We start from the raw sequence: 65,256 nt of genomic DNA, 5'->3' as shown, positions 1-65,256 counted from the left end.
TTATAAAATGCTATTAGTTAGGATTTTAATTTGCTACATGTAGCAAGAAGGCCTAAATCTTTTACAAACAAGATAATTAGAAAAAAAAAAACTTTTATAGTAAACTTGCTTTTAAAACGAATAAGAAAAAAATTTAAAGGTGTTTAATATTAATTTTGATAAATTATTGAACCAATTATAGTCATAACGAAATAACTGCTAAAAGAAATCTATACTATATATAAAAGTGTGAATCTCTGATTTACTTGTTCTTATTGTGAAAAGATATTCTTATCCTTGTTTAATAATCAGAACTAGTTCTAAAAGAATAAAATTCTATCAAAAGAAAGCTATTTAAGAATTCTAAAAGCCCTAAACGACTATGAAAAGAATAAGTATATCAAATTCAAAAAAATAAATAAGTAAATAATATGCGATTATTTTTTTAAAATATATTTTTAAATACTTTAAAAATATTAATTTATTATGGCACAGTAAAATTTAAAATAAATAGAAATTAGAATAATACATAAAATACTAACATTACAAAAAAAATGGGATTTGGTACGGATCCTATGATCGTCCAAAGCGCGTGCCATATTGGAATGGGTATTGGAACTCATAAGGAATGGAAAGTGATCGATAACGTCATGATCCATATTTTTTGTGTTATTTTTTTGGAATGGAAAAAACCATTACAAATGGTGTTCCAAAATAACAGTTACAATTTCTGTTTCTAAGACCGTTCCAAACTTGTAACTATAAACTATTGAAACTCTTTTGGAACACATTAATAAAATTAGGGGCGATCTTGAGTTGACCGTTCCTATATGTGAGACAATTGATATAAAAAAAATGACAGTTAGTAAACATAATTCAAAATGGGGTACAATTTGGAACAGTGTGAGTGCTTCGCTGGTCTAACATTACGAAAGCCGTTCCTAAGTTAGAGTTCTACTTAAAACCTATTTTGTTACTAAGGCCGTGACTAAATGTGTTCCAATTTGGAACAGTTTATGTGTATTAATAATATTGTATTACTAAGACCGTACCAAAGAGAGTACCATGGTTATAATTCAACAGATAAAAAATCATTCGCATTTGTGATTCTAAGACCGTGACAATTAGTCCTTGATCTTTTTGTTGCAAATTAACAAGGAGCAGGTACATCCTGAATGGAGAATGATAAATCTGATGACAAATCTGACGAAAATAGCTATCACGAGGATTACCAGACTGGAGAAGATAATAATTACCATTGAAAGTTCACTATTTTTATAATCAAACATCTCTAAACATTTCTGTAAAAATTACTGATTAAATATTCCTATAATTATTCTACACGAATAATTAATTTTTTTTTAAAAAAAATGTTCATATTAAGAACGATCGATGTTAGTCCAGACCATTCGTAACTCCATTCCAAACAGGAACAATATAAATTAAATCATTCTATTATTTAGTCGTTCCTCAATAAACGGAATAATATTAAACTTTCACTAGGAACGAACATATAAATATAAATTGTTCCTTAAAATATTACAATATTCTACAGAAAAAATGAGAAAAATTCAAAAATTAGGGACGGTCAAAATAATTTATCGTTCATACATCCATTCCAAATAAATTAACTTTCGCGCCAAGTGAAAAGTGGAGAAAAAAATCATATTTAGGAACGGTTGTTAAATATTTAACCGTTTCTAGATTATTACAAATCAAATTGTTTCTAAATGTATAAATTAGCCATTCCGCGGAGGAATTTAAAGAAAATTGTTCCTTAAGGAATAATAAAATCGTTCCTAAATATACAAAAATTTCCTTGTTCACTTCCTGGTTACGATATCTCAACATCCGCGAGCCTGATTAATTCTAAACTTAAACACATAACAATACTGTATATGTGAAAATATCTTACAGTCTGATGTAAAATCACATGGTCCGATGGATAGTTGCATCATTTTGAACCTCATTGATTGTGAATCAGATACGATATCTTAGTATCCATATAAGAAAAATGTCCAAAACTTCACCAATGTAGTATTTTGTCGATTTAACTATATCCAACAATCTAAATAAAATTTTAATGGTCTGATTAGACGATCCAGTATAGTAGTACAAGATGTCACTTACATTTATGTAAGACTAACAATCTTATATATACAAATATACTTGATCTTTCGAACATTTATAAATTTAATTCAAAAAATTATATATTTCCAATGGTCTTAATTTATTTAGTTTACTTTTCTCTTATCATTAACATGTGTAGGACGAGTTTTTCTTTATTTTTTATTTTTAATTTAAAAGGAAAAATATTTTTGGCACAATATTAGGAACAATTTTTCTAAATATAGGAACTGTCATCTAAATATCCTCTCAATACGACGTCGTTTTCGAATTAAGCAAAAAAATTTTTGTAGTTAGGAATGAATTTAGGAATTCTATTAGTCAAAATTCAGTAAATTTGTTGATATTAGCAAAACAAATAAATAAATAAAATTTATTTATACCTTTAATTAACTTAGTACTGACTTATTAAAGTTTAAACAATTGTGTGTGTGTGTGTGTGTGTGTGTGTGTATATATATATTTATTTATCAAACTACCCTTGTAAGGGTGAAGATATACATTCCTTAGATGTATTAGTGTATGGAGATGTATAAGGTAGTTTTATCATAAAAAAATTTATTTGACCTACAATAAATTAGTAATAAATCGATTGGGGATACATATGAATCTTTTCATTCAATTTTCTTTTTGAAAAAAAATAGCAAATTTGATGAATTTTAACTAAAAATGACCTATTTATGCAGAAACAATGTTAGGGGTACTCTATGATGCATGGAGATGGTATTATGGGGTGTCCAGTTTGTATGAAAGACATACGTGCATTCTACCTGTAGAACGGTAGGAAGGCGTGCTACTTTGACTGCCACAGATAGTTCCTCTTCCCGGACCATCCGTAACGTAGAACAAGAAAGCATTCACTAAGAACCGAGTAGAAAGGAAAGTTGCACGGCCAAGATTAATGGGAGAACAGATTCACGATTAGGTTGAATAGTTAGTCCTACGGTTGAAGTGTCATTGTCACTCCCGGACGAGTACAGTAGCAAGCATAAGTGGACAAAGAAAAAATCCTTCTGGGAGCTCGAGTACTGGTAGATGCATTTAGTACGGCACAATCTTCATGTCATGCACATTGGAAAGAATGTGTTTGACAATATATTCAATACTGTGATGGATATAAAGGAAAAAACGAAGGATAATCTAAATACATGGAAGGACATAAAGATCATATGTAATCAATTGGAGCTTGAGGTGGACAATAGGAGGCCGAACATGATGCCCAAATCCGTATATACCCTGACCAAGGAGCAGAAGAGGAGGTTATGTGAATGGATTAGTCATCTTAAGTTTCCTAATGGTTATGCATCTAATTTGGCTCATTGTATCGACATGAAGCAGTTGAGACTTCACGTCATGAAGAGTCATGATTGTCATGCACTCATGCAGAAGTCTATCCTAATTGCCTTCCGTGAAATACTTCCAAAGCCTATGTGGAGTGCATTGACAGATGTCAGTCTTCTATTCCAAATTCTAAGTTTGACGACGCTCGATATAGATAAGGTGCAAGTATTGAGGCTAGTGTCGCCACCATCTTGTACAACCTCAAGAATATTTTCCCGCCAGCTTTCTTCGACTCAATAGAACACCTAATTATTCACCTGCCATATGAAGTGCGCGTGGGAGGGCCTATACAATACAGGTGGATGTATTTGAGAGGTAATTAGTACACAAGTTATTCTAGGTTTTTGAAATAGTTCTAGTTTCATTACTAATAAATATTCTGTTATCGAATTTATGCACCAACATTTCTGGTTCGGGAGCATAAAGGTAATCAAATTTAAATTAATTTAGTTTTATCTAATAATATAATTGTGTAATGAATTTTATTAATGTTTTCTTTAATTTTATTGTAGATGACCTTTTGGTGGGACTGTGACGATGAATCATGTTTCGGCTCTTCACATGTGGGCCGGCAAGTACATGGGAAAGATACTTTCCATCTCCCGATCCAGCATGGTCAAGCAACTTTGGTTGGCCAACGAGGCTGGCTCCAGCTCCAAGCGTACTGGGCCAGCAAGGACTTCCAACAGGAGTCCTCGAAAAATAAGGCAAACCAAGTAACGAACCCCACGGCCTCCTCGATTGTGTCGAGGAAGAGGGGATCTTCCTTTATCGGTATTCATAAGAGGAAGTTGGTAAGTAAATAACATTAACTTATAAGGTTTATCATTATTTTATGAATAAGATGCTAACTATTTTTTTTTCCTATAAGAGGCAGAGCTCGATCGGTCACCCTAAGCAAATGGAATTATTTGGAAGGTTCTACAAGAAAAAGGAGGACGGCGACTTGAGCGAGCCGAGGGTGATGGAGGTGGCGGTAAGTAGATTATTAATAATATTTTTTTAAGAAAAAATAATTCTTAGTTAAAAGTACTAATAATTTTATTTTTTTTGCAGGAGATGTTCCAAAAGCTGCTGGAGGATCGTCAGCCTCAGCCTATGACCGAGGACCATGATGCCCCAGCCGAATCGGAGGCTTCGATGGCGATGACGGACCAGCAAATGTGGTTGTCTGCAGTCGGGGACAAGAGTAAGAACCCAGTATTCGGCCTTGGTTCTGAGGCCCATGTAATCTCTAGCGGACCTTCACATCACCATCGCCACCCCCACCACCAAATTCGGCCATGGAGGACCGCATCGATCACCTCAAGATGATGATGGCCGACATAATGGTCATGATGAGGGAGATGCAGGCTTCCTCGTCGATTGCAGCACCTCCTTGGACAGACTCCCGGCCTCAAACTAGGCCGATATGGACGTCACTGACGATGAAGGGTTGGATTAGGTTTTAGATTTTTTTTATTTTTGTAATTAGATAATTTTTCATATTTATATAATATTTTTGCTTAATTATTCATGTGTCAATTCCATTATTCATATTTATTTAATTAATTAAATTCATACATATAATTAATTAAAAAAATTAAATTAATTTAATTATATATTAAAATTTATTAAAGTATATGAATTTATTTATTCAAACTTATTAAATATATTGATAAATTATAAAATATAAATTAATTGTAAAATTATAAATAAATTAAAAAATTAAGAACAATTTTTGTAATGGTAAAGAAAATATTATAAATCTAAATAAATGACCTTTCCAAATATCATTACTAAAATAGTTCTAAACATATGTTCCTAAACTGCACCGACCGTTCCAAATACTATTACAAAACTATTTCAAAAAAATATTCCCAAATAGTGGCTGATAGTTCCTAATACCATTGCTATTTCAGTTTCAGGTACGTGTTTCAAACTAAAAAAGACCGTTTCAAATATCATTACTAAAATAGTTCTATATACATGTTCCTAACTAAGAGTGATCGTTCCTAAAATCGTTGCAAAAGACTATTCCAAAGACACTTTCTATATTTATCACCAATTCAAATAAAAACAGTTCCAAAATTTAGGCATGAGTATTACAAAAATCGTTCCAAAAGTACCCCAACAAAAATAATGTAGTTGTTCCGAATTGCGTCAAAACTGTTCCAATCAAAAAATATTTTTTTTTTTTGACAAAATCAATATTAGGAACGGTTTACTTATAGTGTTCCAATCCCCGTCCCAAATAGGAATAATTTTGTCTGACCCGTTCTTAAATTTTTATAACACCATTTGTAAGGCGAATTTCCAACCGTTCAATAAACCACTCCATATAAGTTCGGCGTCCTACAAATCATTTCAAAGACTACAAAACATTGTTCCAAAACCGCCTCAAATCCCACTTTATTTTTTAGTGATATGTTAACACATTACACAAACTACCCTTACCTTTGATCAGAAGTGATTTTTATTATTACGTAAAAAAAATATAAATAATTTGTATAACTAAATCATATATCGACTGATGTAATGATAATTATTCCTATGAATTACTACCTATAATGTAGGAGTTGTTATCAAAGGAAAATTTGTGTGGGTTAAATTGTGTCAAATAGTAATCTAAAGCTAAACTATATCATATATTTTCTTCTCTGAAATAGACCTATTTAATTTTGAAAAAGATAGTTCCTCTTAGCTTTCCCTAAATTAATAGTAGTAAGTTATTATGATATGGTACTTTTCTTTCCTATTCTACCCATTTCTGTTAAACGAGTTGACTACTCTCAATAGTGCATATATTTACATGGACTCGAAAGGACCATGTGTTATGTATGTTACAAGCAGAAAGCATACAGTGATTACATACCTATATTTATAAATAAGAATAAAAATTAATAGGCACAAAACAGAACATATTATGTAACATTGGACCTCATATAAGATTTGGGGTCGGGTGGTGGAAAAGGCACGACAGACAGAAGCATTTATGCTACATTTGCACTTACATCTCCAAGAATTGCTTCCAATCACTCTCCATTCATTTTACCAAAGCAAATCTCAAAGTCTCTTTTTCCGCCATCTCACATTGATCAAATTTCTCAAGAACACACACAAGGGAGAGGGAAAGAAAAATAATAATAAAGAAGAAAAGGAATCCTGAGACCATGGAAATTAGCAAAACATGCCTTCGCATCATCAATTTGTTTTTGTTGCTCGTATGGGGTTTTACTTCCGTAATCTTTATGAAACGGCTACGTTTCAAGCAAAGAACAGCACCTCCTCTTCCACCGGGTCCGATGGGCTACCCAATAGTTGGCTGCCTGCCTGAAATGATGAAGAATAAGCCAGCGTTTCGATGGATACACAAACTCATGCAAGAAATTAACACTGAAATAGCTTGCATCCGCCTTGGTAACACGCATGTTATCGTTGTAACGTCTCCTGAACTTGCACGAGAATTCTTGAGGAAACAAGACGTAATTTTCGCCTCCAGGCCTAACAGCATGTCGGGCAACTTGACTAGCAATGGGTTCTTGACGACAGCCATATCACCTATGGGCAATCAATGGAAGAAAATGAGAAGAATTATTGCCTCAGAAGTGCTTTCACCTGTAATGCACCAAAGGCTCCATGCAAAAAGACGTGAAGAAACTGAGCATCTAGTGAGATATGTGTACAATCAAAGTCAAAATCCCCTCGTAAATGGGCTTGTGAATGTGAGAGTTGCCGCTCAACATTACTGCGGGAATGTGATCAGAAAGTTGGTGTTCGGGAAGAGATTTTTCGGGGTAGGAACTGAGGATGGAGGCCCTGGAATGGAAGAGAAAGAGCATGTGGATGCATTATTCACGATCTTAAAGTATCTCTATGGCTTTGGAATTGCTGATCATCTTCCGTGGTTGGAGGTGTTTGATTTGGATGGGTGTAAAAGAATTCTCAAAGATGCTTTAAGGAGTTTGAAAAAATATCAAGATCCAGAAATTGATAAGAGGGTTTACATGTGGCAACAAGGGATCAAAAAGACAGAAGAGGATATCCTTGATGTTTTGATTAACCTCAAAGACTCCGAAAAGAATTACGTGCTGTCAATTCAAGAGATAAAAGCACAAATTACTGTAAGTATCCCTAATTATTGTCTCACCTAGAAATTGATAAAGGTAAATGTTGTTTTTGTCTTATTACAGACTAAAATAAGTTTTAATGAATTGATAACATACATATTTTCGTGTGTATTGTATTTACATACAAATATTGGTGACATTTGCGTAATTGATAATATGAAAATCAATATATATTACTTTGCATATAATATATATTCGATCGACTGATTTTTTTCAAAAGTTTAAAATATATCTAACTTAGTATATTATATTGATATTCACTATATCCAAGAAAAATATAGAAATTATTTTTTAAAAATATACTATATATTTTGATATATTATATTATTTTTATAAACGTTTATGAATAAATACTATATAAAATATATTACAGTACGTTTAAAAATAAATCTAATATCTAGCGTAATGTATATAATATACACAAATACACTATCTTAAACTAAATTATATGTATGTGTGCCCATATATGAATTTGTCATACATGTTAATATATTACTTTCAGGAATTTAGAAATTGGAATGAACTTGAGATTTGAATTGACCACGCCCTTTCTTCACAACAATCTACTCGATCGGCAAGAATGTATGTGTTGTAACAATTTGGAAAAATGATATTTTTCAACTCGTAACTTAGGATATTTTTATTTTTGATTTTATTGAGTATGTGATTTTTATTTTTGATCCTGTAACTTTTAAAAAATAACACTTTTGGTTCCAATTTCCGTTATATATTTTAAAGGAAAATGCACGTGGCTATTAGAGCCTGTACACTTTTTGGTCCCATATGTTACATAATTATCACTTTTGGTCCCGTTCACTTAACGGCCACGTGGTTTTTTCCGTTAAACATCTAATGGAGAGATTTCATGGGACCAAAAAACTGCTATTTTTTTAAATTTACGGAACCAAAAGTGAGAATCTCTTAACTAATCGAATCAAAAATAGAAAGACCCTAAATTAAAAGACGAAAATGCTAGTTTTCCTACCAATTTACATATTACATAAATGTGGCTAATACGTAGAATCTCTCATTTTAGCGTAAAACCACAAAAACCAAAAGAGCTATGCATGGTTGTCATAATCACTGAAGCTAAATTATATTGCTTATTCGGGACTTTTCATCTTTGATACCTGCAGGAAATAATGCTAGCTGCAATTGATAATCCCTCGAATGCAGTTGAATGGGCTCTTGCAGAAATGATCAATCAACCTGATATTCTTGGTAGGGCCTATAAAGAATTGGATCAAGTCGTAGGTAGAAATAGACTAGTGGATGAATCCGATTTGTATAGGCTAAATTATATCAAGGCTTGTGTAAAAGAGGCATTTAGGTTACACCCTATAGCACCTTTCAACATCCCACATGTCTCTATGGAAGAAACCACTGTAGGTGGGTACTTCATCCCTAAAAATAGCCATGTGTTGTTGAGTCGCTACGGGCTTGGACGAAATCCTAGGATCTGGGAAGACCCTCTCGTCTACAAGCCAGATCGCCATATTGTCAACAAAGACACAGAAGTTGTGCTTATGGATCACGATTTGCGGATGATATCATTTAGTACTGGAAGACGAGGATGTCCAGGGGCCGTGCTTGGTTCGACCATGGCGGTCATTCTTTTGGCTAGGCTTATACAAGGGTTCAGTTGGAGTCCACCACCTAATGCACCAAGCAATATTGACTTGGTTGAGTTAGAAGGAGATTTGCTAATGGCCAAACCATTGATTGCATATGCGATACCTCGGTTGGAGCCACATGTTTATCTAACAATAATGCATGTTTGTGATAGACCATGAAAGATTAGTAGCTACGTTTGTTTCTGGCTAGTACGTGTGTTGTCTTTATTTATATTACTGAATTATATATGTATAGTTAAAGCTTTCATTTAGGGAAAACGAAAAAAAAAAGGAGAAACAAAGGAAAATAGTTTATTTACAACACAAAATTTTAATGTCAACCCAAATAAAGCATATAAAAGAAAAAAAAAGAACGAAACATGTCAACCCGCACAAGACCCCTCACCTCACATAGGATGTAAAATCAATATTCGTCGTAAATAAATATTTTCTTTTTTCTAAAAGGAAGCAGGCGAGTTCATTTACTAGCTGACGAGGGCCCTGCTGGGTAATTGGTCCTATCCTTTTCGGTGGGAGGATTGTTCTCTTCACCACTAACAGTTGGGGGGACAATTTTGAGCAGGATATCATCCTTCTCTATCTGATTAGTCAGGTCCATCATCATAGATACTTGTTCAGTAAGGAGTGGAGTCTTTTGCACCACAGGAGTTGTCTCATTATCCGGATCTAGAGCAATCGTTAGCCCGACATCTTTGTCCAAGAGGAGGCTAGCTTTCGTTCCTACTGGAGGTAACTTGCTGCTGGAAAAGAACAAGTAATGAACCAATCCACGATATAATACTTTAAGGCCCAATTAGCTACAAGTTCTGGAACTCTGGAGACTTTTTGAACTCCTCCAGGCAGCCCGACCACATAACCTCCAATATTTCTCTTCCTTACTCAGTATGAGGGCAAGTGCAAAGACCTCCCTCCTTTTGTACTCCTGCTCCAAGTAGGCCTATTCTAGATGCCCATGAAGCGTCTTGTGCTAGAATAGGTAATCAGAACGGTAATTAAATTGGCAGTTATAGAAATTACTCAACGGTCATTATTAAAATAATATTGTCTTGATAAATATATTAAGTATTCATCCTTGGCATGCATAATGTGTTTATTATGCTTAATGATATAGTAAAATGGTGTTTTTAACGTAAAAAACAAATGTCCAACAATCAATTAGATAGTTTATGTAGTTGGGTTGCGCATTGGATAAAAGCTATAAAACTAATTTTTCATGGTTGGTTTGAAACATTTTAAGGTGTGGACCACGAGACAAGGTATCGGGAGTACTAAAGTTACTTGCAGTAAGTAATATATTCATTCAATCAATGCCCATGTTTCATTGCCGAGAGACGTAGGTCGTCTACGAAATTTTATTAGGTTAGCTGACATAGGTTGTCAGCTAACTGAATTGACTTGTGGGAATCCCCATATGAAAGCCTTAGAGGGTTTGGTTGATATTACTAGAATTCCAAACTTCTATAGTATGGGATTAGTTCTCAAAGTTGAGAAATCATGACAGCCACATGCATATGAAGGCAGTATCTATGATCTAGCCAAAGGTGACTGTGTTTCTAATATGGTTATTATAAGTCTTATCTTGTCATGTCAGAGTATGTATTGAGGATAATGGATTTTAAGAGATAATTTATTCCCTGTCAGTATTTGACTGAATGTCACCTATGCACTCTAAGATAGTTCAGACTCTTTAAAAGTCTTTGGCCAAAGCTATTGATCGAGTAGGGAATGGTTCCATAAATCGATTAACTGAGTAAATGCATCTCAGGTATAAAGCCTAGTTGTCTAGTCAAGAAAAATTTGTGTGGGTTAAATTGTGTCAAATAGTAATATAAACTAAACTATTTCATATATTTTCTTCTCTGAAATAGACCTATTTAATTTTGGTCAACAGAAAATGCTTGCAATGGAATAAGGTCCTCAAATCGACCAAATTTTCGACCACCTTCTTGATTTAGCTTTAGTCACAAATCAATTAGACATGTTTGCAACTGCAAATAGTTAAAGCATAGCAATGACAAAACAGGGAGTAAAGATAGAAGGCCTAATAATAATAAGCATCCAAAGAAAAGGGGAGAGAAGCATAATTCAAGGCACACTCGTGTCAAATAAAGCATATAAAAGAGAAAAAAGAACGAAATATCTCAGCCCGCACAAGGCCCCTCACCTCACATAGGATGTAAAATCAATATTCGTCCTAAATAAATGTTTTCTTTTTTCTAAAAAGAAGCAAACGAGTTCATTTTACTAGCTGAGGAAGAAGTAACAAAGGAAAATAGGTTATTTACAGTAGAAAATTTTCATGGAAGTGTCCTTTGCAAAGCTGCTAGAATGCAAAAAGTTATGAATCTAAATCCGTGGCAAAAGAACAACTAGATTTTGTAATGCATAATCTATGACAAATTCCATATATAAAAATATTTGGCGAGCACTATCTGAAATTCTTCTCGTTCCTAGAGATATAACAAAATTTCAATTATAGGGATCCCTGGCAAAATTTGGACAAAATTTTGCAACAATTGCCTTATGTTGTTGTTGTCACCAAAGTGGCCCTTTTCCAACACAGATGATCAACAGAAAATGCTTGCAATTGAACCTGCAATGAAATAAGGTCCTCAAAGCGACCAAAATAATTGCAGTAACAAATTTTTTTCAACTACCTTCTTGATTTAGTCGTCACAAATCAATTAGACACGTTTGCAAATGAAAACATTAAAAGCATAGTTATGACAAAACAGATCAAGGAGTAAAGATAGAAAGCATACTAACAATAAACATCAAAAGAAAGGGGCGTGAAGTATGATTCAAGGCACACTCATTCCAAATAAAGCATAAAAGAAAAAGACAACGAAATATCTCAGCCCACACACGGGCACCCCACCTCACATAGGATGTAAAATCAATACTCATCGTAAATAAATGTTTTTTTTTCTAACAAGAAGCAGGAGAGTTCATTTACTAGCTGAGGCGGGCCCTGCTGGGTAATTGGTCCCATCCTTTTAAGAGTAGTTGTCTCATCATCCGGATCTTGAGCAATCATCAGCCTGACATCTTTGTCCAGAAGGAGGCTTTCGTTCCTGCTGGAGGGTAACTTGCTGCTGCAAAAGAACGAGTACATGAACCAATCCATGGTATAATACTTTAAGGCCCGGTTAGCTACAAGGTTTGGAACTCTGGAGACTTTTTGAACTCTTCTAGACAGCTCGACCACATAACCTCCAATATTCTTCTTCCTTACTCATTATGAGGCAAGTGCAAGGACCTCTCTCCTTTTCTACTCCTGCTCCAAGTAGGCCTGTTCCAGATGCCCATGAGGTGTCTTGTGCTAGAACAGGTAAGCTGAAAGGTATTAGATTGGCGATTATGGAAACTACTCAACAATTATTATTAAAATAATATTGTCTTGATGAATATATTAAGTGTTCATTCTTGGCATAATGTGTTTATTGTCCTTAATGATATACAGTAAAACGGTGTTTTTAACATAAAAAAAAATGTCCAACAATCAATTAGATAGTCTATATAGTTAGTTTACGCATTGAATGGAAGTTGTGAAATCAACTTTTAAGGGTTGGTTTGAAAAGTTTTAAGGTAAGGACCTCGTGACAAGATATTGGGAGTACTAGAGACTTGCAGTAAGTATTATGTTCATTGGATGAGTGTCATGTTTCATTGCCTAGAGATATAGGTCGTCTATGAAAGTTTAGTAGGTTAATTGACATAGGTTGTCATCTAGCTAAATTGACTTGTCGGAATTCTCGTATGAAAAGCCTTAGAGGCTTGGTTGGTATGACTAGAATTCCAAACTTCTATACTATGGGATTAGTCCTCAAACCTAAAAAATAATGACAGCCACATGCATATGAAGGCGATATCTGGGATCTAGCCAGCGGTGACCGTGTTTCTAATATGGTTATTATAAGCCTTGTCCAGTCATGTCGGAGTATGTATTGAGGACAATTGATTTTAAGAGAGAATTATCCCTTGTCAATATTTTATTGAATGTCATCTATGCGCTCTAAGATAGTTCAAACTCTTTAAAAGTCTTTGGCTAAAGGGATTAATTGAGTAGGGAATGGTTCCATAGATCGATCAATTAAGTAAATGCATCTCTTGTATAAATCTTAGTTGTCTAGTCAAAGATGGGAATCGACAGCTAATTTCATGCCCTAAACTAAGGTTCAGAGACTGTTGGCAGAAAGGTCGTATCTGTATGAAACTCAAGAGCTTAAATATTCACTCCAATATTCACCTAGCCTTTAGTGACATGGACCGTTGTTAGACGGCAACTCATGGTGACGGACATTGTTAATTAAAGATTAATCAGAAATAATTAATTAAATTAAATTTTGCCAATCAATTATGTCGGATACAAGACCAGGTCTAGATGAGGGTAAATTCAAAGGGTTATACACAAATCACTGTGAAAGTGATAAAGTTGATTTCAAATTAATTCCGGAATAAGTGAAATAATTTAATTGAATTAAATTATCAAGAAATGTATAAATGATTGGATCATTTATACGTGCGATAATTCATTGAATGACTAGCCCAAAGATTAATTAATTCAATTAATTAAATTTGGGCTAAATCCTTTTAGAACTAATTGAATTAATTTAATTGAGTTTTGTTTGATTAATAAATTGGATTTATTAGTTGATATACATGAGCTAGATTTATTTAAATGGATTAAATAAAATCTTTGGATCACCTGATATGCTTTTGATTAATACTATTAATTAAAAGGGCCTATCAACCTTATTGGATTTGGATTAATTTAATAATTTAATTAATCAAGCTCAGTCCATATAAATGGAAAACCAAAGAAACATCATCCCTTAACATGGTCAAGGAAATACGGTAGATTCATCCTTAGAATGAATGTTGCAAAAAATATGCTCCAAGACAGCATCAATTTTCAGCCACAAACTAGTTATGGGAAGTCAATGCTTGATCAAACTTTATTTGAAAAGAGTAGATTGGCCCAGGAACACGACAGAAATGTAGAAAATACAGCATTTAAAACATAAAACCAAATCAAGGGGCATACCCTTTATATTCCTACGTGTTCATTGTATAAAATGCAGAAATAAAGATGCCCGTGAAGAAAATGAGAAAAACTAGAAACTAAAGTGAAAGTTTGCCTTGTTGAATTTCTTTGTGATTTGTTCGCCTTCAAATTTGTTCACTCAAGATTCCAATTGTAGGAATCCTCCAAAGGATGTCCACACCACACAGGAATGTTGGTTTTCGTCCTCGTGTTAGCAAGTTCGAAAATGGGAAGAAGAGATAAAAGACTACACTATTTATTAAAATACTTAATCTTCTTATATTCTTGATATTGACTTGATTCTAAAACGAAAAAGAACAAAAAGGAGGAGGGTTTTTGGTTTCTTGAGGGAGAGAGAGATGTGTTGGTGAGTTGTGTGTATTATGGGGCAATGAATAGCCTAGTCATTCAAACCCTAGAGATTATTTTAGGCAACACTCAAGAATATGGCAATTTACCATAAAGGACGAAGCCAAACTTTCCGTTGTTTCCTTTCTCACCAAAATGACCACCTCGTTTTCCTTTTAAGGATGAGCCAACTCCTCCTTGTCATGTGGGAGTCAAGCTCAGTCATGGCCCGAATTTATCGGGTTAGTTTAAAACGAGCCCAAGTTCTAACTGACTTTAACTTAAATTTTATTTAATTAAAAGCCAACTAAAGTAGTTCAATATCTTTTAATCTGATTAAAAGATACAAGTCCAATTTTCTTCCATTGATAAATTCAATTTATTAATTAAAGCAAGCCTAACTAAATTAATTTAAAGGGCCAAGCCCAAACTTAATTAATCTTATTAATTAAGCTTTGGGCTATCCATTCAATGGATTATCACTCACATAAATGACCTAATCATTTATATTCTCCGTAAATTAATTTAACTCAATTAATTAATTCTCTTCTTTCAAGTTAATTTTAAATTAATTCCTTCACTACCATAGTAATTTTCACAATATGTGCTCAACCTCCAACCATGTTAGCGTAATATTTGCACCATCTAGCCATCACGGCGAACCACCTCATTAGTCGCATGAGGGAGTTTCAATTGCTCTTCAACTTGCTCTTTGAAAGAACAATACTCCATATGACCTCATAAAAAACATATATTCCAGATATAGGAAGTTTCAATCTAATCTGAACTCCATCCCGATATCATGGCTCCAAGCTAGTCATCCGATCCTATGTCCTACATCGTTTCTCCTTATGTCTTTGGATCACAGTTTAATTTGCTGGTCAGACTAAAAATACCCATACCTCTAAGGTAACTACGGTGTTCTAGCTGTCCCACAGAGGCTGTTTGGATGAAATACTACATCTAAAAATTGGGTGTTGTGCCTAGCATTTCCAAGCGAGCGGTTATCTTTTCTGATAACAACAGGGCGATAGCGCAAGCCAATGAGTCGAGATCTCATCAATCCAAATATATTTTTGGAAGCTTCCATCTATTAAAAGATATGGTAAGTATAGATGACGCTCAGATGGACCAAGTCAGCTCAGCATAAAATGTTTAAACTAAAAATAATATCCACCTTCTCAATCGTCTTAATATAATAATCGGTACCTACATATATATACATCAATTTTGAGTAATAAATGTTTAAACTAAAAATAATAATTAAACTACACTGGAAAAAATAATAGATGCCTATTGTTATCAAGTCAATCACAATCCACCTCTCCCAAACTCAGCTCAAAGATTAATGGTAAGCAATGATGGTAATTCTTATATTACTCGATACGATAATCTCCAAAAGATAGAGAGTACATGTGGCTAAATGATTCAAGAAAGTGAATACAAACAAAAAAAATACCGTAGATATAGAGAATTTTGCAATAAATTTTGCGCAGGATAAAACTAGCTATCAAAAACTAGCCATTATGACATTTGCGGCATGTTTGTGAGAAATTTACAATGGGCAAATTGACCAATACACTTGTGACGCTGAACTGCATTTGCTACAATAGGTGAAAGCAGTAGCATAATTTTGGAGTAGTTTGCGACAAAGATTTTATCGATTGTGTAACAAACGGTGAAATTGCACAATAATTCATTCCAATTATAATGGACTCGTCAGAAATTCCATTACAAATTTATGACTACAATTATCCCTTGCAAAACTCTTGCAAAAATGAGCTTGGGAAAATAATTAGGACAGTTTTTCCACCAGCAATAGACGGGCCTAACCCTGCAACAGCCTTTGTGACGTGCAATCCATCTATACGTCTGTCCACTTTATTTCAAATCCAAGATAACGTCATTTGTCCCAAAATCCCTTCAATAACTGGTGGAAATTAGGATAGATAATTTCCTTCGCAAATTTTTCGTTGCAATAAAATAATTTGTCCCAAATAAAATCGTTTCAATATTCGCCTCAAATCCCACTTTTTTATGTAGTGATATGTTAACACATTACACAAACTATTCTTACCCTTTGGTCAGGAGTGATTTTTATAATTATGTAAAAGAAAATATGAATAATTTGTATAACTAAATCATATATGGAAAGATGTAAATATAATTATTCCTATGAATTACTACCTATATCCAAGGAAAATTTGTGTGGTTTAAATTGTGTCAAGTAGTAATCTAAAGCTAAACTATATCATATATTTTTTTCTCCGAAATAGACCTATTTAATTTTGAAAAGGATAGTTGATTAATAATAGTTGGTTATTGTGATATTTTTCTTTTCTATTCTAGACATTTCTGTGAAACGAGTTGAATGCTCCGAATAGTGCATATATTTACATGGACTTGAAAGGACCACGTGTTATGACTGTTACAAGCAGAAAGCATACATTGATTTACATACCTATATTAATAAATAAAAGGGTCGGTTGGCCAAATATGCCACTCATCCGTTGTAAGGCTAGTGCTGTATGGCTATCAAGACATAAGGCCGACATAAATTTGTGAAAATTGATATAGGGTTGGGTTGTTTGGCCGACCCTTCAAAAAAACTAAAAAATTAAAAAATAAATAAGAATAAAAATTAATAGGTACAAAACAGAACATATTATATAACATTGGACCTTACATAAGATTTGGGTCCGGTGGTGGAAAAGGCACGACGGACAGAAGCACTTATGCTACATTTGTTCACTTACATCTCCAAGAATTGCTTCCAATCACTCTCCATTCATTTTACCAAAGCAAATCTCAAAGTCTCTTTTTCCGCCATCTCACATTGATCAAATTTCTCAAGAACACACACACGAGGGAGAGGGAAAGAAAATTAGTAATAAAGAAGAAAAGGAATCCTGAGACCATGGAAATTAACAAAACATGCCTTCGCATCATCAATTTGTTTTTGTTGCTCGTATGGGGTTTTACTTCCGTAATCTTTATGAAACGGCTACGTTTCAAGCAAAGAACAACACCTCCTCTTCCACCGGGTCCGATGGGCTACCCTATAGTTGGCTGCATGCCTGAAATGATGAAGAATAAGCCGGCGTTTCGATGGATACACAAACTCATGCAAGAAATTAACACTGAAATAGCTTGCATCCGCCTTGGTAACACGCATGTTATCGTTGTAACGTCTCCTGAACTTGCACGAGAATTCTTGAGGAAACAAGACGTGATTTTCGCTTCCAGGCCTAAGAGTATGTCTGCCAACTTGACGAGCAATGGGTTCTTGACGATAGCCACAGCACCAATGGGCAATCAATGGAAGAAAATGAGAAAAGTTATTGCCTCAGAAGTGCTTTCACCTGAAATGCACCAAAGGCTCCATGCAAAAAGATGTGAAGAAACTGATCATCTAGTGAGATATGTGTACAACCAAAGCCAAAATCCGCTCCTAAATGGGCTTGTGAATGTGAGAGTTGTCGCTCAACATTACTGCGGGAATGTGAGCAGAAAGTTGGTGTTCGGTAAGAGATTTTTCGGGATAGGAACTGGGGATGGAGGCCCTGGAATGGAAGAGAAAGAGCATGTGGATGCATTATTCACGATCTTAAAGTATCTCTATGGCTTTGGAATTGCTGATCATCTTCCGTGGTTGGAGGAGTTTGATTTGGATGGGTGTAAAAGAATTCTCAAAGATGCTATAAGGAGTTTGAAAAAATATCAAGATCCAGAAATTGATAAGAGGGTTTACATGTGGCAACAAGGGATCAGAAAGACAGAAGAGGATATTCTTGATGTTTTGATTAACCTCACAGACTCCGAAAAGAATCACGTGTTGTCAGATCAAGAGATAAAAGCAGAAATTACTGTAAGTATCCTTATTGTCTCACCTAGAAATTGATAAAGTAAATGTTGTCTTTTCTTATTACAGACTAAAAATAAGTTGGTATGTATTGATATAACTACAAGATCGTTGCTCCACATTCAGTTTGCATATATATAATTATATTTTTATACATATAAGATTATTAAAACTATAATCACCACTAAATTTGCACAGTTTAAAGAACAAAACATTATCAAAGAATTATATCTTCTAATTTAAAATTAAGGTAATTATGTAGCAATGCATATAATTTGTTGTGTATTCTAGGATAAAATGTAAATATAATGAAATGGAACTATAAGATTGAAATATTTTGATGGTGTATATATATTATAACATTTTTTAGTAATTATTCATATTTATTTATTAATATAATAGTGGATAACATGCATACTTTCGTGTATATTGTATTTACATACAAATATTGGTCACATTTGCTTAATTGATAATATGAAAATCAATATTTATTACTTTGCATATAATATTCGACTAATTTTTCTCAAAAGTTTAAAATATATCTAACTTGATTTAGTAATATAAAAGAAATTAGTTTATATATTCTCAACCATCTGTAATATTCAATCACATGGAAGAAGGATGGCAAATAATTTTACTTTTAGGAATTTAGAATTTGGAATGAACTTGAGATTTGAGATGACCATGCCTTTTCTTCACACCATTCAACTCGATCAGCAAGAATGCATGTGTTGTAACAATTTGGAAAAATGATATTTTTTGACCCGTAATTTAGAATATTTTTATTTTTGGTTTCATTGATTATAGAATTTTTATTTTTGGTCCTATAATTTTTAAGAAATAGCACTTTTGGTCCCAATTTTTGTTGTATATTTTAATGAAAAATACGTGTGGTTATTAGAGCCTGTACACTTTTTTTTTATCCATACGTTATAGAATTCTCATTTTTGGTGTTAAGTCGGCCACGTGGCCTTTTTAATTAAGCATATAATTGAGAGGTTTCATGGGACAAAAAAAATATTATTTTTTTAAAGTTAGGAAATCAAAAGTGAGAATCTCCTAACTGATCGATGAAATTAATCAAAAATAAAAAGATCCTAAATAACAGGACGAAATATACCGTTTTTCCTACCAATATATATTACATAAATGTGGCTAATACATAGAATCTCTCGTTTTGGCGTAAAACCACAAAAACCAAAAGAGCTATATATGCATGGTTGTTATAATCACTTAAGCTAAATTATATTGCTTATTCAGGACTTTTCATCTTTGATACCTGCAGGAAATAATGCTAGCTGCAATTGATAATCCCTCGAATGCAGTTGAATGGGCTCTTGCAGAAATGATCAATCAACCTGATATTCTTGATAGGGCCTATAAAGAATTGGATCAAGTCGTAGGCAGAAATAGACTAGTGGATGAATCCGATTTGTATAGGCTAAATTATATCAAGGCTTGTGTAAAAGAGGCATTTAGGTTACACCCTGTAGCACCTTTCAACATCCCACATGTCTCTGTGGAAGAAACCACTGTGGGTGGGTACTTCATCCCTAAAAATAGCCATGTGTTGTTGAGTCGTCACGGGCTTGGACGAAACCCTAGGATTTGGGAAGACCCTCTCGTCTACAAACCAGAACGCCATATTGTCAACAAAGACTCAGAAGTTGTGCTTATGGATCACGATTTGCGGATGATATCATTTAGTACTGGAAGACGAGGATGTCCCGGTGTTGTGCTTGGTTCGACCATGGCGACCATTCTTTTGGCTAGGCTTATACAAGGGTTCAATTGGAGTCCACCACCTAATGCACCGAGCAATATTGACTTGGTTGAGTCAGAAGGAGATTTGCTAATGGCCAAACCATTGATTGCATATGCGATACCTCGTTTGGAGCCACATGTTTATCTAAAACTCATGTAGAACTAATATCATGTGTATGACAATAGACCATGAAAGATTCGTAGGTACGTTTATTTCTGGCTAGTATGTGTGTTGTCTGGCTATTACTTGAATTATATATGTATAGTTAAAGCTTATGTTGTTCACTTAGGGAAAACAAAAAAAAAAGGAAGAAACAAAGGAAAATAGGTTATTTACAACACAAAATTTTCATGGAAGTGTCCTTTGCAGAGAATTTTGCGATAGATTTTGCGCAGGACAAAACTAGCTATCGGAAACTAGCCATTATGACATTTGCGACATGTTTGTGACAAATTTACAATGGGCAAGTTGGCCACTAGACTTGCGACGCTGAACTGCATTTGCTACAATATGTAAAGGCAGTAGCAAATTCTTGGAGCAGTTTGGGACAAATATTTTATCGACTGTGTAACAAACGGTGAAACTACAGAATAATCCATCCCAATTATAATGGACTCGTCAAAAATTCCATCACAAATTTATGACTACAATTATCCCTCACAAAACTCTATTGCAAAATGGAGCGATCGAAACACATAACCATTTATTTTTCAGTGTCGTTATTCTCGACGTTGCTTAATAGTGCTGAGGTGCTCTGTGAGATTTCGTTGGCCTAATCGCAATTGGCTAAGGAATATTACATGGGCAGCAGCAAAATGGAGAGGGAAATATATCATAAACGTGGCATATCGAGTGCTACTGGCCTCTTGTGTCTACCATATATGGCGGGAACGGAACCTACGGAGATTTGAGCGGACGGATCGGACGAAAAACTCACTAGCCTTCCTTATTCTAGAGGATGTTCCGCAGAGGATTCTTAGTGCTACATTATCTCCTTTATTAGTTCTTATACACTTTATCGAATATCCCTTGGCTTGTCGAAAGAGATACCAAAATTTGAACATTGTTGTACTGTATGTTATTATATGTATGTTAATATTCGACTAATATAACTGTTGATATTATTTTGATTAAAAAATTTACGTAATATTTCGTCATTTTTTCTATAAAAAAAATTATTAATTTTTTTCTTGAAGTTGAACAAATCTGTACTATCTATAAAAGTATTTTTAGAAAAAAGTTAAACACAAAATATGTCAAGAAAATAACTACTTATTTAACTCTCATGCTATCATATCTGTTTTGATTAATTTACTAATAAAAAGACCTTATTATGCCAAATATTCTAACATTTTATGAGATACGAAAATATTTTATAAGCTATAATATTTTGCTTTATCCGAAGTTCTAAAAATTTATAAGATATTTAAAAAACCTTGGCGTGATACCCTTTTAATCTTATAAAACCACGATCAATATATTTACTAGGAAATTTAAACAAAATTGACTACATTACTTACACACAAGACTTTCTAGTTTCTTGTTTTTAAACAAAATTGACTATTTTACACACAAGACTTTCTAGTTTCTTGTTTCTTCAAGAGCCATGACGCACGCTCAAGACCGATATCAAATAGTTATTATTTTGAAACGGTCAAAATTGAATAGCATAGAAGATTTTTTTTTATTTTATAATTCTATTTTTCAGCGAACGTCTTTTATGTTAAAATACTAATAAAATTTGATGAAATAATTAGAAATAAATTTTTTTTTATGAAAATTTTGTAATTAATAGGATGGAAAATATACTGATATTAAAATTTGAAACAAAAATTAATATTTTCCCTAATAATAAAATATGCATTCTGGAAATTTCCAAGTCAAGCTCCGGATAAATGAAATTTGTCCCAAAAGTCATTATTCCACAGTCAAACCACTTGAAATAAGCTGTTTGTAGTTTTGATTCCCCACACCATCAAAACCCATTAGCCCACGCAAAACCCAATTCGTTCACACACATCCTTGTGAACGCACAACATAGGTATGAGACAATCATCCTTTTGTAACTCACCTCAAAACATAGGGTTATTTACATTGATTTTTTTTTAAATTTGACATAATTATAAATCTTCTTGTTATTTGATTAATGCAATTTATCTCTATATGATATGTGAAATGAGCAAATAAACTATTGTGAAAAAAAATTAGCAAATTATCTCCACGTGTTTCGAAAAATGAAGCAAATTGCACTCCTATCAATTGTTAAAATAGGGAGGTAATTTGCTTTGTTTTTTAAATCTCAGGGGGTAATTTGCTATTTTATTTTTCACAGGGTGTTTTTACTCATTTCTCATATCACTATGGGGTAAATTGCAATTTCTCCTTTTTATTATTTTAAAATTTATTAATAACCCATAATTTTAATTAACGATCGTCTAACAATTAGCTCAATCTGTTAGTCCCCATTAGGTTTTCATCCATTTTCTTTATGAACTGACTGAAATGCTCTTATGGACTGAGAATTACAATTTTATTTGTTATTTAAAATTTTCTAATTTTTTTTATTGACTAAGTTGATAATTTTGTTTTTATAGTTTTTCAAATTTTTCCATCTACCCTGTACGATTTTGTTTATAAATTTTTATTTTTTTAGAAAAAGAGAAAAAGATAATAAGAGTAAAGTTGATAATTCATGCATTCATCCAAGCATTACATAATTTTATTAAATATCATAAAATATTTATAATTTTTTAAATAATAAAAAAGTATTCGTAATTATGTCAAAATTAAAAAAATATCTTCTTAATTTACCTTAAATCGCATATATAAGAAATCCTAGCGTGTAGAACCAACAAGAAAACATAAGATACCTCCACCCTCAACCACTCCTCCCGAATTCCACCATGGGAATGGACGACGACGACGATTCTTCCTTCTCTCCTCGTAAACACAACTACAATGTAAATAGTAAGATCATGTTGATAGCTATAATCTCGTTATCGTTCGTGGTGATACTCGTCGCCTTACTCCACATATACGCCCGATGCATGCTGCGCCGCCAAGCCCGCCGTCAGGCTGCCCTTCGCCGTCTTGGCTTCATAACACACTCCGCCAACGTGCAGATCGTCGAGCCGCCAAAAACCGGCCTGGACCCATCAATCATCGCCGCTTTACCCATATTCATGTTCAAACAAACAAACGGCACCAGCAGTGAGATGGGCTCCGTGGAGTGTTCTGTATGTATAAGCATTTTGGAAGATGGTGAAATGGCAAGGACTTTGCCAAATTGCAAACACACTTTTCATGCAGACTGCATTGATAAATGGTTCGGTTCAAACTCAACATGTCCAATTTGTCGCACGGAGGCCGAGCCTAGGCCTGTGGCCGGAGCACCACCGTCGGCGCCACCGCTAGACGGGGACGGAACGCAGCCGTCGTCGTCTAAAGTTAGTGGCTCAAGCTCGCGGTTAAGCTCCTTCAGATGGATTCTTAATAGAGAAAGGTCATCTAGGAGGATCCATAGTCAGTCTTGTGGCCAGGAAGAAGGTCTACCAGATCTTGAGAGGCAGTGATTACAATAATTAAAGGTACAGATTAAGCATCACATACATACTACAAAATGGAAAAATTAATAATAGTTGAATTTGATTTTTTCCTGTGCAGCACTTTGAGGTTCTTGGGATTGTTTCTTTCTTCCTTTCCCTTTCATGAGGCTATGTTCTTTAAATAGTTAATCTATAATATTGTGAGAGCTTTCTGTATAATTTTCCAACTTTGACATGTTACGTGCCCAATATATTTACGTTTTCATCTTGAAAATACTTAGACTTTACATAGTTGTTAAAGAATAGGATAATTTAAATCAACGTATTTTAAAATTAGGTCTAATTTAAAAAATATTTTCTATTTTTTAAAAAATTATAAAAATACTACTTGAAATTACGATTTTAATTACAAGCTCGCCCGATAATGAGAGGCAGAATTTTACAAATACACACCTTGAATTAAGTAACATTGAGGGTGTATACTTATAATTTTATAAAGACCGTGAAATATTTTTGTAATTAAATCCAGTCATAAATAATTTACCCTAAAGATATCAGCACTACAGAAAAATTCAGTTTTTGTTATACTATAAATGACCGCGGTTTATTGTAGTAAATTAATACTATTAATCACGGCTAAATAAAATAAGAGCAAAAGTTTATACTTTTACCATGATTAATTAATATTCGTCATGATTTTAGCAATATCCAATACATTTGTCATGGTTTTGGCCATAACTAATGTTTTGGCTACACTTGCAAAAATAACGACCAATGGCCGTTGCGAGGCCGTGGTTGATTTGTATTTGCTACGATTATTTTCTTTTGACTATATTAGTTAATCATAACGAAAAATTATATTTTTTTATAACTACGGAATAATTATTATCAGGGTGAAGATTAATTCTTTGCATTCGGTAACCTAATAATATGATGATAATTAATTGGCATGCAAAAGATTTTGTTATTATCAACTCATTAGGTAGGGCAACACCATGTGAAATACAGCCTAGGAAGGGACATCTCTACGTGTCATATTATTGACTTGCAAATTTTTTTATATTATTCGTGCATGATTTATGGAAATCTTCACACCTCTTCTACCATCATCAAGTGCCAATAGTCAACCATGTGCATTACATGTCCTGAATTAACAATAAACTTTTTCCTTAATATTAATTTTCTTCAAATTTAAAGTAATAATATACTATACTAACTATCAAGTACTATTTAAAAGGGAAAAGTGTAGCAATATTTTGTTCACTTATTGAATTAATAGTGAGAAGATGCATATTATCTACACAAAAATTAGTATATTATAACAATAAAAGGAATTTATACATAAAAAAATACTTTTGGTCATAGATCATGTTCACTTTTTACGACAATCATTACAAATTCTCAATTTAAAAACAATAACTTGTGTTTTTCCTCACTTTTCATCTCGTCATTAATTAACTATTTTGATGGGAACGGTGATACTCATGTGGTCATTTAGTTGGACATGTTGGAGAGAATTATGGCATGTGAGAGACACATACTTTATTTTTTTAGGGATTATAATTGCAACTTTTGGCAAGAAGGGGAAATAATAAAATTAGGGTTAATACTATTTAGGTCCTTCCAAACTTATGAGAGTTATGCTTTTCAGTCTAAAATTATGACTTCAACAAGTGATTCAACTGCTGCAAAATCAAGTATTATGTGCAACTGCGGTAGAAAAATGTGTACAAGAACCTAGTGAGTGAGCTCAAGTCTATGAAGAAGGTTCTATGGCCATGACAATATTGCAACTGGGAAGACCCACTAATTTGCACAACGGCTAAAAATGCAATACCTAGGCTCCTTTTCAAGTTGGACAAAATGGAAAAAAAAGTTGTCCATGTATGATGACAAAGAAGGCCTGAATTTCCTTCCAAAACGACCACTTAACTGCCACATGATTTCCATCAATATTTAATGATCACGTGAGTACCGAAAATAAGATTCGCATAATCATTCTCCACTCTGATTTTAGCAGAAAGAAATCCCTCCATCTCCATTTCTAGTCTTAATTTATTTCACAATTCCGAGGAATAATAAATTCATGAAGTCTAGGTCGATAAAATTATTTTTGTCCTTAAATGAGATTTTTAAAGACCGCTTAAAGTGAGAATCTCGTTTGTCAAAATTCTCACTTTTTTCATACACGATTTATTACTGCAGTAACACGTGATACTTGATTCTACAGCAATTGAATCATTTCTTGAAGTCATATTTTTAGCGAGAGAAGCTCAATTGTATTACCATCTAACAGCACTATGACTGTATCTCCCCTAAATATCACACATAAAGTTAACTCTATTTATACATGTAAATATGCACATAATCAGCCCATGTGGAGCATATATATAAACATAATCTCTTCATCACCACTACCAAATTTATCATTTCATCCATAAGATTATACATATGTCTATCAAATATCACAAAATGGAACTGTTATATTTAGTTCACATGGTATCCTCATTTTTAATTTTAAATTTATACAACTACAAAATGTGATTTCTATTTTTATTGACGGGTGAGAAAAGAATGGCGTATTGGCCCAACCTAACTGTAATGTAAGGTTTGGATCTAGGTCTCAGTGGGTAGAGATCTATTCTTGAAAAATGTCAGTAGATGAATAACCCTGCAACTCAATAAGTAAATAACTAGCATCACATGTACATTAATTATAGTTTCAAACAGGAAAAAATGAGGAACATATGTAGAATATGATCAACTTTCATTTCAACACGTTTAACTTTATTCCATACGCAGTCAACTCATAACAAAACAACCAACTAAACTGTTCTTTTCCTAATCTGCTTACCAGAAGGTGATAAAGTATTTTCTCGACCAATCGAACCTCACCGTTCATTATATAATATTTAAATGAATCCTATTGAGTGTCACAAAAGCTCTTTTCATATGAAATCATTGGTCTTTTCATATACCAAAGCATAACTCTTTTCCCTTTTTTTTTGCACACAAGCTCATCAATAACATCAAGGGGTATTGAAATCACAATTATATTCAATTTTCATCACTTTCGCAATTTTCACATATCACCATTCTTGTAAGTCACTGTCGCACAAAATCCCACATAGACTCATTTTCATTTACAAGTACCAACAACACATCATTCAACAAATGAAATATTTCAATGCATTTTTTCATTTCAGTTTCACAACATAATCATTCAAATTAAATCATCCGCGACTCATATAATCCATAATAAATTAGTTCCAGTACACGAATCATTAACTTACATAAAAATAATATCACAAAGAAAGGTAACATATATAGATAATACTAATTATAAGGGCAAAATCTTGTTTTGGTACCACTAAAAAATGTCAGTTTTGTTTTTGGTACCACAAATTTTGCAAGTTCGGGTTTTGTACCATTAAATCAAAAAATAAATATTTTTTGTGCCAACTTAACAGCAGAGCCAATGTGCCGTGCACACGGGCCTTAACGGCCGTCAACCCCTCAATTTTGGCTGGAAAAGTCACGCGAGACTGAGAAAAAGGAGGAAAAATTGGTTTTTCAACATTCCTTTGTGTTTTGGTACTATTAAACCTAAAAATAAGTTTTTAGTCCCATAAAGTCATGTAAGGCGCAAAATAAGTAATACAACACATTCCAAAAGAAAAGATAAAATTCATAAACATGAAGTAAAATATATTGGTTATGAATACACGATTTAAGCTCATTGAAACCTGATTTGACAAAAATTTGAAAAAATCCACCTGACAAAAGAGATCCATTGCAATGCACGATTTTTCGCTAATAACTTGCCAAAAGACTTCAACCTATACAAAAATTCTCTACTTTTTTGTCTACATCTTTCTCTTTCCTTTATCCTTAGGTTGTGCCTTCTGAGATGTCATTACACTGCGCAAGTTTGATAAAGTGACATATTTTTTACCATCATGTATAATGATATCTCCAATAGGACCTGTCATATTCAGGTTAAGGCTGATTAGATACAAAACAGAATTATGATAGCAAGATAAAATTTAATGTGGAATTGTTTACCTTGTATGGGACGAGAAACAAAACCAGGAGGGTGTCCTACCATAGGTGGTGGTGCCCTAATGTTGACCCTTGCATGCATGAAACGTGGTGCTAGTACTAATACAGGGGCATTAATTTGATCTTGTCCATATAATATGAAACAACAATATTAACATCAACACTAGAATAGAAACAACAACAACGACACTAACACCAACACCAATATAGAAACATGAACAACAATACTAACACCAACACCAGTAAGTCCAAGTAAAAGACCAAAGCCTACTAAAATTGGGTATTTTTAAAAGTATGGTATGAAAGTTGCAATGTACTCTAAAGTTTGGTATCAAAAGTGCATTTTTCTCTTTTTAAAAGTGATGAATTAAGTGATTTTAAGAAAAATTACTAATAGTAAAAGTTGTAAATGTTTGAAAGTTGATTAGAAAAGCAATTGAAAAGTTAAAATAGAGTGTTTGATAGAAAATTAACTAGTATTTGAGATTATTCACAAAATGACCGAAATAACTTTTGAATCAATTTTTATTTTCTCCCCCTTTTTGTCGGTCACACTTTTTTCCCTTTCTATTTTTCTTTTAATTTCCCTTTCTTTTCTTTTAATTTCCTTTTCTTCTCTTCGTGTCCGTTTCATTCCCCCTTTTTATGTCTTAATTTTCTTCTTCATTATGCGATTCTTTCCTTTTCAATTTAGACTTGTAAATACTCCATCACTAATTAGTAATTCACTCCCCCAGTTCCACCATCACTCAACACCCGCCTTAAGGTCGCTTTCCCTACAGCCAGCCTCTTGCCGCACCATCCTTCCTCATCCCCACAACACCTTATACTTATACACAATCGTCTTTCCGTTACACCCCATCAATATATTTATTTTATAGGTATTGGTGCTCCTAACGTGGAGGACATGGTGGTTGATCAGCACAATAATATGAGGATAATTTATGATTATTACAAATAATAGAGGATAAAAATATCTTTTAATTTTAAAAGAACTTTGAAATATTTATAAAAATACAGATAAACTCGAGAGATGGAGGTTATGCTTTTAGCTTATGGCTTCTAACATTTTTTTTTTTTTTTTTTTGCTAAATTTAAAAATTTAAAAAGTAAAAAACTCACTTTCTTAACTAAAATTAATCTATAAACTTAGAATTGCTTTTTATTTTTTTATTTATTATTATTATTATTTTTTTTTAATTTTTTGCATACACCCACTCAGCCTCACAACCTGACAAATCGTTTTCCGATATTTTGCAAAAACCGCTTAAACCCTGACTTCGACCGCAATGGAAAGGTAAAAAGAAATTAGGATTAGGAAAAAACCCTTAAACCCTACAAGTAATAGCACCACCATCTGGCGTTCTTTCCTCTTCAATTACAGCAGAAGCGGCAGTTTCTCTGCACTCTGCTCGACAATGGTAGGTCCACTGCTCCGCTCTCTCTGGTCCACCGCCGCCAGAAAGTCCCGCTCTTCGTCCTTCCACTCCTGCTCCGACTATCTGAAGCCCCGCAGTGCGGGCTACACGAGGACCTTCTCCTCGATTACTGCAGCTGCCACGGCGTCGTCCACTCCGGATGCTGCCGGAGTCGCCGTGGATCCTAGTCGGCTTCGGAATGTCGCTGTAATAGCTCATGTTGATCATGGAAAGACCACACTCATGGATCGGCTCCTGCGCCAGTGTGGCGCCGATATTCCACACGAGCGAGCCCTAGACTCGATCAGCCTCGAGCGCGAGCGCGGCATCACCATCGCCTCTAAGGTGTTTAATGGTTTACCAGTTCTTTTGAATTTTATGTATGTTTCTGTTTCGATTCTTTGGAACCATAGAAAGTGAGTAGCTAACAAGGATATCAGATTGATAAGTTTATGTTCTCCGTTCCGTATATGGGTGTTCTGTTGTATTTTTTGGATGTAGATTTCTTGGGCCGTCTGTTAGGTTATTTTCTGCTTTCTTTATAGTAGATAATCCCGTAATGCTGGATAAAAGGATATCAGTAGGGTACTTTATTTTTTGAAGTTTGAAAAAGGAAATTGTTGTGTAGGGCTTCATATTTGCTTTGATCTTAACATTGAAATGAAGGGTCCATTGGCAATGATGATAAAAAGGCCGGTCTTACGGCTGCTACTATTTTGTTGGTAGTAGATTGATGAAAGTTTGCTGAGGTATTTACTTCTGAGCCAGTGGTAGATGGTGTCGGGCCATAATTGGATTACCGTCTCAGTTTAGACTAGCGTGTCGGTAGTCTTCCTGAATTTTTATTTACAAATTCCTGTATAGGTTTCCTAAATGGGACGTTTCTGTCGAAAAGTGTCCTGGTTTCTTCTAGTTACAATCTTTTGAGAATAAATAATCAGATATGGGGTGAATTTCTATAGAAAAGCTGTTTTTGAACCTCCTTGTCTGAATTTATTGTCTATCCTCAAAGGCAATTCAAGTGTGTGGGGTTATTTTAGGTCGATTTTGCGTGGGCTGGAAAAATGAATTTTAAGTTTTGAAGATTTTGAAGCGTGTATTGGGAAATGTGATTAGGGTCTAGTATTGCTTTTAGAGATAATTTTTAAAGGTGCTGAAAATGAATGAAAGTATGTTTAATATTGTTTTCTGAGGAGACAAAGTATTGTAAAAGCCAAAACATGTTTTGATAGTTGGTGTTTAGAATGGATAGAAGTATGTACTTTGGGCATTATTTTTCACGGAGTCAAAATGACTATGGAGTCAAATCATGCCTTGATATCAGGAGACTATAATTTATAATATATAAATAAAAATAATACAGGAAGATAGTTGAGGGTATGTTTTATTTTGATTTTGGGTATCTTTGATAGCGAGGATCTTAGGTTGGTTTTAAACCTAACAAAATCCTTACTATACTGTGTTTGGAGTCAGTTTTTGGCCTTTACAAGAACAACTTAAAATTAGAACCACACGTAGCAAACATTTCTTTTGGTGCGTATGCCTCAGTTGCTTGCTTAAATAAAAATTTTGCTATTGAAATTAGGAAATATTTCTGGTGGTTAATCCTCTTATGGTTCTGTAATTTGGTCGCCATATGTTTTTTGAGCATGTCATTTGTTATTTTTGTTATAACTTGCAACCTGCAGGTTACATCTATCTCGTGGAAAGAGCATGAGCTAAATATGGTTGACACTCCTGGGCATGCAGATTTTGGTGGTGAGGTATGCCATATTCTAAGAGCTCAAATTCGTAATGTTCTTTACTTTATGATGATGATGAAGTCTCTAGGAACAAAGATTATTGTAATATATTTTTGTTACTGGAGCTATAAGTTCATAAGGCCATGATTTCGGTTTTCAAGGAATAAAACTAGCTAAGTGGTTTAAGACCATCATCCATCACTTTGACTGTCTTTTAAATTATTTTTCTAGTAAGCGTGTGTATTAAATAAGATTTTAATTTAAATAGTGGCCTTTTATCAGATATTCAGATTAGAGCTCATATACAGTCAGCTCGGTTAAAATTTTATTTCTAGGAAACAATTGAACAACTTAAAGATGCATATTTTTGTTTTCTTTTGCTCACATTGATGTTTCAAGGAGCAACTGAAAAGAGGGGTATAACTCTGATAGCAAGATTGCAAATCAGTTTCCAGGCTATCCAGAAATATCCATCATAGAAGCCATTATAAGAAACAAGGGAACTTCACTTGTATAAATTGTAAACATTGTCTGCAAATCAATGAATTAAAACTTGATCCTAACTCATTAAGATACTTCCCTTTATTAGACCTGATTTCACCTTTGCAAGTTGTGTCCTAAAATGAAAAACCAAAAAACAGAAAAAACTTCTCAAAGTTTTAGCTTGGTAAATAGTTTTTGGTTGTGGATTCGACATGTATGAACTTGAGAGTAATGAAGGTTAAATCTGCAACAACTAAATCTACACATTTTTTTAGACGTGATGTCACCTTTGCAAGTTGTGTCCTAAAATGAACAACCAAAAAAGGAAAAAACTTCTCAAGGTTTTAGCTTGGTAAATATTTTTTGGTTTTGGATTGGACAATGTATGAACTTGACATTAATGAAGGTTAAACCTTGCAGCCTGAACATCTCATTGTATGACCCATATCATTTTAGTCTGATGAAATTCAACTAAATCTCCACCTTTTAAATTGTAATTACCTTGGATTGAATACCTGGAGACTGCAACAACATCCTTACTGCAGCCTTTAAGTCTTTACTATGCTGAATGAGTTAATTTTTCCCTTCTCTTTTCATAGGTGGAACGGGTTGTGGGCATGGTTGAAGGAGCAATATTAGTTGTTGATGCTGGTGAAGGTCCTCTGGCACAGACAAAATTTGTTCTTGCAAAGGCATTAAAATATGGTCTACGTCCTCTACTTCTTCTAAATAAAGTAGACCGACCTTCAGGTACCAATAAGTATTGGTGTTTATATAAAAATTCTTAAGATTTTAGAGAATAGCAAATACATTTATCTGTTTAGTTGCATACTTTTCAGAACAGTCTTGATGATAAGAAATCTTATGGTGTTAGAGAAAAGTAAATACATTTGTTTGTTAAGTTGCATCTTTTCAGAAACTTCCTCACCAAACTAGGCACAGAAAAGTACCTCAGAAACATCTGGGTAATCAAATATATATATGTATTGATGTAACAATGAAGATGTATACTTCTTTCTTCCAAGAGATTGTTGGAAACTCTACTTGGACTATGGAAACTGTAATCATGACAAACAACATTAGCATTGTTGATTGCGCCCTGCTGTGTGGCTATACTACTTCAACCTTGTTCCAGTTATGATTGTACTTCTCTCTATCAAAACCTACTATTTATTTTGTTGGAAGCATTTACTATTTTTGGTGTGGGACAGCAGGATGAAGAAACAAGGGTCCTTCGATTTTAAATCATGGTTCAAAGTCGCGGTATCGGCGATAATAGTGGCGGGTATTGTTCCACATTGGTCGCGGCATATCGGCATATTATTGGGCGATATGAAACAAATATGTTACAATGTTTAAAAAATTTCAAAAAAGTAGTTAAAACTATAAATACATTTAACTATCACAAATTATACATAATATTTCAGACCAAGATTTTTTTATCATATCAAACTTTCATAAATTAATCATAGAAGTGCTTAAAAAATTTAAGCATAAAAATATTACCCGACAAGCTAATGTCAAGTATGACCTTTTTAAGCATTTGCATGGGAACTTCAAGAATCATAGTTTGGGTTAATATTTAACTCAATTGGAAAAAAATATTACCCTCATAACATAATTTAACAAAAGTAATGCTGATTAATTCCATAAATATCACATTTACTTGATAATTATGCTTAGGTGCATGAACTCCATAAGATATGAGGAAGTTCACAAATCCATAAAAGAGTAAGCACCACTTATAAATTTATTTGGTGGTCTCAACCATCACATCATATTCGCTCCGAATATTCGATATTATCAGCGATGTAGTCGGATTTAAGCGATAATATCGTTAAATTGGTGATAATATAAGATATTATCGGCGATACTAGACAGTCTCGGATAATATATAAAATCGGGGATGAGTGCCGATCCAGTTACGTATCGGCTGATATCAACGATGATATCGGCCAATACTTTGAACGATGTTTTATATAAAGTAATACCCTGCAGCATATCGGATATCAAGCTGATACGTAATGTTTTGCATAGAATCTCAATGCCTGCAAGAAAAGCAAAACCATGATTGAATTTGATCAGTATGAGAACATTTAAGATATCGGGCTGGAATCTATCCAGCTTCTTATGAATGGTGGAATACTCTTTTGGAAGAGGTTACTCTGTACAACTTCTGAATTCCAAACAAAATGATGCCATAGGTCAAGAAGATAGATTATTCTTTACAAATTCTGAAGGTAGAGCAGTGTTAACAGTTGAGAGGGCCTTCATTTTATTAGGAAAATTATTCATTCTGCATCATTGCAATTACAATTTTATGTGCACTCTTTACTTGAGTTCTCAAATCTGATTCAATGGCTGACAAAAATTCATTGTATTCAGAATTTGTGATGTGCCAAAATTTGGTTAGATGTTGGATGTTCATGTTGTAGACGGATGTAAGCATTGCACATAAAAGGACTTCTATTAAAATTTCTCAAATTTTCAATACCTTTGTCCCATCTGTTTTTCTTTTAATGCTTTGAAAACATGTATTTTCTATAACCTTTTCTTCTGTATGTGTAGTTACTGAAGAAAGATGCAATGAAGTCGAGAGCCTGGTGTTCGATCTATTTGCTAATCTTGGTGCCACAGGTGCTTTCTGTGTTTCTTCTGTTATCATAGTCCCATTTGATTAATCTTTAACCCCTGAAATTAACTGTATTTTTTCACATTCATTACTGTGTTCTCATTTGATTGATTCCTTTTCCTCAGAGGAGCAATTAGAGTTTCCTGTTCTTTATGCTTCTGCCAAGGAAGGATGGGCTTCATCCACTTATACAAAAGATCCTCCGGATGATTCGAAGAATATGTCTGAGTTGCTTGATGCAATCACCAGACACGTTCCTCCGCCAACTGCTAGTGTTGATGCACCTTTTCAGATGCTGGTTAGTGCTGGAATATTTACTGTTAACTTCATACTTTCAGTGTTGATATGCAGCATGTGCTTCCTGGAATTCAGTATAACCTGACCTGTTATTCAAGGAGAAGAGCAATAAGTAGGGGCGAAAGCCCGAATGAGCCACTTAGAGAGGTGTTATATAAGAATTATGACAACTAACTAGAGGGGGTGTTAAGTGGGTAAGAATAGAGAAGTTCTGGCTTTGCATTGAAGATCTAGCAGTTATTAGGAGTCGTCCATCTTTTGTTGTTTCTGTCTTGCTGGAAGTCCCTAACAAAAGAATACATATTTATTTCAATGACGCAAAAAGATAAGATCGATGTATTTATTAAATTTTCGTTACTATACGTTAATTTTCGTAGACTTGCAAATCAGTTTCTACTTTCTACCATGCATTTGCACCTTTATAGAGAAACCTTCATAAAGCTGTTTGCCAGCTCCTTTCAGGTATCTATGATGGAAAGAGATAATTATGTTGGACGGATTCTAACTGGTCGTATCCATTCTGGGATTGTCCGAGTTGGTGATAAAGTGCATGGACTTCATAGTACAGATTCTGGGGTCATCAAAATGGAAGAAGGGAAGGTTTGTGGTCTTGAAGTTTTTGTCTCTCACCAGTTGTGCTATATATACAGTCCGTGCTGCACATAATTTGAGCAATGGTTTCATGATTACTTGATTTTTGTTAATTAATTATGTGCTATTTAGTCTTGCAAGTGATCGTTTTAGTCTAAATATGAACACCATCTGCATATGGTTTCCACATCCTACTTGTTTCTGGGCTTATTGGAAGATAAGGCATCAGGCCTTGCTCTGCTGCGGTATGAGAGCTGATATCTGTGGGATGACTTTCCTCAAAAATAATTTCACATTGTCCTTGAAACTGGAAAAACTGTTTGCATGCTGGCGTTTTTGCATAGTACACTTGGATCTGAAATTGGAGGTCTTTTGTCTTGTCTTAAGAGGTTTCTTCTGTTGCGTAATAGAAGGATTTTAGCTGCTTGTTCTGTAGTTACTTATAATTTTTAAGTTACCTACGCCATTACACTCATCCCACGAAGAACTGATACCTTTATGTTATAAGAAAGATCTTTATTAGAAAAACACGTGTTAGGAAGAAAAGAATAACTGTGGACAAAAGAATTAGTTGACTTGCCTCATTTTCCTTTCTTTCTTGGAGATGCAGAGACTTTTTGCTTTATAGAGGATTGTTATTATTTGCACTCTACCTTGAGTTAAGCATAGATGTTGCTTTTACACAGCTTCCCTTAACATATGCTAAACGGGTGTGTGGTCAAGCTCTATATGAGAATATCTGCAATTTTGATTCAGAGAATGCATGTATGACTAGGTCAGCCCATGTGGATCCAATTTTATATTGGTCTAACTGGTAGGATCCAAATGGAGAAAATTTCAAAGATTTCCCTACATTTGATAATAAAAATAAAAGGAGGCCTAATAATTAATTTTTGCTGTTTTACCTATTAATTAATTTTTATGTTATGCTAGATAATAAATTAAATCCTAGCAACAGATAATCTCATAACTTAATTATGTTGAAACTCGAAACCTCTTCAGCAATAGAAAGCAGAAGATAAGAAAACTGAATGTTTTTATGTTTTGACTTTGCGAAAGGATGACGTAGCAATTAACCAAAAGATAAAGGATAAAAATGATAAGTTTTATGTTTTGCCAAGGATGAGAAGGAATGCACAAAGAAGGAAGATGAATAAGATTAAAAAATGTTGGAATGAAACTTGGTTGTGGATAATATGGTATCAGAACAAGAATGTTTTGGTCTTTTGGGTCTTATATTTACACTTTCGCCCAATTTTGAACAAAAATGGAATTTGCTTTGAAAGGGTTTTCATCTACATCATATTTTTCTTTCCTCCACTGTTGTTCTTCAAATTAAATATAAAACTTTCTTATTCAGTTTCATTTTTCTTATACATTCTATTTTCGCCCCAACCAAATGACTCTTCATGTCTAAGATTTTATGCGGTTGTCACTTGATATAGTAAGAAAGCTACTCTATAAGAGATGTTCTGCATAGGTCTCACCAACACCCAATTATGAAAGTTTGGCCTTTAAGTAGAAAATACGGCTTTCACTTTTGGAGTCAAGCTTGAGACAATAATATTAAATGTCTTTAACTTTACTATCTTAAGGTTTTTAGATGAGTTGCTCTTGCAATAAGTAGCACCAAAATAAGCTAAACACTAATTATTGAGGCCTGCTAACAAGCCAGTCATCCTCTGATCATGCGAACCAAAGCTTGAGACTTAGAAGAATCTTTGTCTTGCCCTAGTGAAAACTTAGGGAGGGTTCCGTTTTCTTCATAACGCGGGGACCTCAAGCGATGATCCAGGATCTTCTCTTCTCTGTTACACGGAACATCTAACTAAGTAGACAGGATTTAATGGACGTTGACAAACCTGTAATAGTAATAAAGCTTGAAAACAATTGGAACAAGAAGAAATTCACATGTAGGAGGAAAAGAAGAAGACAGAAAGTTGGGTAGCTTTGAGAATCATTAGTTGACCCTCCTTTTTTGTTTGTCTAGCTTTGAGAATCATTACTCGACCCTCCTTTTTCTTCAGGTTGAGAAAGTGCCACATTTGCCTTAGGATATATGTAAAATATTATATTAACTGGATATCAAAATTGGAACAGTAATGGAAGACCACTCTGCCCTTTGATTTCACTGATCTCCAATTATGATATGGACTTAGTCCAGTTTATATATTATGTGCACAAAAAAGGGATCAAATTGGTTGAACTAAACTTTGATATAATGAATACACTTTGAAGTACTTGTTAGCATTGATATTAGTGATGGGGTATGTCGGGATGACCCTACTAGATAAGGCGTCATACTTCTTGTTTTCTGCTATGAGTTTTTAAAAGGCATATATGTGAATAATGATTCTTAATCTATTATCATTTTTATGTCATCTATTTACATTTTTGTAGGTTGTGAAACTGATGAAAAAGAAGGGCACTTGTACCCTTTCAGTTGATAGTGCTGGTGCTGGTGATATAGTATCTATGGCTGGGTTAACCTGTCCCGCAATAGGGCACACAATCTCAAATGTCGAGGTACATGATTCTGATGCTTTTCCTATTTACTGGAGGGCACATTAATTCTGCATCATTCTTTTAAGCAACTGGGAGTTCTCATGATACTTTCTTTTCTTTGGTCTTTCAAATTGACAAAGTTTGGGTTCTCGATTAATTTGCCTAGTGGCTTAACTTAAGGTTTCTACTCCATGAGTTGTTCGGAGTTGATTCTCACGAGGTGGTCACAGATGTGTCATTATGTGCTTAGAAATTGACAATGCTGGATTCTATGACTGCTGAATCTGCTTTCTGCACCAAAATATTATATCTATTAGCACCGCTAACACTATTACTACTGCACCTGTGGCGCAATTTCAAGCATTCATGCCCCACCAAATTGACTTTTCAATCACTGCACAAACCCGCAATGTGCCAGCAGTCATGTGTGTTTATCTTCTTTTATTCTAATAAGAGGCTTTGAATTAATCTGGAGCTGCATACTGATATGTTTAAACCATGCTTGTGGGGGATGGGAGTAACTTCTTGTTTTGATGGCATTATTCTTTGCGTCAAATATTTGCTCCTTGGATTTTCAGGTATTTTATTTTGTCTCAAAGTTATCATTTCTTTTGGCTGGGTGTCTTATCTTTTGTGTTGGTTTCCCTTGTTTAACATATTGTTTGTTTTTGGTAAACTAGTCGTCGCTGCACGTGGTTCCCTAGAGCATATAAAAAAGGCTGTGATGAGAAAAAAGGAATTAAAAGAAAACAAAATTGTAATTGTAAAATTGTAACAAGTGTGGAGAAGTAAGGTGAGAGAAATGTGGAGTAGTGGGTTGACAAGGAAAAAATGTAAGGGATAACTATATTCTCCTCCCCTGAGGTTTGGTATAATTACACATAGACCCGTGTGGTTTGGGAAATTACATCTAGCATCCCTGAAGTTTGTTTTGTCTAACAAATAAGTCCTTTCGTTAATAAAAATTCACAGAATTTATAATAATAAAAAAAAGAGAATCTATGCTTACCCCTCGATTGCCTTATTACTGATTTATTGCAGGTTAAATAAATCTTTTTCTGAAAAATTACCCTCATACGTCGTTACGCGTCAATGCATATGAGGAAGTATATTTTCACTGTTATAAGGGTAGATTAGTCGGAAAACATTGTTTGACATGCAATCAGTCACTAATAAATCAATCTGAGTGTAAATAATAATTTTTCACTCATTTTTTGTTATTATCATCAAATTCAATGAATTTTAACTAAAGAAGGAACTTATTTGTTAGATGGAAGCAAACCAGGGTGCTAGGTGTAATTCTCCAAACCATAGGGGGTCCACGTGTAATTATACTGAACCTCATGGGAGGGGAGTTTAACTATCCCAAAACGTAATGTGAGATTATTTAAAAATATTGAAATTGCTATAATACTGTTCTTGAAATTATGACCAAATTATTTTTGAATGGAAGAAGTGAATTAAAGGGTAAACTTGGGTATTAAAAGATTGGTACGAAAAAGTTTTCTTTTATAATATTGTAGATAAGTTAGTATCCTTTCTTCTTGTGCTGGACTCTCATGTTGAAGATTTTCATTTCTTTTCTTTGCGCTGTTTTGCTTTTAATCTCTTCTATCATGGTGTTACTTTCCTCTCATATCGTCTTCCTCCACTAGACACCATGTGGTTTAACCCTCAACGTATCCATCTCTAGGTTAGGATTTTAATTGATGTCGAACAGAGTTTACCTGAAAATCATTTCTGCTACTACTTTACAGTCTTCAGCATATTTTGCACAAATTCTTTATCTCGTTCCTATATTTGATTAATTTTTGAATAGTTGGTTAGTGTGGCAGTTTTTTGTGGATATGCGATTGTTGGAAAAACATCAGTTTCTAAGTTCCTTTTGCTTCTGATTTTAACTTCTATTCCCCCTCATCCTATATTTTTCATAATATTAAAAATGATGATGTCTATGTCCTGCTCTATACCGAGTAAATGAACAGTCTATAATCTATTAGCAGTTGAAATGTTCACATCTACTCTGCAAAATCCTTGATGTGATATTAGACATGTAATTGACATTACTAGGTTTCTGGTAGGTCATGACTGCTCTGCCTACTGTTGAACTCGACCCTCCAACCATTTCCATGACTTTTGGAGTGAATGACTCGCCATTGGCTGGTCGAGACGGTACTTATGTAAGATTCCTTTTGCCCCTATTCTTTTTTGTGTACATCCTCGTTGATCTTTCCATATCACAACTGGTCTTTTAGATTGTATCTTGAGTTCGACTATGTTTTAGACTTTCACTCTTCGGTCTTACATGAATTTGGGCGAGCAACTGCTTGTTTAAACACCCTTATTTTGATGCAACAGTTACCCTGCTCTTCTGTGTGCCTATTGAGTTGCCAATGACACGGCTCTTTTTGGTGGGTTGAGGAGCTGTCATCGCAAACTTTTCTATATGCACGTTGTTTTTCTTTGATATTTTTACATTTCCATCCCACCAACAGTATTTCTTCCATCGTGATCCAACCAAAATTTTTACATTCTGTACTTGTGGATTTGATGTCATCTGTATAAAGGGATCACTAGGGATCGTGTTGTATGCTTATTGCTGGGGTTCACTGGATATCGTGTATGATGCATGATGAGATTCTTCTTTTATTTGTAAAACAAATGTAGTTGACTGGAAGGCAAATTGGAGATCGACTAATGGCTGAAGCTGAAAGAAATCTCGCAATAAACGTGCTCCCTGGTATGTCAGACTCTTATGAAGTTCAAGGGAGGGGAGAGCTTCAATTGGGTTAGTTCTTTTGATAAGATGTATTTTATATTATATGCTTTATTTTTACTTTATCTTATAATGTTATGGTCCAGAATTACACTAATCCTCATCTGTTCCGTTTTGCATTGTCTTAACTTATCTCTACTATGGAAAACAGGCATCTTAATTGAGAACATGAGGCGTGAAAAGTTTGAGCTTTCTGTTTCACCTCCTAAAGTCATGTGAGTTTTTCCTTTGAGCTGGTGCCTTGTGCTGCTTCCTCTTCCTTCTGCCTCCATTTTGTTTCTTTTTTTCGTGTTGTATATATGTAACTGCTACAGGAAAAGCCAAATTCAAACCTTTACTTTATTGGGATGGAGAGTTAGATATGATGCTTCCTTCAATATATCATGACTAATTTCTCGTTAGCCGAATGTTGAGAGTTCAGATGTTCTGAAGAGTTGGACAGGAGCAATGAACTACATTTTATGTGACTTAAATGAATTTGATTGATGCTCGAGACTTCAGCCAATATGCATGTTGGGTTGTTCCCTACTTGAAAGTATGTTAATCATGGTATAATAATTTAAAACTCGGCAAAGTGTAACAACTCTCTTTCAGCATATTTAGGAACCTTCCCTGATAGTCATAATACTGAAGAGAACCTGAAGGAATGTGCTTCTGTGTTGAATAGAAATTTTCATATTAGAGTTCCTTTCATCAGGTTCTTTTTCAACTATCTTCCCAGTGGTGAATATCCATCACTTGGTTTTAGAATGTTTTTACTCGGCCCATTTCGGCCAATCAAGTAATTGTGTTATCTGGCGTAATTGGAAATGTGACTATGCAGGAGGATTAATTAACTGGTCTGGAGCAAGCCAGATTAGAATTGTATCTTCTAATGCAACCATGCTCAGATGCTACATTTTCCTGAAAGCGTCAACACTCAAAACGTTAATAAACTCACGTGTAGGTTCTTTTGCTTGATTCTTTTAGCATCTGATTCTTGCTTGCTTCTCAACTCACGAAAACTTCTGCTGTCTGCACCAGTGCATTAGCTAGCAGTTTTAGTGCATTGCGTTTAAGCAAAGAAGGAACACCAATCTGGGATAATAAGTTTGTAAGAAACAAGAAATGGAAGTGAACTATTCCTTTGTGAATTTGCTCACAGGCATCTATTTCCTTTGTGAGTTTGTCCACAGGCATCTGTTTCCTTTGACATGATATTTTAGTTCCTCCATGTACCAAAGAGTGTCCTTGTTTTGAATTGAAATAGAGTTTTAGATGACAATTGCAAAGGCGAATCTTTTTGTACCTATGCAATACAAAACTGTCAAAAGTAGTGTGCGAAATCCAGTCTGTCACATGACTCACATTTTATACTTTAGAGGTTGGACCCCTATGGATGTAATTTAGGAAATTAAACAGTATCTTTGGACATCCCAAACATCAAGTGCAAGCAGTCAGTTATAGAATGAAGAGTGATGCTTTAATAGTATTTCCAAAGAAAAAGTGAAGTTAGTTTGAATTCAAATGCTTTTACTCTTAACTGTGTTGTCTATAACTGGGAAATGCTCTTTATTCCTCTGTCTTTGCTGAATCATTAGACAGCAACTGGACAAACGAGCAAATATGTTAGAAACTCAGTATGGATAGTCCTTTGCTTTTTACCAGCTATTCATTTCCTGTTGTATTTTCTCTATTGGGAAGAGATAGGGGAAGAGAAAGCCGATAGAAGGAATTCTCTTTCTAGATCATCTCAATTATAAATGACGTGATAGTTTCAATCTGATCCCTCCAAAAATGCACAATTCTGAGCTCTTATGCTGAGTTTTCGTGAGGATTATTTCCATTTTGTCCTGGATGATGTATCCTCTTCCAATTATTCATGGTTCTCAGTATATTGACTTTCTGAAGTTTCTCAGTAACACATTTGGACTTGATTACTTTTATTGGTGTTAAGATTCTTAGATGTATTAACTAAAATATGATCTGTGTGAGATATGTATTGTGGAAGCTAACCAACATGGATTTCCTAAATGTTACTATTGCCACCAGACTAGAATAAGATGTAGGCTGTTTAGGCTACTGTTCATGATGTGGGATTGTAAATATATGATCTTCTCAGTTGTTCATACATGAGAAGCTTCTCAACTTAAATCATTTTTATACAGCTTGGGATAATTTCTGTATTTAATCAGGTACAAAAATGAGAAAGGACAAAAGCTGGAGCCAATTGAAGAAGTGACTATCGAGGTGATAGCCCTGAAGCAAATGTAAAGTGATTCTCCAACCTTTCAGAATTTCAATAAATGACTTGGTGTACCTTGCTTGTGCCAGGTAAATGAGGAGCATGTGGGTTTAGTTATGGAAGCTCTCTCTCACAGGCGAGGAGAGATAACTGACATGGGTCCTGTCCCTGGCAATGTTGGCAGGACTAGACTTTGTCTGACTTGTCCTTCTAGGTACATATTAGTTCCTTATTCTATCTTCTGATTCTTTATTTCATATTCTTTTTAACTCTGATTTTTGTGGTATTTTTGTAATTGTCAAATTTAGTTCTTCCTTTCTTTATGCTACCCCCATATCTTCCAAATTTGTGCTCTTTGATTGTTTCTTTCATTAAGCTCGGTTGCCTCAGCAGATATTATTTCACTGATGCAACCTTTTGCCCTGGGGTACTTTCTGTCACTTTGTCATGCATTTACTATGACAGGATAAGAATTTTGGTATTAGTTTTATCTCCTTGATATTTTGTATATGTTTACAGGGGCTTGGTTGGTTATAGAAGTGTGTTCAACAGTGTTACACGAGGCACTGGATTTATGCATCGTGCATTTCTGAGTATGTCTTCTTCAGCCATTTGTACCACTAAGTTTTGATCGTTTGCTTTCTTTTGAGCTGATCAATATATGTCTTGTGAGCTTGCTTACCTTTGTTATATTCTCCTCTAATTAGAAACAGAACTTGTTATTTTATCCCAACTATTGAGATTTTTTTATGTATTTCAACTTTTCAATTTATGCATCATATCATAGGGACTAAATCTTATGCCATCGATTACTGATACTTGCTTCCATTGATTATTTGTTGCTTCCTTTCCTTGTTTGCCCCACGTGTGAGTTGTAATACTTTCCTTCTATGATTTTGCATTTTGATTTTTGTATGTTATTCATGCAGATTACGAGAAATACCGAGGTCCTCTTGGAAATGTCAGGAAAGGAGTCTTGGTATACAAACATGTCACTTTCTGTGATCTTGCTATTTTTGTTATTAATTTTCTTGTATAAACTTATTTCTATTTATTTCTTTTTTGTTTTTCTGCCGACTTTTTGAAATGGGATTGATGTGCTTTGGTAAATGTTTTCCATTGTGTAGGCACTTTGTTCTAGTTTTTCATGTATACGTACTACAATATCATGACAATCAAACTGGCTTCTGTCAAGATTAATTAGAGATAGCTCAGGGAAGAATACAAGCCTTAAGTTGCAAAACAAACATTTATTCTACCACTACTCATTTCTGAAGCCATCATTTGCATTGCATTGTACATGCCAATCATCCTTTGGTAATATTCCATGCAGACTGTCTAGCATGTCAAGTCTGCTGGTATATTTTGTAATATTGAGCATGCAAACATGAAGGTTTTCTTCAGAATAATCTTACCCACCCAACCACCAAAAAGAAAAAGAATAACATTAATAAAGACGACTTCTATAGACATTACTACAACGCTGATCTTTTGTCAATCCTGGTCTTGTCTCGGTTAGGCAACTCTGTGCTAGAAACGAGATTAAAATTGTCTTAGGTTTTATCCAAGTTTGTCGCATGTAAATTAAGTATGAGTCCTGTTGCTCTACTTTGGATTGAATCTATTGTCTGTATTTCATTTATTAGGTTTATGTTTGTGATTTAGCTAAGCAATCTTGATCTAACAGGTTTCAATGGGATATGGGACTATCACTGCTCATGCATTGATGAGTTTAGAAGCTCGTGGAATACTTTTTGTCAAACCCGGAATGGAGGTTGTTGTGATTACAATTTACATTCTCCAGTAGACTAAGAAACTTGAGATTATTTTCATTATTCCTAATGTTATGGTTCGGGGGCTACATTTTTTTAATTGTTTTTCATATATTTGCAGACTTATGATGGGATGATTATTGGTGAACATTCTCGAGATACAGATCTTGATGTAAGTGTAAAGTATTCTAAATATAGTCATGAGTTGCTTTTTGTTAACCCCAATTACTCCTTGCAGGTTAATCCAGTTCGAACTAAGGAGCTGACAAATGTACGTGCTGCCTCCAAGGACGAGAATGTGAAGCTAACTCCTCCTCGCCTGGTATGAACTCTAAAATTCATTTCCTTCGGGTCTTGTCTTGGGTGGGTGGGAGAGGATTTGGTTAATGAATTAGAAGTTAATAGTAATTTTACACACCTACACCCCTTTTGCATGGGGAGGACAGTCTGGGAGGATGAGGGTGGATTTGGCAAAACTTAAACCCGCCCCACGTATTTCCTGAGTGGACTTGGGCCCCACCCTGTCTTTTGCCCCTCCTTGAATGTGAACCAACCCTACCATCCAAAACACCAACCCTGAAGGGCCAATCTGACAAATGCATTGGACAAGTTGTTCTGTTCATATGTCATCCAAGCCATATTTCCCAAACTTACCAGATGGTTGAATTGAACTCGTAAAGGCCGTTGATGTTTCATATAACTAGAGTGATGATCCACAACCTTTACATGGAGGAGGTTAGATGAAAAGAAAGCTCCAAGAAGTGGAAGGTGAAGTCAATTCAGAAGTGATTGAACTCGATAATATCTTATTTTATTTAGTACAAAAAATCAAATGCTTGAGCAAATATGGATGTATTGAACTCCAAGAGAAGAAACTGTAAGGTAATGGCTTATATCAGTAAAATGAATTCATATTTACATGTATAGAATTGTAGGTGTTTGAACCCAAATTGGCGTGGACCCAACCGGCCCACCCATTTGCCGCCATTATCGACATAAGTAGGCCATCATTCAGAAGTCACATGACATTAATATCATCTCCAAAGGAACATGGTTCTCAGACTTGACAAATGTTCAGCAGTGCAAATCCATTCCTAGGAGTTAACAACTAACAGGCATGTATTGAATGGCAGATACCTAACTGTTGAAACATCTGTATCTATACAATCCTAATGACAAACATCCCAGTCTTACTCTTGGTTAAGAATCATTAAGCATTTTAGAGATTTTCCAGATCCAAATCTAAGTAATGTTACTAAGCTACCACTTGTGCCACTTCTAAACTCTACAACATTCATTCCAAAGTAGTTACATGAATCTGTAGGTTATTAAATTCCATATGACGATCCCCAAATTTTCTCTATTTCATGATGATATATCTAACCACTTCTTTTTCCCCTACAACAATCAGCTCTTTGTTAATGAAGAACTATGAATAATATGTTTTTCACTTGAGCACATATCTTAGGTTGGTGTTCCACACTAAATGAGACGTGCGAAGTACAGGTTGTGGTTTTTGGGTCACTTATTATCATTGCTGCATTTCTTGCAGATGACTCTTGAGGAAGCAATAGGATACGTCGCCTCTGATGAACTAATTGAGGTATGTCCCTGTTACAGTCTTGTTATTCTAATGTTGATAAAAAGAAAACGTTTCTGAGGCTCACTTTAGGAGACTAGACTCTTTGCCCGTTTTTGAGAAAAAAAGTAGGAGCATGTTACCTGCTGTTTAGAATCTGATCTCTAAGTTGGGTAATTATGGGATATCTGATTGATCTTGCACTCCATGATGCATATCGGCAGCGTTTTGCAATTTCATCTGTCTCTTTGATATGGTGACTGAGCTATAACATTTTCTGTGCATTTTATCTTTTGCTATGCAGGTTACTCCAAGTGCTATTCGCTTAAGAAAGAGATACCTGGATGTTAATAAGCGGAAAGTAATGAGTAAGAAACCGAAGGAGTAAATTCCTCATGGTATACAATTTTGTGTTTTTATACTTATCCTTTTCCTGTCGACCAATATAGTCGTCTGCGGATTTACTATAGGCACTGTCGAGGTTTAATACATCAAATAGTTATATCTGTATGATATATTGTTTTACCAGGTAGCTATTCTGTTAATTTTATGAACAAATAGAAATATAAGGAATAAGATAGGGATTGAACTGCAAGCTTCTGCAGCTATTTTTTGCCCACCCTCTTTGTATGTAAACCTCATTAGAGTTATTAGATAAAGAGAAGCTACTTTCAGTTGGAGACTATCAGACTTCGTTTTCTGTTAAAAAATAGAGTTTATTTGTTTTCACGATGAATGTGAAGGTCTTTCAGCCCATTTCTTTTGCGTAACGTTGGGGTGACACTGTCTGCAGTCTGTTTCGTCGAAGAATCAGAAGGGTTTAATTTGTGTTTTTGTTGAACATACAATTACGTAGGTATATCGGATGTCATTTTGGAAGGATTGATTTGATGATCTTTCGATTATTTATCTGGCTGCCAATGTTCTTTCTTTTAGTAGTTCTTTGTAAGAGTTCCTGAAAGGAAAATCTTACTAAAACATCAGAGCGCTTGTATTTTAAGGCCTACATTTTTTTTTCTCTCTAGACGGTAATCTTCAAGAAGAAATCGTTTACTTTTGATTCAAAACAGTTTTTGAAACTCCAGTGAGTAATTTTATAAAATGAAAAATAGCAAAAAATTTCAAAATTTAAGTGCGTAGCTAATATTTTAGAGAAAAATGCAAGTAATTTTTCATGTGATATTGTAAATGAATAAACTGCTGTTTGTATAAAAAAGCAACGATTTATCCTTTTGTGTTCTTTAAACAAAATAATTTGTACCTCTGTATTTTTTATTTTGTTTTAAAAAATATAAAAAAGAAACTCCCATCTTTATTCCTCATAGAGGGTATTTTACTCTTTCACTGTATTACAAAGGGGTGAGTTGCATTAAATTATTTTAATTTCAGAAGAGCACCATTGAGTTGGAAAGACGTCTTGGTTTACACTCAGGTTCTCCCCCACGCACCTGTTGTAATAAAAAGAAAGAAAAACAAAATTTCATAATAATTTATATTATTAATTACACTACCCTCCCATATGATTTAATGTAATTATATATAAATTTTATGTGATTTGAAAAATTAGACCTAGTATCTTTACTAATTGCTGTCGCTAACAAATAGGTCGTCTTGTTAATTAAAATTTATTGAATTTGTTGATATTAACAAAAAAAGCTGAATCAAAATTAATAATGTTCCTGGCTTGAATTATTTTCGATTTATTACAAGTGAAACAAATGTATGTATATAAACTAATGTTATAACGTTGAAGATAAACTTACTCACATGCATTAACCTGTGATGATGTTTAAGGGTAATTTGATTATAAAAAGATTTATTGACCTATAATTATTCAGTTATAAGTCGATAGGGGTTGAGTATGGATTTTTATCTATTTTTTTTGTTAATATTATAAAATTGGTGAATTTTGACTAATAGAGGAACTTGTTTATTATACAAAATCAAGCTTCAGGGATAGTAGATAACTGACTTGTAGGAAGTCGTCATACAAAAGCCTGTAGGCTTGGACGGTATGATTAGAACTTCCCAGCTCTGTAGTACGAGTTTAGTCCTTAGTGTTAAGGAACCACGCAGTCACATGCATATGATGGTTGTATCTTAAATCTGGCGAAAGATGACAGTATCTTGGTGTGATTATCATAAGTCATTCCCACTGTAGTCAGAACATGCAGTGAATGGGATTCCGATATAGAATCCATCATTGTAAGTATATGATAACTGTGTCTCCTATGCGGAGAGACATAAGCCTAAACGTGTAGCCTAATATTAATCTCTAGTGTTATGGACAATTGCTAAGTGTCCACCATGTTGATGGAAAGTTTAGATTAATAGTTAATTTAAAACAATTAATTCAATTATTTAAGTAATTGATTGTGCTGGACACTAGCTCAAGTGTAGCTGAGGTGAACCTAAAGAGTCACCATGAATTACTATGCAATTGGTGGAACTAATTTGAATTAATTCTAGAAGAAATGAATTAATTTAACTTGATTAAATTAATTCAAGGAGAATATAAAGATTAGATCATTTATTAGAAAATTTATTTGTTTCACAGCTCAAGAATAAATGAATTTAATAATTTTGGGCTTAACACCTTTAAATTAATTAGATTAATTTATTAAGATTTGCTTAATTAAGTGATTGGATCAACTAATCAATATTTGTGCTTAAATTTATTTAATTATATTAAATGAACCTTTGTACTTAGTTGAATAAAATAATTAATTATATGCCAATGAACTTTTGTTGGATTTGATTTAACTTGATTAAATCAAGCCCGGTTCATAATTTGAATCCAAACCCATTTGACGGAGGTTGGAACAAGTTAAGGAGGAGTTAAAATTCCTCCACATATTTGCATGGATAGCTGACCATGATGAATATAATGGAGATGATTTTTCATCATGGTTGGAGGTTAAGAGTATGTGTATGTATAGGTTGCCTTGGAGGCAAACTTTATAATTTGAATTTTGAATTCAAGTATGGGTAATATATAAAATTATACACATAACTCTTAGGCACTCACAAGTCATGAAATTTCTCGCTCTCTCTCAAAATATTTTTCTTCTTGTTCTATATTGAATTTAATTCAAGTTTGTTTAATCTAAAAGCACTAGACAATAGTGTTTGTTTGGAATTATTTTCTTCTTCTTCTTCTTTTTTGTTTTTTTTTTTTTCTATCTAGCAATAGATTAGAATTTTGATTTCGTTTTGTGGTTTGGACAACTTGGAGGAATTTTACATTGAATTCTCAAGTGAAGTGAACATGAGAACGTAAAGGGAACAACGCACGTTGTTGTTTGACTTAGGAAACGAAAAGGTAGAGTTTCATCTAAATTTCTGTACTTTATGTTTTTATTTTTTCTAGCCACACATTCAACATGTTTGTTTTATAGTTATTCTTGTTGATAAACACCAAACACCCAAAAATTTCAAAGGGAACACCCATTTGAAATCACTTTTAAATTTCTTAATTTCACGCTTCAGCCGCATTCCTGGGTCCTACCAATTCTCTCACTTTCCATGGAGATACCTTCAGAAAAACCTTCTCGCTTATTTCATATTCAATCTCCTTTCGGTATTTATCAATATAGTTTTTTACCGATCTTGAGCTACTTTCAAACACTTGTTAATTATTTATATCTTTTCTATAGGCTCCTACACCAATTTAGGACCATATAGTTGTCGTAATCACTCAATATTCCAACATACCGCACTTTGACATCTCCTTCCATTAAAGTTTCATACGGGCTATATCAATGCTAGAATGAAAACTGTTATTATATGCAAAATCCATCAATGATAGGTGATCACCCAATTGCCTTTAAACTCCATTATACAAGCCCTCATCATATCTTCTTGGTTTGAATTGTCCTTTCCAACTATTCGTCTGTCTGAGGGTGGAATGCATTACTAAAATGCAATTTTGTACCTATGCCCTTTTTAATCTTTCCTAGTGAAGTGAATCGAGAATCTCTATTAAATACAACCTGTAATTTTACAACATTGGAAACATACAACTTGTTGTGCAGGCAAGAAATGAGCCGATTTTATCAATTTATCCATAATTACCCAAATAGTATTGTAGTTTTTCAGTGTATGTGGAAACCCTACACTAAAGTCCACATGATCTTTCCCGCTTCCATTATGATATAAATAAAGGTTGTAATTTACTTGATGGTGCCTGATGTTCTGTCTTCACTTGCTGACAAATTATACATTTAGCAACAAAATTTTACCATATCATTCTTGATCTTCTGCCACTAGTAAGGTTTTTTTTATTTCGGTACATCTTTACAATACCAGGATGCATTGCATATGGTACATTGTGAGCTTCCTACAGGATATACTTTTGTAACTCCTCCATGTTAGGCATAGAAACTTGTCCTCCATTCATTATCACTCCATCAGTTCTTATTGAAAAATTAGGCATTTTACCTTGTTTCATTCTCTCTAGCATCCGTAATAAAAAACAATCTCAAGTATATGATTCTCTGATTTTGTCCACAAGGTCCAACTTCAGATGCAAGGTTGTCAATAAACCTGCTACCTAATCAACCTCCAATTTCGCGTTCATGGATCTCATTTCTAATAGTAATGTCAGATTGTGACTCCCTAAATTAACTAAAATGCTTGAACTTTTTCTACTCAAGCCGTTTGCTACTATATTTGCCTTCCCTGGATGCTAATTAATAGTGCAATCATAATCCTTTAGCCGTTCTATCCACCTCATTTGTCTCATATTCAATTTCTTCTGCATCAAAAAATATTTCAACCTCTTTATGGTCCTTGAGATCTGAATATTTCTCCATCCAAATAATGCGTCCAAATCTTCAATGCACATATAATGGTTGCTAACTCCGACTCAAGGATCCTTAGATGGTGAGATGCATAAGCAATTATCTTCCGATTTTGCATCAAGACACACCTTGAACCATGTTTGAATGCATTTGTTTACACCACGTATCTACCGCTACTAGAAGGTGTTAGAATAAGTGACCAAAAATTCAATTAGATTGGCGGTTAGAAATCTTTATAAATTTGATATTATCTTGATGAATGTAGTAAGCATTCAACTGTGGCACTATTTATTTGTTGTGCTTACTATTTATGTTGAATGGTGCTTTAACATCACAACAAATATCCATAGACTAATTGGATAATCCATGTAGTTGGGTTGCGCATTGGATGACAACTATATCAACTACTAAGGGTTGGTCTAAAATATTTCAAGTCGGGGACCTCGAGATTGGGCATCGAGAGTCCTATAGAGACTTGCACTAAGTGTTGCACTCAGTGATGAGAGACGTGTTTCGTCAGTGACAGGCGTGAGACGTGTCTATGCAATTTTAGTGGATTAATTAACAAGGTTGTTAGTTGACTAAACTGGTTGTGGGAATTTTCGTATGGAAGCCTTGGAGGCTTGCTCAGTATGGCTTGAATTCTCGACTCCGATAGTATGGGATTAGTCCTCGAACTTGAGAAATAATGGCAGTCTCATGTATACAGTGGCTGTATCTTGGATCTGATGAGAGATGAGCGTGCTTCGATGTGGTCGTTATAATCTCTATCCAATGTAGTCGGAGTATGTTGTGAGGACGGTGGATTCCAAGATAGAAACCTTCCCCTATCAGTATATGACGGATATGTCTCTTATGCTCTCTCAGATGGTTTAAACTCTTTATGTATATGACCATAACGATTGGTCAAATAGGGAATAGTTTCCTATGTTGACAATAGAGTAAAAACATCTTGAGATCAGCATAATTGCCTGGTCCAAGATGGGCCCCGACGCCCAATTTCATACCCTAGGACCGTACCTATATGGAACTCATGAGCCTAAATGTTCACGCCAACATTCACATAGTCTCTAGTGCTTGGATCTTTGCTAAACGACACCATGGTGAGGGGTGTTTTCGGTTAATGGTTGATTTGATTTAATTAATCATTTTTATCGGACACAAGCTCAAGTCTAGCTCAGGGTGAATCTAAAGAGTCACACACAAATCACTATAAAATTACTAGAATTAATTTAAAAATTAATTATAGAAAAAGGGAATTAAGATTAAAATAATTCAAGAAAAGTATAAATGATTGGATCATTTATTTGGGAAAGTCTATTGGGTAAATAACCCAAGAATTAATTAATTGGAGTAATTAAATTTTAGATTTAACACCTTTAAATTAATTGAATTAATTTATTGAATTTGGTTTAATTAATTAATTTGATCAATTAATTAGTGTTTGGATTTATGCTTATTTAATTGAATAAATAAACTTTTGATTTTCAATAAGGTTTAAAATTAATTGGATTAATTTGAAATCCATCATATTGGTTGGACTTGATGTAATTATATAATTAAATTAAAACCGATCAAAATTGATCCATGACTTGAAGTCCAAATCCAAGGTTGAGTGCAAATTGGAGCAAATTGCAACGGAGTTTCAACTTCTGTACATGTGAAGGGATGGCTATGTGGTGCACAAAATGGGCATGTATAAACTTGACTACATAATAAACCATCCAATTCTATTTTATGTATTTTCTGAGCATTACACACGCCAGGAGAATTATCCTAACTTCTATCGAATTTGGCGGATATAAAAATTATAATACACTTATTATATAATTCGTGTATACTTAAAAGAAAAAAAAAACTAATCACATAACAAATATAATACTTGCTCTGTAATTAATTCAATCGGGTCGAAAATAAATATTTTGGGACATGCAAGTTTCGTTTTCTTTTTCTCTTCCTTCATTTCTGAGAATTATAATGAACAAGTTTAATACTAACAAATTCTGACATCAAATGTCAGACTCCATGATATGCGTTGTTATACATCAATGAGGGGTTTACTATCAAGGAATTGAAGCATAAGATTACAACCAGAAATAGTTCAACTATATTGAAACATAGACGTCCCGATTGGGTAAAGAACGAAAATTTGAATTAAATAATTATTGAATCCTTAAAAAGAATAATATATATGAAAGTATACATAATATAATTAATAATGTACGGAGAGATCTCAGAAAAAAAATATGATAAATCAAAATAAAAATGCGTGAAATATAGGGTGTTAGAGCCCATATGAAAGAACGACTGGCAATTATGAGCTGCCTTCCCATAATGTGCTCTCCACTGACTTGGAATCCATACGATTATATTGACCTGTCATTGGATAAGAAAAGAAACTAATAAGATTTCTCTTCTGCATATAAGAATTCTAACTTTTTCTTTTGCATGGCAAATTAAACAAACACCAGATCCATATTTCTTTCTCATTTGATTGTGTAGTCTTGAAAAGGGGGAATTGTATTTGTGATTTTGTTTTGTAAGGCCACTAACTTTTGGTCCAATTAATTATGGATATATCTCGTTAATGGTCCGTGATTTATAAAATAAAAAGACACATTAAACACACAGCTGTTAACGTTTCAGCCTTCTTGGTAATACGGCCACGTGTTTAAAACATGTCTTTCCTTCAAAATACTAATAAAATCTAATAAAATAAATAAAAAGTGAGATTCTTTTATAGGGCAAAACGCAAACAACCCTCTTCTAATATTGCAAATGAGCAAATTTATCCCTTTATGAAAAAAATAACAATTTATCTCCCTATATTTTAAAAACTATAACAATTTACCCCCTTGTGTTTTTCAGATGAAACAATTCACCTCTTTAAACAGGGAGGTAAATTACTTCATTTTTTTAAAAAACACAAAAGGTAAATTGCTATTATTTTTTCATAGGGAGTAATTTACTCATTTATAATATCACATAAAAGTAAATTGCATTAAGCTCTTTTTTTTATGACTTATAGAATCATTAAAAAGAATGTTATAAGTAACGGGATGAAAAATATACCGAACTTAAAATATGCGACAAAAAATACTAATTCCCCTCTAAAAAAGATTTGCCTCATTTTTTCCCTTTAAAACCAAATAAAGGGATTGCCCCCATGTAGTTGGAATTCTCTTCCAAACATCCAGGACTCAGAGAAATGGAGGAGAAAAAACCTTAACCATATTTATATACCTGAAGTAAGAAAGTACTGTTGGCTGAAGCTATTAGCTAAGTGGTGCTGAGGAAGAATTAGGGCAGAACCATTTGCTCTTTCTGCCCTCAGTTTTTCAGTATCTTGAATATGATGTGAAGAATAGGCGTAAGGGCAAAAATCTACCCCGTTGTTACCATTGCTATGAAAATTATTGGTGGTATTATTATTGTTGCTTATTCCTTCATCATTAATGCTCATAACTTTGTTATTGTTCCACCCCATCAGCTCTTGTGCTGCTGCTTTATACACTAAGCTCCCTTGAGCTTGGACTTGGTGAAATTGCTGGTATTGGCTTTTGTACAACCTCAGCTCCTCACACAATCTTCGGTACTCTCCGTAGGGGCCAAGCACAGGATCTTTCTGCCGGCATAAGGCTTCCCAGACGAGGGAATCCACGGCTCTTTTTCGATCTTCTTCCTTGAGGTTTATGATGATCTTTGTGAGGTTGCTGACGCCAAACACCTTGTGCACGGCTTGGAACTCGCGGGTTTTCTCCACCGGGAAGAAGGGGGCTAATATGCACTTCTCAGTGCACTTCTTTCGTTGGTGTTTGCATGACGCGCATGCAGACGTGCAATTCATTCGTTGCATCTCTATATCTAACTCCAATTAATCAAAGGATCGATGCATATATGTTGACTCTTTTTTAATACAATTTCATTGCAAAAGAAGGGCTGGTTTAATAAGGGTCATATATATATATATATATACATATATATAAAACAAGAAACCAACTAGTTTTTATACAGTTGGTTTTGGAAAAGAATGAAAAGCTTGCCTACAAAGATTAAGATCCAAGCACAAGTACCCAATAAATTGTTTAATATAGAGCATGGAAAGATGGTCGTACGTCTCTGGAACTAAACTTCTTTTTTATGTATAGTTTTGATTGAGTTTTAGGTAGCTCACATGAAGAGCAAGTATTTAAAATAATTACTAATTAAGAGTTATAACTAGCTAGAGAGAGGGTAAAAAAATGACTTGAAACTTGAATCCAGATCAATCAGTCCATGCTTTCTACACATATATGTATATAATTTTCAAAGAGTTCCAATATACTATGAAACGAAATGATTATTTTGGGAGAATTACACTTTTCCCTCAAACTTTATCACTAATTCAATTTTGATTGTCAAATAAAGGATAAATTACATTTTTGGTCCCATAAGTGGACCCGATTCCAATTTTAGTCCCATATTAAGGGCAATTCGCACATTTGGTCCCGTATGTGGATTTTTTTTTCAATTTCAGTACCAGATGGGGATTTCCATTAAAAGTTATTGGCAGCTGTTGAAATCCATCTGCTGCTGTTAAATATGGAGGGAAAGTATAGAGAATTGGAGGGAAGAGAGAAATGAAGAAATAGGACTTAAATAGAAGAAAGAGGGTATAATGTAACTTCCCACCAAGTTGCTGATTTTTCCTCCAATTCTCCATGCTTTCCCTCCATTTAACAGCAACAGACGGATTTCAGCAGTTGCTGTTAACTTCTAATGAAAATCCCCATCTAGTACTGAAATTGAAAAAAAAATCCACATACGGGACCAAATGTGCGAATTGCCCTTAATATGGGACTGAAATTGGAATCGGGTCCACTTATGGGACCAAAAATGTAATTTACCCTCAAATAAATAAAGGTGACACTTTTGGTACTTAAATGATCAATGGTGATTGGGAGGGTTGCATTGCTTCCTATTATGGAATAATTTGGTATTGCCCTTTCAACTACTTTGTTATTTATTTTGTTGCATTATTGTACTTATAAATTAGTTTCACGACTTAGGTTGCACTAATGTATTTGCAGATGGTGTTGACAGTACAGATCAAGAAAAATAAGATTTGCAACAGGAGCCGAGAAGAACAAGAATTTGACAATTTGAGGATCTAAATCGTTAGATCTGATTGTTTTTTAGACCAAAATCCAATTAGTAGTAAAATTAAGGATGAAAATTATAATTCACCCAAATGATCTTCTGAACTTGTATATACACTACGATGAAATAGAAGATTAGTGACAAAAAGTACCAAGTGATAATTTTAATATTTTCATTAATTATATATATATAGTGACAAGACTGTTTATTTTGTCACAATAAGAAATTTTATGATTTCAATAATCATCATTATTTTAAAAATTATTATTAATATGAATTAATGACAAAAAATGTGCACAAAATTGTCACTAAATATAATTAGTGACTCATGTATAGTAACGATTTAATGACAATAAATAATAGTTGTCAGTTAGATGTGTTACTAATTGTATATAGTGACAATTTTTTACATATTTTTTGTCACTAATAATTATATAGTGGCAAGATAAAAATTATTGTCACTTAATATATATTATTAATGATAATTTTAAAATTATCACTTAATTGTCACTAATATCATATTTACTTATTTATTAAATATGCAATATATAGTTTTGAATGTTTTCATATATTAGATATTCAATAAATACTTATTATTTATAAAATTATGAGTATTAAAAATATAGAACAAATATTAACAAAATATTACATATATTGTTATATAATATTTTATACTTGTAGTAAATATTTAATAAAATAGATATAAGCATGTATTTGCCTTATGTTATACTCAATAAAATGCTAAAAAATTTAAATTATCAATGTTATACAGTTATAACATTTACTTAAATATTTTATTATTAATATTTATTCCATTCAATGTATTCAAACAAAATATATAATTTTTGTGATTTTAAATCTTGCAAATATTAGTTTTATTAAATTTTATTTAGCAATATAAAAAAATAATGTATTCCCAATCTATTGGGAATAATTAAAAGGCTTAACTATATTTTTGGTTCCATAACTTGGATAATTTAATATTTTCGTCCTTTAACTTTTTAAATTAGTATTTTGATCTTGCACCGTTTTAATTTTTACGATATCAATCCTTATGTTCACTGGAATTCAATTCCACCAGTAAGAAGGGTGAAGTCTGGCGAGATAAAAGATAAAAATTGCAAAAAGTGAAAAAGATGGAGGACTGAAATACTATTTTAAAAAAGTTAAAAAACAAAAATGTTGGTAGAAACGGGCCAATGCGTAGGAACAAAAGCTCTAATTTTAAAATATCACATGACAGGTATATGTATATTTTTGACGAGAAGTGTGAGCTTCGGCAAAAAAAGGATTAAAATAACAAAAACCCAAAAAGATGCATGATCAAAATGCCACTTTAGAAAGTTAAAGCACTAGAAGAATTATAACATTTAACTATGATTAATTACCACAGTTAACAAAAAATAGTTGTAGCAAATAGTTACTGACCACGACTCGCAATGATTGTTTGGTCTGAATTATGTCCAACAAAGTTTGTCTCCTCTTTACACTATCATTCCAGCTGTGGTTTTGTAGAAGGCTTCTACTAAGAGACTTTTATTTCCTCTTCGTAATCTAAGAATCATCCATCGTAAGTACTCTCCTTCTCGATCCAATTGCGGAAGGCCCAATTTAGATTTTCTACTCTGAGTTTGAATACTTTGAACCTCTTAAATATTTCAATCTCGTACTTCTCAAATACACATAACTAAATCGTGATAGAACACTGGTATAGATTACATAGTAGAAAATAATCTTGGACTTGAGTACTTTATGGCCCAAAACATTCGTGTGGATAAAATCCAATGAACCCTTGGCGAGGCTAATTTGTCATACAAAAGCCATTGATCAATCTTATTTTCATAGAAATAAGATTCACCTGTATCCCAACCTTCTAATCCCATCTCCAAAAACGAGACTTTGCCATGTGTTTATGTTTATTTTTTATTTCTTCAGTTTTTTCTTTTATGTTGAATGTCCATAATCCAGTCATGCCTACAACTCTTGCTCAACCCTTTGTGATGAGAATAGATATTTCACAATCTATTTTCAAGTAAAATAGTTATTGTACTTTTCAACATACCCCTGTTGTTTCCAAGCTTCATGTGTCCTGCCTATACTTAGACAATTATTTCCTGTTACCAAAACTGGACATCTCTTACAATCACATTGCTAATGTGTGTTGCAGGCTCGACATCTAATATCCATAAATCAATTTTTCAACATTTCAAGATTTTAGATCGACTACAAGACACTTATTGCATTGTCTCTTTTGCAAAGTATTCGTTTGATGGAAGTTAAAAACTCATCACAACTTCGATTATTTTTCTATGCTCTTTAAGTAACTTTTACATAATGATGTTACCTTAACATCATGCCTTCCAATCCAGCAATTGGTAGGTTGGGCCATTTTAGAGAAACCCTTTCCTAAGGGTGAGTATTCTTTGAAATCTAAAATAATTTTAGAACTCCAAGCCCAACTAAAGTTCATCTTGCTAATTGGGAATGATGTCAAGATCGATGTTGGGTGACACCAAAATATGATTATTCATAAAATTCTCCATGAAAGACTTGGGTGATGCTTTACATCCCAGGCATCAAGATATTCTAGGACAAATATAAAAGGTTGCTAGGAGTGACTTAAACATTGTATGTTGAGAAAGTTTTGAAGAGATTGAAGATGAAAAACTCCAAAAGAGGGTTCCTTCCTATGATGCATGGATTTTACGCTGTCCAAGACTCAATCTCCTGAGACTGTTGAGGACATTAGAAAGATATTTGACATCCCCTATGCGTCTGGAGTAGGCAGGATATAGTATGTTGTCCGGTGTACGAGAGCTGATGTCGAGTTTGCTTTAAGCATAATGAGCATACGTGCTAGTGAAGCACACTGGATCGTAATCAAGACCATTCTTAAGTACCCGAGAAGAACTAACAATATGTTTCAGAAGCTACTAAGGAAGCTGTTTGGATCAAGATTGCATCCAAGAGTTGGGTATGGTGCCTAGTATTGACGAGCCAGTGGTTATCTTCTGTCATAACAACGGGGTGATAGCAAAAATGATGAAATTGAGATCTCATCATAAATTCAAGCACATTCTTAGATGCTACAATATATCTACTAGGAGCGATGGTAGTAAGGAGGTGACATACGGATGGACCGTGTCACATCGGTAGAAAAACACAACAGCTTCGCTGACCAAGTCGGTGTCATGAATCACTCATGCCTGCTATCTTAAGAAGATGGGCCTGAGGTTCATGTGTGAATTGGCTTTGGGTCAAGTGAGATATTGTTAGAATAGGTGACTAGAAAACCTATTATATTGGTGTTATATAATTGATTTAAGCAATTTTGATCCTAATATAATATTGAATCACAAAAAAGTTATATAATATGGCACCGTTTCATTGTATTAACTTCTTATGTAAATTCTTTGCTGTTTTACATCATTAAAACGCCCAAAAACCAAATTAGCAATCAAGGCAGTTAGGTTATGCATTGGATGACAACTCTAAAACGTTCTAAGTAAAGAACCTCGAGACTGAATATTGAAGTGTTCTATTGAGTCTTGCACTAACTGTTGCATTCATTAGATGACTGTTATGTTTCATCAACGTGAGATGTGAGACGTCTATGCAATTTCCTTGGGTAGTTGACATGGATGTGAAGCTAATTGAATTTATTCGCGAGCCTTGAGGAACTTTCATATGGAAACCTTTGAGGCTTGATTAGTATGAGTTACATTCCTCGGCTCAAATAGTACAGGATTTTGTGGCAGCCACATATGTTTGACGTATATATCTTGGATCTAGCAAGAGATGACCGTGTATAATTTGATCATTATAAGCTTTGTCTAATATAGTTAGAGCACATAGTGAGGACAGTGGATTCCCAAAGAGAATCCATCACCTGTCAGTATATGACAGTCAGATCTTCTATGTGCTATGGAACGCATTTAAGCTCTCTGAGTCTGTGACCACAGTAAGTGATCGAGTTTGAGATGGTCTCCTATGTCAATCAATGGAGTAAACATGTTAAGAGTTTTGAGCATAGTTGTCTAACCCAATTCCATGCCCTAAACTTAGACCAAAATATAACTAATGTAATGACCATACCTGTATGGTATTCAGGAGCCTAAATGTTCATGCCAACATTTCAACCAATCTCTAATTCCATGGAGCGTTGCTTGGCAGCACACATGGTGCCGGGTGCTTTTAGATTAATAGTTAAATCAGGCGCAATTAATTAAATTGAATTTAATTAATCAATTGCGCCATACACAAACCTAAGTCCAGTTGAGAATGAGCCTAAAGAGTATACATAGATCGCATCAGAAGCATTGAAATTAATTTTGAATCAATTTCAAAAGAAACGAGAATAAATCATTGGATCATTTAATGGGATAATATGTTTGATGGATGTTCCAAAGTTTAATTAATTGAGAAGAACTAACAATTTAAACTTGTCAACTGAGAACAAGATACATACAATTTTACCATCCATGTTATCACCTGATGACAAAATAAACTCGACCACATTCTTATCTATAAACATATATGGATAAACAATCAACAATATCTAAAAGCAGATGAGCCTTCAAAATTTTCATCTCTGAAATCCAAACTTGACATTCTGTATAAACTTTTTGTCATTCTTCTTTTCAGTTTCTAAATTCTCAAACCAAACAACATATTTCACTAAACTGCTGTCTCACAAAAAAGCTCCATTGATCAGTTTGATATATATCATCATCCATGCTGAGCAAAAACAGCATGGACATTCTCAAGACTTTCTTTTAATTCTATTTCATGTATTTGCTATTCCACACAAATAGACTAATTTGTTCAAGGAATGAACTGTTGTTCAACATCAGGATAACCCTCCTTTCTCTCATACTCTTCCATGGAATCAAACTCGTATTTTGACTTGTCGTTATTACCGTAGTAATCGCCTTCCTCGTTCTTGTTTTGCCTCACTGATCCGTACCCTTTTGGACCATCGTTTTCGGGCTCTACGTTGTTGTCGTAGAACTCACCATTGTTTACGAATCTGGTGTCACTCATTCCCTGTGGCTGATCACTCTTGTAATAATAGCCGTTGGTGTTATAACCTTTGTGATTTGACGTCCAGAAGCCATTGTTGTTACTCAAACTATTGGAGTAGCCATTGCTGTAAATGTTGGATTCCCTCTTACCGGGAGTTTCAATGCTGAATTCTTCATCAGAAAATTCCTCCTCTTCATTATCGACGACGGTGGTCTCTGCGGAAGTGAAGTCACCAGTGCCCTTGGCATACACTACAAAAGAGAGAGAATATTATGAACAAAAAATTAAGTAACTATATTAAAATTATTTCTTGTTAATTATATGTTAAGTGACAAAAAAAATTGTTTTACCATTATAATGACGATGTTGAAATGCTCTTATTAGCTAGAGATAATGTTTAATTTGCACAAAGATTATCAGTAACTAGTAATAATGAGGAAATTATATTTTTTAGTCCCCTATATAAGACATGGGGTTTAATATTTTTAGTTCTGTATTTTATAAATTTTTAAAATGGTCCTAAAATTGAGAAAAATTAAACATACTTAGTTCTATGTTTTACGACATTTTCAATATGGTCTCAAAAGTGGAAAAAGTCAATACATTTAGTCCCATAGATCCCATAAAACAGATAATTGAATGTTTCGAGCTTTTTCAATTCAGAATTATTGAGAACAAAATATGTTGAGTTTTTCAAACTTTTGGATCATTTTGAAAATCTCATAAAGTAGAAGATTAATATGTTAAATTCCCTATCCAATAAAACTAAAATTATAATTTTGCCTGTAATACTTTTTGAAAAGTTATGTATATAGTTATTATATATAATTAGTGCACATGTACAACTAGCACTAATGATAAAAAAAAAAAAATACAATTGTCACTATATCTATGGCTATTAATTAGTCAACTTAAATTTATTACTGATTAATAATAATTTAATTTTAAATTTTTTACTTAATATTTTATCAGTAATATAATATATGTAAAGATAGAGGTGATAACACGTACTTTCACTCTCAAGTGGAGCTGGTGGGTAGCCGAAACTAGGCTCCAGGGGTGCCTGGTCAGGAGCTGGGGCTGGGACATAGTCGGCCACAAGGGGCGATGAGGCTGGGACGTCGCTTATCTGGCTAGTGACGGGAGCTGGAGCTGGACTCGAAGATGGCAAAGAGACATCTTGCTCTGGTACTGTACCAGGCACTGCTACGTAATTGTTGTTGGTACTTTTGCTAAGGTGAACATATTTGGCAAAGAACTTGCTCTCTCTGGCTTCAGTCTGGCACAACCCTATGAACAAAAGGCAAAAAAGTAGCTTGGCAAGTGAGGGCATTGCAAAGATAGAAGAGCAAGAAAAGGAGTAGGAGTGTATGTTAGGGTTTTAGTCACCACATATATATATGAAGTCCTTATATATATAATATATATGGGCATGAAACCTTCAATCTTGGCTTCGGCAGCGCAATGTCATGCGGTGATGGGGGGATTGGAAGAAATGTGGGGTGTGAAATCAGACACTTTGTTATAAAGGTGGCATGTGAGAGTAATCAAGATGTCTAACTAAATGAGCACCTAACTTGCACCCCTCATGGGACATGGTACTTAATCGAGATAAGATATTAGAATAAATTTCACTTATTTTTATTTAAAAAAATACAAATACCGTTTATTATAGCGTCTGTCTAATAATGAGCCATTTTCGTTATGTTTCCATCTAATTTTTATGCTTAACTAACAAAAATATTTTTTGCATTATATATAAAAAATTGTATACTTTTTAGAATTTTTTCAAATATTTTTATGAACTGATATTCCCTGTGGAATATTTACTTTTACCCACCCTCAAATTTTTTTACACTTTTTCAATTTTTATTCTAAAATTTCAGCAAGGGTAAAATAGAAATATCCACTTCACTATTTAGGGAATATATGATTATTTTCTATTTGAATGGGATATTTTTAATTTTTCATAACATTTACACCCCTCAATATTTGTAATTAATACAAAATATGTGAGATCATAACATTTACACCCCTCAATATTTTAAAATATTACAATTTCCTCCAAATGGCATTTTGAAAGTTTGTCAAATCATAGTCAAATTTTTTATTTTGGGTATTTTAAAAACAATATGTGATAAATTCACCAGACCATACGGTGGTAAATGTAAGGTGGGACAAACCTTAAGGAGGGTAAATATAATTTTTAATCTAACAGGAATAAATTTATAATTATGTCAAACCTTAGAGAGTGTTGATGTAATTTACCCTATTATTTCTTTATAAGAATATTATATATTTACAATAATATATACTATTATATATATTGAATATAAAATAATATTTATTCTTATAAATCAATAAAAAACGCATTCAAACCTTAAGGAGAGTAAATATAATTTTTAATCTAATAGGAATGAATTTATAATTATGTCAAACCTTAGGGAGTATTGATGTAATTTACCCTATTATTTCTTTATAAAAATATTATATATTATATACAATAATATATACTATTATATATATTGAAATATAAAATAATATTTATTCTTATAAATCAATAAAAATCGCATTCAAAACACGTGTAATATATCTTCCCATTTAAAGAGATAAATTGTCTTAATTAACAAAATAGAGAGGTAATTAAGTTTTTTTGGGGGTTTAATACGCGTTGTTCCCTAAATTAAGCTTGATATATATACTTTTAAACTAACAAATGTAACACTTATTCTGTATAAGTATAATTTTGGACAATATTGTCCTTATGTATATATATATATATTTAGTTCAAAAGAATTCTTTTTCTAATAATTTTGAATTTTAAGTTTAATTAATTTTTTTAAATTAAAAAATATTTTAATAATAATAAAATAAAATATAATTAGTAAGTTAAATATTTCAAAATTTATGACATTTTACAAACTCAAAGTTAAGCAATGAATCAGTACAATAAATACACAAAAAATTTAACATTTATATTTTATTAATTTGGTAATAAAATGAAGTTATTAACTATTTGATTTTTTAGAAAAAAATAAGTAATTACACATCCATTTTTTACATATATATATTTTTTAAAAAATATGATAAAATATATGTATTCATTTTTGTGCTAAAAATGTCTAATGTTTGGTTAAGCATATATAGTCAAATTTTTTTCCAATGTATTTAAGAGTTGTTTGGATATTAAATTATCGTGTATCTATTATATATGTACATATATTAACTTATTACTACACTTTTACTTTATATTCTTCACTTATTAAATTATTTTTTCAGTTATAAAATAATTTAGTGATGATTTCATGTGTAAAGTGCTAAAAATATATGGAGAATAATATAATTATTCAAGGCATAAGGGGCAATTTTATCCAACAAGGAGTTTAAGTGTTACATTTATTAGTTTAGGGGGTAGATGTTACATCAAGAATAATTTAAGGGGTCAAACTATATTTAACTCTATTTATTTTATAGGGAGAATTTTGAACATACCCTATATTACATGGAGTAGCTTGCATTTTTTTCATTATCTATACTGTTATAAAATAAAACCCATTGATCCTACCAATTTTTTACTGTCCCATTTTGCCCTTCCATTCATTTTATTCTTTCAGAAAAATAATCCATAACAGTAATTTTAATATTTTTTAATTATTTTATAATTATTTTATCCCATCCATATATATATATATTTTAATCACCTCACTACATTTTGTGTCTTTCTATAATTATTTTTTTAATCTCACATTATAATTTTTTGTACGTTTGTGAGAATCGCATGCAATAATACTTAGTTAATATAAACGCCTAGATATTGAATTAATATATCATATACTTATGGTCAAACAGTCAAATTTCGTATAAGTATAAAGGGTCAATATTTGGAACAAAATAAAAACCAAGCTAAAAACAGAATGTGGAAGTAGTCGAGTTCTTGATTAAAGGTTCCTGAAGGCGAGCTGTTCTTTTTTTTCTTGGAAAACTTGTAAATTTGATTTTATAATTTTAGATCACTAGTAATTTTTAGTGTTGTAATTTATTTTATTTATACATTTAGCCCATTATTTTGACGAATTTAATTTTAAACATCTCATATTTGCTCATCTTTTGGCGAATTCAGTCATGTGTAGATAATTTTGATCCTTACGACGTATAGTTACAGAATAAAAAATAATAATTTATTACAGTGTGAAGAGGATCAAAATGATCAATACATGACTAAATTTATAAAAATATAATTAAATATGAAATATTTAGGATTAAATTCGTTAAAAAAGGACTAAATATGTAAATTTAATAAAATTACAAAAATTAAAAGTTCCAACCACCTTAAACTCACTCGACCAAAAATATAATTTTGCTTTTCTTTTTATTTTATGTCATTTATAATTTCACATGTGGGGTAAATTAAAGCTATTAACCTTAACAAAAGTACGTATACCGACAAAAAAA

At 33.4% G+C, this 65,256-nt stretch overlaps 6 protein-coding genes and 2 non-coding genes across 9 annotated transcripts; 6 read left to right on the top strand and 2 right to left on the bottom strand.

The window, feature by feature from the left end:
* Positions 1 to 6,409: 6,409 nt before the first annotated feature.
* Positions 6,410 to 9,369, top strand: LOC105177046 (phenylalanine N-monooxygenase CYP79D16-like). Its single transcript, XM_011100070.3, has 2 exons — positions 6,410 to 7,550; positions 8,693 to 9,369. Exons 1-2 carry the CDS (start codon positions 6,600 to 6,602, stop codon positions 9,347 to 9,349), a joined length of 1,608 nt encoding a protein of 535 aa, XP_011098372.1. The 5' UTR covers positions 6,410 to 6,599; the 3' UTR covers positions 9,350 to 9,369.
* Positions 9,370 to 17,059: 7,690 nt separating this feature from the next.
* Positions 17,060 to 17,189, top strand: LOC148784511 (U11 spliceosomal RNA). Its single transcript, XR_016063876.1, has one exon. It is a non-coding gene; the product is annotated as a U11 spliceosomal RNA (small nuclear RNA).
* Positions 17,190 to 17,298: 109 nt separating this feature from the next.
* On the top strand, positions 17,299 to 20,498 carry LOC105177047 (phenylalanine N-monooxygenase-like). Its single transcript, XM_011100071.3, has 2 exons — positions 17,299 to 18,453; positions 19,733 to 20,498. Exons 1-2 carry the CDS (start codon positions 17,503 to 17,505, stop codon positions 20,369 to 20,371), a joined length of 1,590 nt encoding a protein of 529 aa, XP_011098373.1. The 5' UTR covers positions 17,299 to 17,502; the 3' UTR covers positions 20,372 to 20,498.
* Positions 20,499 to 23,072: 2,574 nt separating this feature from the next.
* Positions 23,073 to 23,975, top strand: LOC105176819 (E3 ubiquitin-protein ligase ATL41). The gene has a single exon (XM_011099736.3). The coding sequence runs from the start codon at positions 23,116 to 23,118 to the stop codon at positions 23,782 to 23,784; it is 669 nt and encodes a 222-aa protein (XP_011098038.1). The 5' UTR covers positions 23,073 to 23,115; the 3' UTR covers positions 23,785 to 23,975.
* Positions 23,976 to 29,108: 5,133 nt separating this feature from the next.
* EMB2785 (elongation factor family protein) lies at positions 29,109 to 46,526 on the top strand. Of its 2 annotated transcripts, XM_011099739.3 has the most exons (19): positions 29,112 to 29,582; positions 30,926 to 31,000; positions 32,062 to 32,212; positions 34,031 to 34,099; positions 34,220 to 34,392; positions 34,854 to 34,991; positions 37,383 to 37,508; positions 39,569 to 39,667; positions 40,155 to 40,275; positions 40,415 to 40,478; positions 42,438 to 42,492; positions 42,577 to 42,701; positions 43,007 to 43,080; positions 43,417 to 43,466; positions 44,175 to 44,261; positions 44,381 to 44,431; positions 44,498 to 44,581; positions 45,812 to 45,862; positions 46,143 to 46,526. In XM_011099739.3, the coding sequence occupies exons 1-19, from the start codon at positions 29,238 to 29,240 to the stop codon at positions 46,224 to 46,226; spliced, it is 2,022 nt and encodes a 673-aa protein (XP_011098041.1). In that variant the 5' UTR covers positions 29,112 to 29,237; the 3' UTR covers positions 46,227 to 46,526. The 2 variants fall into 2 exon arrangements, with proteins under 2 accessions (XP_011098039.1, XP_011098041.1); XM_011099737.3 differs by having other exon boundaries at positions 29,109 to 29,582; positions 44,381 to 44,581.
* On the top strand, positions 29,911 to 30,005 carry LOC148784510 (small nucleolar RNA snoR113). Its single transcript, XR_016063879.1, has one exon. It is a non-coding gene; the product is annotated as a small nucleolar RNA snoR113 (small nucleolar RNA).
* A 6,428-nt stretch (positions 46,527 to 52,954) lies between the features above and the next one.
* On the bottom strand, positions 52,955 to 54,496 carry LBD2 (LOB domain-containing protein 2). Its single transcript, XM_011100072.3, has 2 exons — positions 53,884 to 54,496; positions 52,955 to 53,016 (listed from the first exon to the last, which is right to left on the bottom strand). Exons 1-2 carry the CDS (start codon positions 54,494 to 54,496, stop codon positions 52,955 to 52,957), a joined length of 675 nt encoding a protein of 224 aa, XP_011098374.1.
* A 5,840-nt stretch (positions 54,497 to 60,336) lies between these two features.
* LOC105177049 (E6-like protein) lies at positions 60,337 to 62,205 on the bottom strand. Its single transcript, XM_011100073.3, has 2 exons — positions 61,816 to 62,205; positions 60,337 to 61,055 (listed from the first exon to the last, which is right to left on the bottom strand). Exons 1-2 carry the CDS (start codon positions 62,135 to 62,137, stop codon positions 60,604 to 60,606), a joined length of 774 nt encoding a protein of 257 aa, XP_011098375.2. The 5' UTR covers positions 62,138 to 62,205; the 3' UTR covers positions 60,337 to 60,603.
* Positions 62,206 to 65,256: the final 3,051 nt, after the last annotated feature.

This window comes from Sesamum indicum, linkage group LG13 (genome assembly GCF_026168435.1).
Source record: "Sesamum indicum cultivar Baizhima isolate 11 linkage group LG13, ASM2616843v1, whole genome shotgun sequence".
Classification (NCBI taxonomy): Eukaryota; Viridiplantae; Streptophyta; class Magnoliopsida; order Lamiales; family Pedaliaceae; genus Sesamum; species Sesamum indicum.
The sequence above is the reverse complement of the archived record's forward strand: the minus strand, read 5'-3'. Positions and strand labels throughout refer to the sequence as shown.

Bases quoted from the DNA above. Each gene is read 5' to 3' on its own strand.
- LOC105177046 (XM_011100070.3), top strand. From the start codon at position 6,600: ATGGAAATTAGCAAAACATGCCTTCGCATCATCAATTTGTTTTTGTTG. The intron at 7,551-8,692 runs GTAAGTATCCCT...TGATACCTGCAG, and splicing joins AGATAAAAGCACAAATTACT to GAAATAATGCTAGCTGCAAT.
- LOC105177047 (XM_011100071.3), top strand. From the start codon at position 17,503: ATGGAAATTAACAAAACATGCCTTCGCATCATCAATTTGTTTTTGTTG. The intron at 18,454-19,732 runs GTAAGTATCCTT...TGATACCTGCAG, and splicing joins AGATAAAAGCAGAAATTACT to GAAATAATGCTAGCTGCAAT.
- LOC105176819 (XM_011099736.3), top strand. From the start codon at position 23,116: ATGGGAATGGACGACGACGACGATTCTTCCTTCTCTCCTCGTAAACAC.
- EMB2785 (XM_011099737.3), top strand. From the start codon at position 29,238: ATGGTAGGTCCACTGCTCCGCTCTCTCTGGTCCACCGCCGCCAGAAAG. The intron at 39,668-40,154 runs GTAAGATTCCTT...AAACAAATGTAG, and splicing joins CTGGTCGAGACGGTACTTAT to TTGACTGGAAGGCAAATTGG. The intron at 42,702-43,006 runs GTACATATTAGT...ATATGTTTACAG, and splicing joins TGTCTGACTTGTCCTTCTAG to GGGCTTGGTTGGTTATAGAA.
- LBD2 (XM_011100072.3), bottom strand. From the start codon at position 54,496: ATGCAACGAATGAATTGCACGTCTGCATGCGCGTCATGCAAACACCAA. The intron at 53,017-53,883 runs GTATATAAATAT...ATCCAATGACAG, and splicing joins ACAGTACTTTCTTACTTCAG to GTCAATATAATCGTATGGAT.
- LOC105177049 (XM_011100073.3), bottom strand. From the start codon at position 62,137: ATGCCCTCACTTGCCAAGCTACTTTTTTGCCTTTTGTTCATAGGGTTG. The intron at 61,056-61,815 runs GTACGTGTTATC...TCTCTTTTGTAG, and splicing joins AGCTCCACTTGAGAGTGAAA to TGTATGCCAAGGGCACTGGT.